The sequence below is a fragment of the Talpa europaea genome, assembly GCF_964194135.1.
Source record: "Talpa europaea genome assembly, chromosome: 10".
NCBI lineage: Eukaryota > Metazoa > Chordata > Mammalia > Eulipotyphla > Talpidae > Talpa > Talpa europaea.
Window position 1 is genome coordinate 4966687 of NC_140077.1, and position 70859 is coordinate 5037545.

The following is a 70859-nucleotide window of genomic DNA, read 5'->3' on the forward strand; positions in this document are numbered from 1 at the left end:
GAGCGTCTCTCCCAGGAGCCTGCGTCACCAGTGCCCCCTCAGCACAGGCCCGCGCCTCACTGGCATCTCCCTGAGTTAAGCAGAGGCTGGCACCCCCATTCTGCAGATGGGGACCCTTGAATCCTAGAGGTTGGGACCCTGGGAATGGAGCCAGGGTTTGCAGGCAGGTTCATCTGCTTCCCAGGACCGGTCCCTCCCCCGCTACCTGCTCCGCACTCCCGGGGCGCCTGCCCCGCCCCGCTCCGCTCCCAGGCCTGCCCGGGGCCGAGCCTGGGTCAGTTCTGAGGAGACACAATGTGGACACCAGTCCTGGAGCCAGGCCAAGGCCAGCCACGCCATCATGTTAGATTTCCTAGTAGCCACATTAACAAATGAAAAGAAACAGGTAAAAGTAATTAAATTAAAAATGTCCTTAGGACCTACCCAAGCTCTCATTTCAACATTTAGCGTTTTCATCTCCAGCCTCCGCTCTCGGGGCGGGTCTACACGGCCAGTTCTCGGCCTCCCGGAGTGCCCCCAGCCGAGCTCCTGACCCACACTACCTCCGGCTCTGCAGCTTCTCCCTGACAGGATTTTCCTCTGTCCTCACCACGAGGAGCCGGCAGGAGCAACTGCTCTCCCACAGGTGAGGACACAGGCCAGGGGTGGCCGCCCGCCTTCGAGGTGGCCCGACAACCGTGGCCCAAGGGGCGGGATGCTGCCGGGCAGGCCCATTGGCTCTCCCCGTAGCAGTCTCTGCTTCCGTCAGAGATCAAGACGCGGAGTGTGGTGCCCGCATGTTGAAGAAGGCTGCCCGGCGACACCGGGCACACGACAGAGAGGCCACGTGGGACCTGAGGTGGCTGTTAGAGGTCGCTGCTTCTCCCTTGCTCCCGCCCGACCCCCGGGGAGCTGGCGGCCGGGCTGCGAGGGCTCGCAAGCAGCCCCAGGGAAGGGTCCACAGGGCGAGGAACTGAGGCCTCTGGCCACAGCCCGCACTGACCTGCCAGACGTGCGAGCAAACCGCCGTGGGGTGATTCCCAGCCCCAGGTGAGTTTCGAGGTGAGGCCGAAGCCAACATGAGCACCATCCAGCCAAGCCCCTCCTGGATTCAGCCCCACAGATTGAAAGTCTTACTTTTGTGTGAAGTCACTAAGGCCTGGGGTGATGTGTAACGTGGTAATAAACAATAATGAAGGCGAGACGAGAACGCCCACGGCAAGCTGACTTGGTTCAGAAGACACGGGGCTCTGATCTGGGCCCTGAAGGTCCTAGTGAGGGCCCTAGACACCCGGGCATTGCACCCCACTCCTCCGTCTTTATCGGATGCCCCTGCAGACGCCGAGCGCCAGACGCTGTGTGACACCCTTGCTCTCTCCATGGCCCTCAAGAAATGATGATCTGGGCCTCCCCAGTGGCGCAACGGTTGAGCGCTGGGTTGCGAAGCTGCCCGCAGTCTCTGCAGCGCCAGTTCGATCCCCGGCTGCTCCCCGGCCACCGGAGGAGGGTCCCGCATGGCACGCAGACCTCTCCTGCCGCCCGCTGCTCCCCTCAGCAGTGTCCTTCGGTCCTTCTGCCTGCTCTGCTCCCCGCTCTGGCTCTGGTGAATTCTCTCACCCTCCCGCGCTTCTGACTGTACCCAGTGCTTGTATAAATAAATAAATAAATCTTTAAAAAAAAAAAAAGAAGAAATGATGATCTGATGCATCTCAAGGCACAGGTCGGGCAAGGTGGGGGACGAGGCTGCAGCCAGGCAGGCAGGAAGGGGGACCTCACCACCGTGGCTTCCGGTCATAACAGTTACCCCTCGGCCAGCCTCTCTCCCGCGAGGTCTCTTCCCAGAGTGCCGCCAGAAAAGCTGGGGCTCCCTGTTAAACCCACTCACCCGCCCACCCTGAGTCTGATGCAGCCAGTGCAGGAAATGGCCCAGAGCTCCACGGGAATTTCAGGGCAAGTATCTGACATGAGAGGGCGTCCCCCCACCACCCCGGACTTCCCAAGACGCCCCCACACCCCACCCTCACCCGCGGCTTTGCTCGGCCTTAGCAGGACGCTCAGTCTTCAATCTTACAGGCTCCATGTCAGCCTCCTGCCCCTCTTCCTCTTCCTCCATGGAGACCCCAGAAGGCCGGTGGGGTGCGGGGTGCCAGGTAGTGTTAAGTGGCCTTCCCCTTGGATTTCTCAGGTCCTCCGATGACGTCTGGTCATCCACCACCGTTTTGTTATAAGGTTGATGAAAAAACACTCCCTCCTGATGCTGAACGAAACGGTATTATTCAAGCACCTTCTGCCACTCGGGCTTTCTGTTCAAGTCGCTGCGTACGGCCGACGCTGAGAACTCGCCGTGCAGACCGTAGGTTCTCTCAGACTACTCTCAGCACCTCCCACACCCCTGCCCAGCCCTAGGGGCCAACTTGTGTGGTCCCAAAGACTAGAGGGGGGTGAGACAGTACCCCCAAATGGGCACCCCTCAGAAATCATCTTCTCTCATCAGTGCAGACTCAGGCAGCACAGGCTGGCTAGGACGGTATGTCCAGTGTGTCAACTGACCCAGCAGGCATTTCCTGGGGGTGTAGCTGCCTGCAGCTCCTGCGGTGTCTGCGCCAGCGTGTAAGCTTCCCAGGTCTCCTTGCTGGGGAACACACCTCCTGACGTGTCCCCATGTATCCCCTTCACAGAAAGTGCTTTCCCATGTATTCCCCTGTAAAGGCCATGATCCCCACTTTGCATGAGGAAATGAAGGTTCAGAGACGTAAACTGACTTGCCCAAGGTCACCCATCTGGGAAATGTCAGAACCACAACCTAAGCGCATGTCACGCCGTGAAGTGGGGCTGGCGACCCCTCCCAGGGTGGAACAGGGGCCTGCAGGCTTGGGGTCTGGCGCCTCGCACACAGTAAGTGCTCAGTCAGTGCCAGACACCATCACTACCCGAGGAGACCCAAGCCCGGGAGGCAAAATGATGGCCCTGCACCACCACCCCTCCTGTGGCACTGAGCGCCGAGTGTTCCGGAAATACTGGCCATGGATACATTCTCTCTGTCTCTCCATTTACTGTCACCGACAGGCCCGATCCCGGCCCTGCAAGCCAACCTGGGGCACACAGCAGCATGTCCTGCCAGGCAGACAGGCCCTGCGGGAACAGGAGGCTCCTGCAGACCCCAAGAGGGGCAGCGCCTGGGTCTCTGAGGGCCGGGTGGGGTGCCCCACACAGCCTGATCATTTCAGCCCAGAGGCCCTGGGGCCTTTACCTGCCTCCAGGTCTGCCTTCTGTTGCGATGCCCCGCTGCCCGGGGGCCTGCGGGTCTTCTGGAATCCCAGGAACCCTCTCCACACAGCGGCCCCCAGAGCCCTCTTTGAAGGTGCCTCCATGCAGTGGTTGGCGCACGTACCCTGGCCCTCGGGGAGCCCCCACCCCACCCACTCGCTTCCCAGCCGAGAGTAAAATGGCTCATTACTGGTTGCAGCGGGTCAGATGGGGACGAACTTTTTCTCCGCATTCTTCCATCAAAATTAACCGGGAATGGCCTCGAAGGCCGCCTTTCCCGCATTATCGCCTCCATTTCCCTAATGCTCTGGTCACTGGAGCACGCGGAGGAACGTGAGCACTCAGCGGCGGCGGCCGGAGATTACCCCGTCCATTTGCCAAAGAGCAGCACTGTCCTCAGCAGCCCCCGCAAAGGTAAACGGCGCCCCTCCCCAGCCCTCTGCCTGCCTTCAGGCACCCCGGCTCCGCGTGTGGACGGGAAGGAGATGTGCCTGGTGGTTGGAAGTGCTAACTCAGATCACAAGTGTTGGCAAGGAAGCAGGGAAGGAGACACCTCATACTTTGCTGGGGGGCCAGGAGGGGGGGCGGGGGTGTAAGACGGTCCCCTGCTGTGGAAAGCAGTTTGGTAGTGCCCCAAAAGGTCAGGCACAAGCCACCATGGGATCCCCGCGATTCCACTCCTGGATCTCCATCCAAACGACTTAAGAGCAGGGCTGCGTGCACAGACTTGACACCCACGTTCACAGCAGCGCCAAGAGGTGGGCACAGCCCCAGCAACCCCATCTGCCCACGGCCGGTGAGTGGACACCGCGGATGGGTCTGTCCGTGCAGGGGATGGAATTCCTCGCGTGCCCCAGCGCGGACAAAACCCGACCATGTGCTGAGGGACAGCCGCTCAGCACCCAAAGGCTCACGCCTGAGCCCACTGGCTGAGCTCCTGGAAGGGCCAGTCACAGCCCAGGAAGGGGGCTGGCCGGGGCTGGGGGCAGGAGGACGGGAAGTTAATGCTTCATGAGCATGGTGCGAATGTGCTGGAGGTGGATGGATAGCGGCGATGGTTGCTCAGCGTTATCGATACGCTTAATGCCACTGAATTGTGCACGTAAAAATGGCTAAAGGGGTAAAAAAGAAGAAACTGCCCTCTATTGAGAAGGTCCTTTCCTCTCAAGGTTAGGAGTTTACTCCCAGGTGCTCCTGGCCGCGGGGCAGGCCCTGTGATGAGCCTGGTGAGCTTGTGGAATGAGGCGGGACCAAAGGCCTCTCTTCCGGAGGCGCTCGCCTTCACGTGGATTCTGGGTGCAGACACCGCGAGGGCAGCCCTAGGGCAGCGAGCACCTCAGGAAGCTGTTCATGGAATAAAGACCAAGCAGGAGATGCCTAGGGGTAGCCACTGCCCCTGAAATCTCTGCCCAGGTTGGGGGTTGGAGGCAGTACGTAGACAAGTCTCCCCACTCCTTCCCCGAGGAAGAACCAAGAGTGGGGGAGAGGCAGCAACAGCCGAGAGGCAGCAACAGCCGGGCTAGGCCTCAATTTAACCCCTCATCTCCCATCAAAGAGAGCTAAGAGTTCCGTTAGCATCACAAATTGTGCTCGTTAATAACAGTCAGAGGCCGGGAACGCCAGCCCACACCAGCGCATCTACCTGCATCTTCTTATCGAATACCCTGGACAGCCCCGGAGGGAGCTGCAATTATATCATCATTTTACAAACGAGAAAACTGAGTTCAGAGAGGAAAATGTGTCTGAGGTCACAGACAGAAAAACGATTTGTGAGCTAGAAACTGCAGGGCGCATTTTTCTTTCTTCTCAAAACCAGTCAGGGCCCCGGCCCGGCCCAAGGGGGGAGGGTGTGCAGACTGCGGTGGAGGTTTCTGGAACGCTAAACCTTCCGTGTGGGCCGGTCCGGCTCCAGAGTTGACCTCCACCTCCCTCCTCTCCCCCAGCCAAGAATGTGGGGTCAACTTATCGCCCTGAATTATCCATAGACTTAGGTCCTTGTCGGGCTTTTGATTGGATATGGCTCAGCGCCCAGCTGCCCTCGGCTGGACAAGGCCTCAGCTCGTGCTCCCGTGAGAGCTGACAGCCACAGGGGCTGGGGGAGCACAGCCTCTCACCGGGGTCCCGGGTGCTGGCCTGGCCTCAGCATGCACGAGGCGCATGGGCCTGCTTTCTCCTGGCCTGCTCCAGAACCCTGCGCAGTGAAGCACCTGCCCCCACTTCCCGCAGGAATTGCTGAGCCCCAGAGAGGCGACACATCTTGTCTGAGATTTCCTGAGAGTGCCCGGGACCCGCCTCACAACTTACAGGACCAACCGGCACAAAATGAAAATTTGGGTCTCTAGTTCAAAGTCAGTATGAATTTGTTGGTGACAAGAGAGCACGAGAGGGGCCTCTGAGCAGGGGGACAGTCCCACCCAAGAAGCCAACCCTGGGAGTCAGAGGTGGAGTCAGGACTTCTGGGGGCGCATTCTGGCACCCCACAGCCGCCCTTCCTGGCCCCCAGTGCGGGGAGGGGGCTGCAGGGCGAGGTGGCTACCAGAGGCTTCCACCATGGGTCGCAGACTCCAGCCCCGCACCGCTGATGGCATTAGCTCAATTCAATTGTGCTTCTCTCTAATTACAAGCCTCTTCTAGGAACAAGAGGGCCAAACTGAATTAGAGGGGAACAGTCCATACTTTCACCCAGAAAAAAAAATGTTGAAGAAAAGCAAAATGAGATTTCCCTCATGGGGCCTACATTTAGGCGCTGGGCGACCAGACGGAGCCACCTGGAGCGGAGCCTTCTCCCTCAGCCTCAGTTTCCTTATCTGTGAAATGGGAATAAGACAATTTCCGGAACTTTTATGAAGACTACATTGGACCACATGGTGGCCCTTAATCTCTTGAGGGAGGTGCAAAAAACGCGTGACCTGGTTTAACTTCCAGGAGTTTCATGGTCCGGGAAGTCCAGGCGTCGTATCCCAGGAAGCACCTGAAGTGAAGGCAAGAACCGCTAAAATGAGGGCTGGAGAGGCAGGCACAAAAGCAGTTGAAATATTTTTGTTGTTGTTTTGTGAGATTTCAAACCGCTGTGATGTGAACACGCTAAATTAGAAAGCCTTTGTTGAAATATTCAGACTTTTTAACAAATAAGCCAGAGGACCTATGCATTACTTTATTCTGCTCTAGCATGAATATTTCATAAATTACATGCAATTATTAACAACATCAACACTAGCAAATTAATTACTGTCAATTCATATTAATAAAATTGCATTTTGTAATAAATAAAGTTAGTTTACTGTGCCCCATCAGTCTCAGAGGTATTCACATTTGTCAATTGTCCTCTACTTCAGGCTAAAACAAAAGTAATCAAATAACTAATTATTGTACTAAATGTAGCACCGCTTACCCGTCAATGAAAACTCATATTATTTATAACCCTTAGGACTGAATATTCAAATCTGTGTTGGTGCTTATGCTAAGAGAAACTTTCCAGCCCTTTCCTTTCACCTGCTCCCTCAGCCTTCAGCCCAGAACACCTGAATATGGGTGAAGCTACCTGAGCAGGTAAGTCAGTGGCAATGCTGGCAGGTGGGAACTCAAGCAAAGCTTGCAGAACCTTCCAGAAGCAGCCCCATGGCCAGTGGCCAGTGGCTCTATTTCTTGAATTCATTACCACAAAGGCTCCCTCTACCGTGTTTCCTTCTTATAAATAAAAATTGCCTTCTCATTCAATTACAGGCTCCAGAGTGATAACTCAAGATTACAATTGGTGCCCTCCAAAGCCTGGGGTGGTCGCTCACCAAAGTGAAATCAAAGTAACAGCAACAAAAGCAGAGCATGCTGCAGAGTGAGACCATCTGATGTTTGCTCATGACTTACTAGTTAATCGTTCCATTTTACAGGTGGGGAAGCAGAGGCTCCAGAGGTCAGGAGGAAAGATAGGACACCAAGCCCGGCACCTGCCTTGGGACCTTTGCCCCGGGGAGATGTCTGTCGAACATCCTGAGCCACCATCAAGGTGGCCAAAACAACTGGAAGCTTCTGTCAGGCAGACCAGGTGCTGGCTTCCTGGGGATGCTCGGGCCGGGCAGAGGGGGCGTGAGACCCGAGTTTATGGGGTCCATGGGCCAGAGGCCTCTTATACCCTCAGTATTTAACCATCAGTTTGAAAAATCAGTCGATACAAATAGCCAACAGGTGCATGAAAGTGTGCTCAATGTCACCAGGGAAATGCAAACCAAAGCCCCTCACAGCACTGGAAGGGCCATCAAAACAAACACAAGAGACAGCAAATCAGGTGAGGAGGTGGCGAAAAGGGAACCTCAGGCCCTGCTGGTATAGGGGGGCACAGGAGCTGTGTCACCACATGGAAAACAGCGTGCAGGCTCCCCAGGAAGTTAAATACACAACTACCACCTGACCCAGCAACTCCACTCTGAGCATTTACCCAAAGGACCAGAAATCGGCATCTCAGAGAGCCTTGCACACTCCCATGTCAGCAGCAACACTAGCCACAGCAGGTAAGGTTGGAGACACCCCGCCATCACCTGCCGAACAGATAAAGGTGTGGCAAGCATATGCAATGGAATATTATTCCATCATGATAAAGGAGGAAATTTTGCCATTTGTCACACCATGGATGGACTTCAGGGACATTATGCTAAGTGAAATAAGTCAGACAGGGAAAGATAGACAATGAATTGTATCATTTCTATGTGGAATCTAAGGAAACCAAACTCAAAGAAGAGGAGAAAAGGGGGTTTGCAGGATTGGGGGACTGGAGAGATGCTGGGCAGAGGTTACAAACTGTCTGTTACAAGTAGGTTTTGGGAATCTAATGCGCAGCCTGGTGCCTACCTTACGATGCCATATATGCTGTAGGGCACTATATGTGCTACATGGTACTGTATCATATTTACCTAGAAATTGCAAAGAGAGGCGATCTTAAATGTTCTCACCACCAAAAATGAAATGATACTCATGTGAGGTGACAGAGGAGCTCCCGAAGGTCATGGGTCACCTCACAATCCGTGTTTCAATAAGCACATTACAATGGCACCATGTCATGGCTCAATTGTACTATGGAAGCTGAAAAAAATGTGGAACAAAATAAAATTTAAAATTGAGAAATGCTGGGCCTCCCACGGTAGCGCAGGCGGTTGAGCGCAGCACTGTGAAGCTGTCCACAGCCTCTGCAGCACCGGTTCAATCCCAGCCAACCAGGGAGAAACCCACATGACACAGCAGACCTCTCCTGCCTCGTTCGCTGCTCCCCTCAGCAGTGTATTTCGTCAGTCTGCCTGTTCTGTTCCCCACTCTCTCTGGTGAATCCTCTCACCCTCCCGCGCACCTGGCCTGTACCCTGGCTCTTGTATAAATAAGCAAATAAATCTTTAAAAAATAAAATAAAATAAAAATAAAAAATGTATCCAGCCCCATCTTGCCCTGAGGAGGAAATTCTCAAGATCTCGGTGGATATCGACAAACGTCAGAAATATGTCAAAGTGGTCACAGAATAGACCGTGCAGGCGGAGCTTCGGCCAGAGCGTGGTTATCAGAACATGGTCTCCAGCCTGAACCAGGTTCCTGCTGCTGCTGAGACCGTCACCCAAACTAGCTGACTTCTATCAGCAGAGTTTATTCCCTCACGGCTCTGGAGGCAAAAAGTCCAAAATCAAGGTGCTGGTAGAGCCACCGGGCCTCCAAGGCCACTGGGGAGGACCTTACCTCGCTTCTTTCACTTTCTGCCCCAGCCACTCCCCATATTCATTCACTGAGGCTGCCTCACTCCAACCTCTGCCCCCAGCTTCGCGACACCACCCTCCCTGTCTGTGTCTCTGTGTCCAAATTTTCCCTCTCCTTTTAAGAACACCAGTTACACTGGATTTCGCCCCCACCCATCCGGTATGGCCTCATCTCACTCATTACATCTGCAAAGACCCCACTGCCAAACAAGGTCGGTCACAGGTCCTGGAGAGATGTGAATTCGGGGGACACAGGGGCATCTGGCCCGATGGGACACGGGCCTGAGCCAGGACCAGGCCTCTCCAAGGCCCCGGGCTGGGCGCAGTCATCCCTGGAGCAGGAGACAGCATTCCTAGACTCCGGCCCACATGCTGATGCAGGAAGTCAGGCAGGGGAACAGGTTCGGAGAAGCTAAGCAAACTGCCCAAGAACAGAGAGAGAGCTCAAAGGTGACAGTTCCAGGACACAGCCGTGTTCTTCTGGCTCCAGGCCCACCCTCTGGCCCACGCTGGGGTTGGAATTTACACTGTTCTGTGGTGGGCAGGGAGCCCCTCAGGGCGCTGAGCTCCATGGGCCAGGGCTGTGCCCAAAAAGGATCTATCAGAAGCCACGCAGAGCCGCCTTGGTGATCCCAAGGCGAAATGAAGTAACCAACACAAATATCCAAAAATAGATTACTCCAAACAGCAGTTTCTTAAATAAAAACTCCAGATGGGTGGATTTTATTGCAGGCTGATGCCAGGGAGAAGACTCATCACCATGGGCAACACTCATTCTCCTTTGCCGAAACATGGAGAAACCACCCCAAGCAGGCTCCTCCACCAACCCAAAGAGGGAAGTGCTGTTCAGGCTCCTGCTGCTGACAAGTCTTCGGTTGCCTCTAGAGAAGGAAAACGTGGGACCTGGATCTGAAGTCACAGGTACACAAGCCTCCCAGAGGAAGCCGAGGCAGGTGAAGTGCGTGGCTCATGGGCCGGGCAAAGGCCCTTCCACAGGCCCTGGCCAGGACCCCTCTAATTTCCAGGCCAGAAGTGCAGTGGACAGCACACAGCATCACTAACCCATGGGGACCAGCGGCATGACCCAGGTAAGGGGTAGAGCAGATGGCAGACACAGAATGACACATACACACCCCAAATGCAGGCTGCTCTGGTAGACCCCAAAACATGATCCTTTCACTATTTGGTTTGACGATCTTTTGGTTTGCAGACAGCCCTGGAGATGACCTCCTAGAAGCCAGACATTTCCCAAAAGAGGAAACTGAAGTTCAAAGAGGTCGTCTTGCCCAAACCACACAGCCAGGCAGGACAGCCAGCCTACCCTGAAACTCAAAGGCCCCCCAACCCCGACCCCGACTCCCAGTCCAAGGCTCTTTTCCTTTGTACATCCCTGTCTACTTCTTAAGAAATGTTTCTTCTTGAGGAACAAAAGCCAAAAGGTCAGAAATGATCACACACACACGCACACGCGCACGCACGCACATGCACACCCATGCATGCACACAGACACACACACATTATTCTTAAAATCAGTAAAAAAAAAATAATTGAATCCAGGAAACTAGAGTTCCACACGGCGTTGCCCTTAATTAATAATGCTGTCCTCATCTTTTTCTCTCTTCAAATTTGCTTTTTAACAACAGGAAGAGTTAAGGAGTGACTGTATTAACTCTGAATTTCTTGCCTTTTAATAGTTAGTGTCACCACCCTCATGTGATTCAAATTTAGTTGCTTTGCATCTAATTGAAGCATTGCACAAAAAAAAAAAAGGTAATTTGACATCCAAAGGAGGAGTGAGGGACAGCAGAGAAAAGAGGGGACATATTACTTAACTTTGTGATGATAATTACCCGAACACAAAGACACTTACAAGAACATTCTAGGTTGGATATCAGCCAGAAAAATTAAACCTATGTTGCTGCTTCAATACATCTGAATACTAGGAATTGGCAGAAAAACATCTATTCTATGAATAATAGCCTCTACAGTCCCAGAGGACAGGAGTACATGAATTTATTTAAAAAAAAAAAAAAGAAAAGAAATAAGAAAGAAAGAAAAAGAACAGGAAAAAAAATAAGAGTCCCCGGCTTTTTCTCAAATGGTGCTAATGCGCCACTGAAACTTAATTTTATAATTTACTGGCAGTCAAGATGGCAGGAAATAAAATAATTTGCTATATTCTGCACAACAAACCCTGCTTTTCCTGGGAAGGGGTAATTATCCCCATGGAAAAAAAAAAAAAAGAAAAAAATACGCCATCTCATATTAGGCTAAAGTCTCATCAAGAAGAGAAAAAGTGCCTCATTACACGTAATTACCAGGGAATTAGAAACATCATTTAACTAAATGAGCGAATAATGCTCAGGATATTGAAGAAACTTGCCTGCACTTCTGCAAAGCACTCTAAGTCCCATTACAAAAATTGCCCCTCTTTAATGGAATAATTTTAGGCCTTGTCTGCCTTGCTTTAAAAATAAAGAGCCTCCGAGAGGCAGAAAGAGGCTGAAACCGCCATAAACAACTGTTGAAAGGGGCTGGAGAGAAGGCGCTGCCTCTCCTGGAGACCAAGACTCAGAATGACTCATAATCTACCGTAATCACGAAAATTAAACCTGAGGACTTGAAAAAAGGATTGCCCCCTTTTTAATTGTGCTTCCTCAAGACTGTGCTGTGCTCGCGGGGATGTATTAGGGATAACACAGGGGAGATGTTCAGGTTCGGCGCAGCTTCCCTGCTCCCATACAAAAGCAGTGACAGCCATTCGCCGCCCTCCTTAAAACACAAAATTATAACATACCTGCAGACTGATGTTTATTGTGGCTTAATGCAATGATTTTCCTAGCCAGGCAAAAGCTCCAGGCTCGGCTCGGGCCCCCACGCTCCCCTGGCCTTCACTTTTAATAGCTGTCAAGATTCAGCCTCACAGCGGTGAACTGAGCAGAAGCAGCCCACCTTCTCGCAGCAACCTGTGCTCAGGCAGGAGCCAGAGGAGGAAGGAAAGCTCGGGGTGCTGGGGCCTTGATCGGTCTCAACTTGAGAGCCAGTGAAACCAGAAAGGAAGGGCACTGGTCAGAGGCCTCGAAATGGCCCAAGAAGGAACTGAAGAGGTGTAAGGGCAGGACTGGCCACAGTGCAGACCGGGTAAAGGAGGAGTCAGAGTCCTTAGTGGGTTTTTTGCAGGTCTTTTATTGGGGTTCATCGAGCATATGGCAGGCAGGGGTGCTGGGTGGGGAGCTGGAAGGCTGGCAGGCCTGCCAGCCTCCCAGCCCCCAGCAAGTCTTCACTCTATCTGGGCTCTCTGTGTGACGCCGCCCTTAAAAGCACAGTCTTAGCCCAGGTGAATCCCATCTACCTAGGCCCACACCCTACTCCAGGTGCCCGCCATCAGGCATGCACTCAGGACAAGGATCCATCATCTATCCTGATGTCGGAAGGGCAGAAAAGCCTGACATTTTCTTTACCCTACAAGAGGCCACCTCAAAGAAGAGATGGGGTGAGGGGCCCATTGTGTCAGCATGAAGAGCCCCCCTGCCCCCACAGAGGCACAGCCCCCTCCTCTAGACACCCCGCCCAGAGCAACTGAAGCGGCCGTCCCTTCACCGTGAAGTTTTAGGCACTGTCTACCGTGCCCCCCAGTTTTAGCAGTGAGGAAGCTACATGCAGGGCCACCGAGGACCCCACTCGCACCTCATGGGCAACTCCAGACTCTCAACTATAAATCACGGCCGGCCCTCAGCAGGCAGGGGTGACACCATGTCTGAACTTTGTCCCCTGAGAGGGGATCAAATGCGTCCCTTGCGGGGCAGCACTGGAGGAGGGAGCCAGGCAAACGCTGGCATCACAGCCTGCTCTTGGGAAACTCAGCGACGGCGGGCAGGAAAGGCGGGGTGCTGGGGTGGGAAAGAGTGGAGCCTGAGCGGTTCCTCTGCCCCCCGGACCCCTGGACACTCTGAACCATTTTCAGGTCCTGGAGCCCAGCGCTCAAGAAATCAAAAAATAATGAAAGCAATTGGTTGGTCCCTCGCGGATGAAAACAGCTTCAGAGATGAAGCTCCAGAAAGGAGCCCACTTGGGGCCTGATAAAGGACAAAGTGTCCTGGGCTTCCGAAGTCCCCTCATTTGACCGCAAGCTGGAACCTGGCACCCCGCTACGGAGCTCCTACCCCAGTCCAATGGGGCAGAGTGGAAGGACCCAGCAGTGGGGCCACGGCTGATCTCATCCAGGGAAGGCAAGGCAGGGGGTCTGACTCACCCACTCAGACCCCACAGCGAGTCAGGGTGCACCCATACTCAGAACAAAGGTTTCACCTGCTCCCCGAACCCTCTCCCTTCCACTGAGAACTCACAAAGAGTAACAGTAAAACACCACGACTCACTGTGGCAGGGGCTTCATGATGACTTCAAAATGCTTGCACAGCTGGTATCTCCAACAAGGCAGGTGAGTCAGATGGCACAATCTCCATTTCACCCCGAAACATGAGGGATCTAGACAAATCATCCTGCTACCAGCAGTCAGGACAAGGAGCACTCCCCACGGGCCTGGTTGGGGTGGTGATGGAACAAACTCTGAGAGAAGGTCCACCTGGCCTAAGATTTGCAAATATAACCCCCTGGTTCAGATCGTCAATCAAAATTAATTTTCTCAAGTGTAGGCAACTCAGCAGACAAAATATTTGACTACTCGTTTTCTTTACCTAATTGTTTCCAGTTGTGCCATCAGTAGAGCAAGAATGTTTAAGCCACATGAGCAAATCAGTCAAGTTGAAGAAAGTCCGCATCTCGATGGCCCCTCTGCTCCATACACTGCAACAGCCGCAGCCGAAGGGAAAGAGAAAGAAACAACAACAACAAACCAGATCTGGACCCTAAAACAATAAACAAACATTTCTGCGAAGCTGAAAAGCTGAGCTGGGGCTGGAAGCAGCGGCTTCATTTCTGCTGGGCAAAAGGGAATTTTTACTCCCAGGAAGAAGAGATTATAGAGACAAACATTAACAGCAAGAAAAAACAAAAACTACTCTGTGTGGTGGTGGGGGAGGGGAAACGCACGTAAACACCTGTAAGTATTTAAGGAAGAAAATGACAGTATAACCTCGTTTAAAGCAATTCAAGAAAATTATGTAACAAAAATAGGTCAATATCAAACATGAAGAGAATATGAAAAAAATAGAAACCTTAAAAATAAAAAAACTTCCTGGGTGGACTTAATCTGGATTAGACACAAAGACAGTTACCAGATGAGAGTTCCCAGGAACTCAACCAGAACACAGCGTGGGGAGAAGCAAAATTAGGGTATAAAAGCACAGTGATGAAATTCCAAAGAGCACCTGCACCCCTATGTTTATAGCAGCACTGTTTACAATAGCTAAGCTTTGGAAACAACCCAAATGCCCAAAAATAGATGACTGGATCGAGAAGATGTGGTCCATATACACCATGGAATATTACTCAGCAATCAAAAAAGATAAACACATGCCATTTGCAGCAACATGGATGGCACAGGAAGGGATCATGCTCAGCAAAATAAGCCAAAAAGAAAAAGAAAAATACCGGATGGTCTCACTTATAGCAGGAATCTAGAAAACTTAAATAAGGGACCGGGAAAATGAATAACTGTAAGAAAGTGAAAATCAAAATCAACAAAAAACTATGAACCAGAGACACTCCATGGGGGGTAGAGGGCGGGAGGGGAGGGATTGGGGTCAAAATAAGGGGGTTGTAATTGTATGGGGAATATAAAAAATAAGATTTAAATTTAAAAAAAAAAGCACAGTGATGAGAGGAGGAAGAACACGTAGCTTCTAACAACTGTCTAGCAGGACAGCAGCACACGGGGCTCCACGGGAATCTAGGGCCCAGTGGGCAAGCAAGATCCAGAAATGCAATTACTGACAATCCTCAAGAATTAATGATCTGCACCAGGTTTTGAGTGAGCTCCAATTGTTCCAACTCATCTTTTTTGAGCACATAAGTTATAGGGTCATTATCCTACATTCAGTCAAAAATCAAATGCCCCGGAGACAAGTATCCATCTCAAGTTCACTTAAATGTGCTGGGAGGGTGGAGAGTTGTGCATAGAGTCGAGTGACTTTGAGTAGCAGCCCAGGAAGGAGCTTGGCCCAGGACTGACAGAGACGCTGCAGGAGGTATGTTGGAAAGGCGATCGCATGGGAGACTTTTTAAACAATGACTACTATGACTGTGCGATATATTAAAAGCATGTGTGTGTTCACCTAATGTTCATCCACTCACCACCAATATCTCTAGGCTTAAGAAAAAAAAAATATGCTCTTGGTTATAAAGAGAGTGAAGTATAGACAAAAGAGTAGGATAATTCAAAAGATTAGGAGAGAAAGTGGAAATGACTTTGGACAACTGGAACTTGTTCTAGTGTGTTCCTTATTCACCTCTCAAGGTGAAGAGAAGGGGGTTTGATAGTAAATGCTTGGGCCTCAGGCCACCATGCTGGCTTGTGTGCCTACCCCACCCCCAAAAATCCGTAAGCTTCCCGAAGACCAAGATTATGTGTGACTTATCTTTCATTAATAACACAACAGTTACATATCAATTATATTTCAATAAAACTAAGGAAACAATAACAGCAGTTAACATCATGTGTTGGGAATATATCATAGACTATACGAATCACTTCATACCCATAAATGCACACAATTCTTGTAAGTGCACCATAAAACAGGCCCTGTGATTATCACCACTAAAAGATGGAAGACACAAGGCTCAAAGTTAAATAATGACCCCAAAGTCCACAGTTCATGGGTTATAACACCTCCATTCAAGCCTGACAAATGTGCTACAGGGCTCACCCCTCCCAACCCAATACCATGTCCAAGGCAGGTCATTCAGAAGTATAGGCCCATGAGGTGGAGGTGAGGATGGATGGATGGACAGTGGAGAGATATGGGTGGGTGGGTGGGTGGGTGGCTGGATGGGTGGACGGATGGACAGATGAATGGACAGATGGGATAGATGGATGAAAATGTTGGGAAAACAAAAAGTGACCCACAAAGGGAATACTTTGGTGGCCAATGAGTTTAGAGGCATTAGAGCAGATTCCTGAGTGTGACTGAGGGTATGGATCTTCTGCATTTCTGGTCTAGCTAAAACATGAACCTCTGAAAATAAAATCCCCACCACTGGTCCTAAAAGCATAAGGGTCATTGGAGGGGGAAAGAGAGAGGAGGAGATGAAGCAATGTGGTGAGTATGGATTCTGTTTTAGAAATTTGCATGTATCTGAATTGTCTGGATCAGCACAAACCCACCTTCACAAATGGTGATGGGTCAGAGGGGTCATTTCGTAGGAAAAAGAGACCTCATTATGTCCCAGAGACCACAGCAGCAAGTCAGAAAGGTTTTAGCACCTCTGTGCACCTCTAAACATTTGCCCTTAACAACTTTAAAGCAAGTCTTCAAAAGGATGAAGTCCTTTTTGAAACACTTCACACTTGCTTTCTAATTCTCTTACTCCTTGTGTCCGTCAGGGTCCACCTGGGGAGCAAAGACACCACAAGTTCAGGATATTAAAGCCCCACAGAATAGGCTTTATTATAGGAATCCAACCTCACACTCTGCTGAGAGGAGCTGGGGGAGGGACGTGAAGGTCCAGAGGGCTACTGAGGGGTCAGCAGTCACCAAGCATGGCCAGCCACCAAAGGGACTGCCAAGGGGAGCCGGGAGAGGCCTCCGTGGGTCGCAGCCACACACCTTAGGCTCCAATTGGAATCAGGGCTTCTGCGTCAGGGGTCGGGAAGAAGTGCTGGATGCCGATCCCATGGAGCAGAAGCGAGCAGGAAGCCATCAGGCTCATCTGCTGCCATCCATCACAACACCTGACAGGGAGCAACGCTCAGGGAACAGCCTTCCCCCAACTTCTGTGCGAGACCTGATTTGAGTCAACTTAACCCGGAACCATAAGGCCAAGGGGATACTGGGAAATATAGTTCTCAGCTTAACCCAGTTGCGCCAGCACAGTCCACCAGACTCCTTCATTAAATATAGAAAACTTAACATTATGACTCACATTTTGGGGGGAGACTACACATTTTAATCATAATTACATGATCAATATTTCATGGTATATATCTTTGTCATATAATTGGGAATAAAAAAAATGCAATTTCAAAAAGATTCTAAATAATTCAAATGGCCGAGGATATGATTAAATCCATGATTGCAATACAGTCAGGAGGTAACTCAAGGTCCTCAAACGTGATCTCCCAAGAACTGTTTCACAACCAAAGTGCCCTATAAATGTGTACTGAAATGGAAATGATCCAAAAGAAAAAAATATATGGCTTTAAATGTGAGTGAAAACCCAGAGTATCTCCAGGTCATGTTAAAATCTGGCAAAAAAATATGAAATCAGCACCTATTCTTCTTTGGCCACTGCTGAGACCTTCATTTCACTCAACCATTTTGAAAATATCTTCCTTTTTGCAAACCCCTTGAGGTTAGAGACTGTGCTGTTACTTCAAAAGGGCCTCACAGCAGCTAGTGCAAGAGCAACTGGCACCTGGGAAATCTCTCTAACAAACTTCAACCTAATTCCATATTTACTGCGTCCCCCTTCATACAAAGCATTCTGGTGCTGGGGAGCTGTGAACCAGAGGGGCTCCTGACCTCTAGGGGCTCATAAACCAGTATTCGAGATTACTTGTGCACAAAATTTATTCTGAAACAGAAATAAATTGGGCTTTGATAAGTGCTGTAAGTAAAGTATAAGACACACGCTTTGGGGAATATGGGAAGAAGTATGATAAATGCAATGAGGGGGAATTTGGAAAGACTTCATACAGGAGGTGATACAGACCTTAAAAGCTGAGATTTTAAAAGGGTGTGTGTGTGTTTGTGTGTGTGTCAGAGAGAGAGAGAGGGAGAGAAAGAGAGGAGGGAGGAGGGAGGAGATTAACAGGGAGGCAGGAAGAACACAGTTGGATTGAGGAACTTGGAGACAAATTGAGTTATGAGTGATCGATGAATAAACAAATACTCTCCATGGGGCCTCCCTGGTGGCGCAGCGGTTGAGCGCTGGGTTGCGAAGCTGCCCGCAGCCTCTGCAGCGCTGGTTCGATCCCCGGCTGCTCCCCGGCCACCAGAGGAGGGTCCCACATGGCGCGCAGACCTCTCCTGCCGCCCGCTGCTCCCCTCAGCAGTGTACTTTGGTCCTTCTGCCTGTTCTGCTCCCTGCTTTGCCTCTGGTGAATTCTCTCACCCTCCCGCGCTTCTGACTGTACCCAGTGCGTGTATAAATAAATAAATAAATAAATCTTAAAAAAAAAAAAAAAGAACAAAATATTATATTAAATTAAAAAAAAAACAAACACTCTCCAGGCCTTTTCAGCCCACACAAGTGACTGTCCATGGCTTCCATCCTCAAACACAGTAATAAACATTCCTATCATTTGACATCCAGGGTTAAAGAACTCATGCCCTACAGGGAAAACTGGAAACTCTTAGAGGGTCAAGCAAACTGTTGTGCCGTGCAAACATCCACCCTTGCGGGCAGTTGCCCAGGTAGCATATGTTTCCTTATTGAACATCTTCTGGTGTAAGCATGTAGGGAAAATCAAGATAAAGTCCCTGCCTTGAATGAACTTGTGGCTAGCAGGGTCTGAAACTTAGCATGTATTAATAAATACTCATATAATAAATGATAAAAGTGATAGAAAGGAAAACAACACGTCATCAACTATAATAGCAAGAAACCAAATGGTTAGTGGGCGAAGAACTCAAGTTCCCAAGTTAGGCTGGGCATGAATCCCAGTCCTACTGGTACTAACTGGTAACTAACTTATCATTTGCCCTCCTGTAGCTTTGATTCCCTCATCTGCAAATAGGGTTCCCAATGATACCCTCATGGTTTCGCTGTGAGAGGGAACACAAGGCAAAAAATAAAAATGATCCCATGTCCTCTAGGAGAGATGACAAGGTCGCTAAGGACTCTGTGCAGTACAGGTGAAATGTTGAGTTTTTCTTATTCCAAACCCTCATCTACTGAAATACTTAAGAAACATAGCGAGTAGACACTTGCAGCTTACTTGAGTCCACACTTGTAGGTGCTGAGAACCTTTGCTTTTCAAAGGCAATGTCCATCTTATCAGGGGTGTCAGCCTGGGGAAGAGCCTCAGAGTCTTTCAGAAAATCTCCAGGCCCCTCATCTTCCCTGGGGACACTGTACAAGGGCCAGATCTGGGTCTCCTGACAACCAATCCAAAGCTGTTATCAGTACTCCACATTCCCCTAGAAAGTCTTATTTCAGAGAAGGAATTTGCTTCAAGAACAAATGAGCTGGGCCTCCCCTGGTGGCACAGCGGTTGAGCACTGGGCTGCGAAGCTGCCCACAGCCTCTGCAGCGCCAGTTCGATACTGGCTGCCAGCGAGGGTCCCACATGGCGCGCAGACCTCTCCTGCCGAGCCCACTGCTCCCCTCAGCAGTGTATTTCATCAGTCTGCCTGTTCTGCTCCCCGCTCTGGCTCTGGTGAATTCTCTCACCCTCCCGCACTTCTGACTGTACCCAGTACTTGTATAAATAAATAAATCTTTAAAAAAAAATAAATAACAAATGAGCTTACAGTATTTTCCCACTGTCTTCCTCTTTAAAATTACCAGATTTGGAAAAGCTCTATGCCACCTGAATAATCACCTAATAAGCACTTTCATCTAGTGACACCCCAAACTCATCTTCTGGATGCCCAAGCATGTTCTGCTGAGCCTGGGCCCAGCTCAGTGGGGACGGCCTCTTTTAAGCCACTGCCTCACAGTCCCTCCGCAATGCACACCTATTAATGTTTTATGTACCGGAAGTCAAATGAGCTATTTCACTGGGCTCTCAAAAGGCCCAGTTAGCTCATGGCACGATGGGATCGGGTCAGATCCGAGGCAGGGTGGGGTAAGCATGCAATGGGCTGCCGTGGCCACTGCCTCCCACCACTGCCTGGACACACAGAGTCGCCAGCCAATGGGCACATTTTCCTAAGTCCACTTTCACACACATGCCTTTTATTACCTGCCTACTGATTAAAGGAAAGGGAGGGGGAAGTGAAAGTAAGAGAAGGAGGCAGGGAAGGGACTGCATACTCCAAGTGAAAGATCTGTGGTTAGCCATGGCAATGGCCGAGGGGAGACCTGTTGGGTTCGATGGGGTGCTGTCAAAACATGCAGGCTGGCCAGGTTCCTGGTCCTGAAGGGTGATGAGGCTGTCATGGAAGCCCCTGACATTCTTTTCGGCAAGCAGCTGGCAGCGATGGGTGGCTCCTCTGGAAGAACGCCCATATCCCATGTGTTCTATGAGGTCCTCAACATTCAGCAGGAAGCTAGGCCTTAGAGCTTTTTAGACCCATTCTCTGCCAAGTCCAAGGAGGCGGGAGACCCCTCGCACGATCTGATAGAGGTCAGAGATTTGTTTCAAATAGATTTCTTCAGTTTCCAATTCCTGACCTTCACCTAGAGTACTGGAGAGCTAATAAAAACAAAGGCGGTGCCCCTTGCACAGAATCTATTCCACCAGATACCCTGGGCTTCGACTCCCGGCTGCTGGCACCCCCTCTGGGTCCCCGGCCCTCCTGCCGGGTTCTTCTCCTGAGTTGCAAAACCAGCAGTCTTTCTCAGAGACTTCTGTCCCTTCGATTCCAAATGTACAATCAGACTTGCCCAAGACAACCAGTATTACAAATAACTTTCCCTCACCTTTTTTTTTCCCTTCATTCACTCCACTAGGAAGCACTCCTCAGGGAACCAGCTTAGATTTAAAATAATTAGATCAATCAGAAATCTGACAAAAGAGATCCAAACACTGCCCAGAAGAGGAAGCGGGAATGACCCGCTCCTCCGGGTTGCATTCATTTTGGACAGTGCAAAAGAAAACGGCTGTATTTCTGACTGGGGGCCATGTTAAACTTTTGCCTTGATAATCCAATTTCAATTTCGGGTTAGTCGCACTGTTTCCCAGTTAACCCCAAGAGGCTGTTTCCCCAGGTCTGTCCCCAAGCACCAGCTGGGAGGTCTTGGGTAAATCAAGCGGTTTTGAAAGCCAAGAGGCCTTTCTCTGGAAACACTAACTGTGCCCCAAGCTCACTAACACAGACGGTTCATCAAAAATTTCCAGGGAGAAGGCCTGCTTAGCGTACAGATCAAATATTACTACTTTATTAACAAATGCACCCTTTCAGGAGTGAGTTAAATGCCAAGTCAATTTATCACAAATCCTGTTACCGGAATCCAAATAAATGAGCTTTTTCTTTCTCTTCCACAGCTCTAAGTGCGAATCACAAGCAAAACCTGGGTAATGGCTGCGAGCAGACATACAGGATGTTTTGAAAGCAAAGGTGAGCTCCAAATCCACGGGTGCTGGCTCTGCACGCAGGTGAAGCAGAAAGCCAAATGACCGGCCGGGCGCGCCCCAATTCTGCTAGTAACCGAGGTCCACCTTCAGGGGCTGACGGCGCCGGGAAGGACACATGTAGCAAGCCTGTTAGCACATGCCCTCCTTCTGTGTCCTCGTGTCGGTGAGTCACACGTGGAAGCCGCTCTGCTCCACAGCATCACCAGCAACCGAGATGAACTAAGAGTGAACCCTGTGAGCGCAGCTCCCCCATCCCAAGCTGGGCCAAGGTGCACGGCGAGCATAGGTCTTTCTTTAAATGGAGAATGCTAATAACTGGCTGCCATGTTAAGCTGTGAAACAATGAAAGAATTCAGGGATTTTTGTCAGGCGATTCAGTAAGAATGTTAAGTCCCACCGGCCAAGGAGATATGGGTAATAGAACACCAAAGACAAACGACCCGCGCTCTTTAAGAATACATGGCTGGTGCTGAGGAAATCTTCAAGAGCCAAGTATTTCGAGAATTATAAAGTGATGTTATAACAAGGTCAGGAGTCTAGGTACATAGGTTTTAAATTACTGCAATAGCCTGTAACAGAGTCCTATAAAGGGGATGAAAGGTACTCCGTTACGGCATTGGGAAAGCAAACTTAGGTGCTCCCGAGACCAGTGAGTATAATTTGTATGGCTTCTTCAGGTTTGTGTTAACTGCACGAAGTTGGCTAGGATGGTCAGAGGGGAAGGAATTTTTTCGTGGGAAATGAATGAAATAAGCCATTGGAAATGAGCCTCTAATCACTTTGGCCTGACATCCTGCCACATTAAAGGCCTGGAAAGCATTTTTTTTTTTAAAGATTTATTTATTTATGCATACAAGAACTGGGGTACAGGCCAGAGGTGCGGGGATGAGAGGATTCTCCACAGAGTGGGGAACAGGACAGGCAGACGGACTGAAACACACTGCTGAGGGGAGCAGTGGGCAAGACAGGAGAGGTCTGCTGCGCCATGTGGGTAGCTCCCTGGCCAGGGATCGAACTTGTGCTGCAGCGGCTGTGGACAGCTTCATAGATTGCTTCCCAATTCCTTGCACCACCAGGGAGACCCCTGGAAAGCATTTTTTTTCCACTTCTCAAGTCAGGTGATTTGGAGTCTACCACTGGCCGTGTATTCAAGGAACACAAAACGAAATAAAACCAATCGTATTTCATTTAAACTAAGTTCTGGAAGCCAGTGGTCAAATGGTGAGAGATGAGGGGGAGGGCCAACTCCTGTGTGTCCCGCTGCAGCTCCCGGTCAGCCTAGTTGTGGCCTTCGGAGTCCTTTCCACCAGGACACCAAGTGCTGCCCAACTAAGTGCGTGATGCCAAGCCCAGGAGTTCTGTGGGCACCCTTGGAAAGTGAAAGACACCTGCCACGCACCTGGTCCTGGGAGGTGCCTTGGTGCTCACTGGCCCGATTGGAACCTGTGGCCCCCAGTTTGGCAGTTCTCGTTTCTCTTAGCCCAAGTCCAAAGCCTCGCGGCCAGGCGACATTTTTAATGGGAACTGCTGTGACTAATCCCACTCGCCTGAGTCAGTACCTCCCCCTTCCCCCAGATGGGCTACTGGAGACAACCCAAAGACTCGGGGTGGGGGGGAGGTGATCAAAGGAGAGAACCGTGGGACTAGGGGCATGGTGGTCAGCTTCCCAGATTTGTTTCCATAAATCTAATCTATTGGGTGCTGTTAACAAGTTCACCTGTGTCCCAGGGGAAAGCACCGTGTCAGCTAGATCATGCAGTTCTCACCCTTGAAAGACCCAACTCAAGAGAACCACTGCCAGTCCCCCTCGTCATGGTGGTTGATGTCACAGGAGAAATGCGGGATGCTCAGCTCGATGACCCCACTGTTCACTTGGGCTGCTTGTTTCCTACATCTCCCTCACCACTCCTGGCTGGTTCCCGAAGACACAACAGGCCACTGCTGAATGGGTGTGGATCATTCCAGAATAGACATATGCTGTTTATGAAAAATGTTTAAAACCATACACGTGGATGCCACGAGCCTAAAGGGGCGCAATACTTAATGGAACATGGGAATGGGGTGAGAGGAGTAGAAAAGGTGTCAATTCTTTGTGTTTTAAAATGATGAGAGCAAGTAAATACAGCAAAATAGTAACATTTTAAAAATTTGAAAGGCGGGCTTCTCTAAGTTTATCTGAATGCTTGAAATACTTCACGCGCGCTTTCTAAAAGATATACTGGCAAATTCAAAAACTGGCAATCCCATACATATCTGAGAAAAATGATTAAAAAGAAAAAACTAAAAGGCAACTAATGACCGAGAGCAATGGACTGAGTATTTTTTATCCAGAGAAAACAGGCATTTCCTGTTGACTGTTGGGCACACCCTAAAAAGTATTTTGTGTGATTTTTTAACTCACGAACAAGATATTCTCTCCATTTACAGGTGAGGGAGCCATGTGAGGCAATGAATTAAACGGTAATTCAGGATTCAAAGCCAAGTTCAAAGGCTGGACCCCATGGCCCAGCTGTCTCAGCAGGCTGCCCAACCTGGTAAACCAGCTGAGGCAGTTCCGGAGCAGAGCTGAGGGGCACTTAAGGACCTGGCTCAGTCCTGCTGTCTCTCCTTTTCAGAGTACTAACCAGAAGGTTTGAGAACTTTCTATTGCACAATGCTTTTCCTGATGCCCAGGTTGTCACAGAAGCTGCATTAAACTGTTAGGTGAGCTTAGCCCCAAGAGCAATGACCAAGCCTAACGGGACAGTGGATGTGAAAGACCAAAGGTCAGGGCAGGGCTGGGAAACAAAATCCAGTCGCACCATGGCATCCAGGCCCTGCACTGTTGTCTCTGCTGGCTCCTACCAGCCCCAACCCCTGCCCAACAGGCACCAGGTGAGCACAAGAATTAGTCCTACTTCGCCAGTCGCACACCAGTAATGAGGACAGTGCTAGGCATGCAGCGGGCATTAAACACTTGTCCAAATAGTTACACTAGATGGCCATTGAAATAAGGCAAAAAGTAAACGATGGCAGAATTTTCCTAACACATTAAAGATATAAAGTAGGATTCTTATATATGACCCGTTTTGAAAACTATACTAACATACTAACTGGGCCTCTCATGCTGCTCAGGAGCCTCTTTCAGTCACAGCTTAAGCAGGTACTGCTGCCTCCCTGGAACAGCCGAGAGAGCAAGAGCCTGTGTGAGAAGCGACTTAGTATTTGGAGCACCTGCCTGTGACACGTGGTACAAAAATGAAGTTCATGTCATGGACGTCCCCTCCGGGCCAGACTTCTCGTAGCCACCTCACAGGATCTCCTGCGTGCAGGTTTCAGATGCTCTAGGGGGTAACCGGCCACCCATTACTTGCAAGTTTTCCTAGAACGCCCCCCTCCCCGAAGTCATCATGCCAGTTACTTGGCCTGTACCAGATATCACACCATCGCAAATAAAATCTCAACTCTATTCCCTCGAGCATTTTCATACATGATGTGGTTAACAAGTTTTTATTCATGGAGACAATGAACTGAAAATTCCAAAGCATGGATAGATACCAAGACATCACCTCCCACTGCAGGTTCATGGAATACCTCGATTCATCTCTTCACAGTCACCGACTATTTACAATAGATACAAGGAACATATTCCTCCTGCAATAGTCATCCCATGCTTACTGATGAATTACCAAAGCTAAGGTTACACATCTAGCACACTGGACAGGGTGACTCTATTCCAAAATTATACTGAAAACTATTTGGAACAGTGGACCCCACCTCCACCCTTCAGCTATGCCCAAGGGGCCCGTGTTCCCGTGCCCAGGCACAGACTCCAGCCTAGCCCACAGCACACAGTAGGGAGCAAGACATGCAACAGGGGGCCTCCCCTGGGGGCGCAGTGGTTGAGCGCTAGGCTATGAAGGTGCCCACAGCCTCTGCAGCACCAGTTCAATCCCCGGCCACCGGCAAGGGTCCCACATGGCGCGCAGACCTCTCCTGCCACGCCCGCTGCTCCCCTCAGCAGAGTATTTCGTCAGTCTGCCTGCTCTGCTCCCCGCTCTGGCTCTGGTGAATTCTCTCACCCTCCCGCGCTTCTGACTGTACCCAGTGCTTGTATAAATAAATAAATCTTTTAAATAAAAAAAAAAAAAAGACATGCAACAGGAATGTCAATATGCCAGGCAGGTAACTGCCAAACGCACGTCAGCAGGAGGGGCTTCCTCCAGCATTTGAGAAAGCTGGAGCTGGAGCTCACATTTGTGAGCTGGAGGACAGATGGGGGGCTTCATGATAAGAGATCTTGAACAGGCCCTGACAGGAATCCAATTAAAACATGAAACCCCTGGTGGACTACGGGCTAAGTCTCAGTGCTATCACCCCGTGCCTGAGTTCAATCCCCGGCCAGGGAGCTACCCACATGGCGCAGCAGACCTCTCCTGTCTCGCCTAATGCTCCCCTCAGCAGTGGGTTCAGTAGATCTAACTGTTCTGTTCCCCATTCATCTCTGGTGAATCCTCTCCCCCCAACTTCTGGCCTGCACCCCAATTCTTCTACACAAAATACAGAGGAAAAAAAAAACATGAAAGCAATTCAGGGAAAGCCTGAGCAGACTGTGAAATGTGGGGATCAACACGAGGATGTGAGTCAGTAGCCTGGCACAGAATAACCCGTTTTCTGGGAAACAGCAATAAATGCTGGGCACCCCATCCCCACAGGGCATACTGAACAGAAGCTCAGAAACTGGGGAGAAATGCATCAAAGTTACAGGAATCTCTTTAATGCTGGGGCTGCTGGAGCACAGAGGGCTACTCTGCGGTCTCCTTCCACCGAGTAGGAGCTCATCTTAGGAAGAAGTCTTTTTTTTTTTTTTTTTTGACATAACAGGGATTTTATTCATTTGCCAAATGAATACATGAGGATATTAATCCCCTTGGCCAGACTCCACCCCCCTACCAGAAGATACTCATTTTGTAATCGTTTTATGCATATTCTATTGATTTTGCAGTACCTTTCTTAGGAAAATGAAGTCAACTAAATGACCATTACTTTACATATGTTAGGACCCTTTTTCCACTGAAAAGCTTAGTGCACCTTGAGACACAAGTGTAATAGGGCCTGAATGCAAAGTGAGTAGTCTGGCCCTGGTCTTCCCAGGGTGCCTGGAGGATCAGCAGAACAGAGGACCTGCTAACAAATCTCGAAGTTTCTACACAGTGGAACTCAGAACTAGAACATCCCATCCACCTGTGAGAATTCTCAACCAAGGTCATCCCCACCCTCTCTTCCGAAAGCCCCTTGACAGTGAGCATGCCCTTGCTGGTGATCTGCAGGCATCGAAAGAAGTCTACCTTCCTGCAAGTGACATCACGGCTCCTCTGGGCAAAGCGGAGCGCAGGAGGATCCCAAGCGTGGGTGACAAAAAGAACAAGTTTTAAAGTCTTGTGTAGAGAGAGCAGTTTTTTCAAATTACTGGTGGCATTTCTTATAAAATTATCCGGGGGCCATAACCAGTGCTGACGGGGGGGGGGGGGGGCAGATGCATCACATGCACACAGGGCAAACGATAGTTCATACAACTGCTGCTGCACAAACTGTGTGGACCGCGGAGTGTTCTGAACTGTGGTTCAAATGTGTCTCCCAGTTGGGTCACACATAAAAGGTTTGAAAGTCATTGTTCAATACCGGAAGAGGGAGAACTGAGGGCAGAGATGGGGCTGCTGCGCTCCCCTCAAAGGGGACCCTTTAAGGTGGTGGGACTGTAGCAGAAGATAAACAGAGGAGGGACTTAAGGATAGAGAAGTAGGGCTGGCAAGCCAAAGAAAGCTCTATTTATCACACCCAGATTATCGGGGGAGGGGAAGGCAGCCATAACCGCAAACGGGCGAGATGTGGAGAAGCTGGTCCAGGGTGCTGCGGGGGAGGCGGCAGGCACAACGAGGCCGAGGCGTACTTGGTTTCCTCAAGAGACAGAGGATATCCATGTGGAACTGCGCACCACCACCTCAAAACCAGGACCCTAACTTGGCTTTACTCACCTTTTACAATACTGTATTCTCTTCCAGTTAAACAATTTTAAATTTATGCTCTGTCCCCAACCAAGTGGTTATGACTTTTAATAGCACATCATCACACCAAAGAAGCACCCTCACCAGCAAGCGCCGGCTGTTACATTATTTCCCATCCCCAGGGCTTCCTTTGGAGTTAGCATGTGATGGGCAGGTCCGGGGACTGTCATCTGGTGGGCACGGACACTGCGGTGAGTCCAGCGCGGGCTGCAGAGCTCCACCACCGCTGCACTCACTACCGGGACAGCGCGGTGCCAAGGGGGTGCGCCAGCTGCCGCACGGCCCTGCGCCCGTCCTGGAAGCTGCACAGTTGGCTCAAGGGCCTGCTGATCCAGCAAGAGCACACACGAGGGAAATGGCAACACTCCAACAGATCACTTTATCCCGACCGAATCCCCAACGTACATCAAAATAGACATAATTAAGCGAAGCAGCATGGACCTAAAGGTAAAATGTCATCCCCACCAGGCCCGTGATGAAGGAGTTCTGCTTTACAGAAGCCTTTTATGAAGTAAATTACATTAATTACCGACATTTAAAAACATCCAACATTTAAGGGTTCTGGATTTCTGATTTATTAGACCGCACGGAAATAACAGGTTTAGGTTATTTTACAAAAAGAACTCAAGCTGCTCAAAAACAGCCCTGGGCTTGCTGCGGGGTGAAAACTACCCCCAGGCCCCTGCACCGGACACAGGCTCCTCATCTTACAGAGCTGGTATGAAAGGGCGCACAGACAAGTTTTTTGTAAGAAAAAAAAAAAAAAAAGAAAGAAATGCACATACTAAAGAACGTGTCCACAGTGACTACAGTAGATCCCTTAAGGGACAGCATGTATTTGTGGGAAGCAACACAAAGCTTTCCAGAGAGAAACCACTTGCACGAGACGATTAGGTGGACCTGCAATGAAGAAAACACATTTCAAAAGATGGGTTCAGACTTATGCTAAGTTTTCAGGGAAATACTTAAAAACTGAAAAGAACTTCGTCTGTCAACACAAATTTTAAAAAATACATCATGGATAAAGTTAATTTCAGTAAAGTTGCAAATCTGATTCAGAGATGTACATTTGCAAATGATATAAAAAAAAGTTTGACAACAAAAATACTCCTTGAAGCGACCTACAACAGGCCAAGCTAAGTTCGTGTTTTGCTTTAGGACATTACAGTAAAATGAATCTCATTCTCGCTATAATTTTTTTTCTTTTTAACCTTAATCAGCAGCGGCTGGGCAACTGAAATGGACATGAGAACTATATAAATGTCAGAGAAATATGTAAACCTCATTAATGTTTCCAAAAATTCATTTAGAGATAGAAACAGGTCCAAATAGATGCCTGTCTAAATGTACTGCAATTACGTTACAATTATTTTTCCAAATACACAGATATGCTCTGTCTTTTCTCAGCTCATTACTGACTCAAACAATTTGCCCTTCTGGGATCAATTGTTTGCTAATAAATAATTGTTTACAGTCTCAAAATGATGTTAGGAGGTTTTCTTATTAGTTTTCCTTCTGCACCCTAATAAGATTGAAAACTAGCTGATTCCCAAGAGTCTAACCTTAACCTCGCTTTGTTTAACAGCCCAGGAAATGATGAACCATCTGCTTCAGAAAATAATGGACGGCCGAGAGGAAATATTGTTTAATTGTAGATTAACCTCCTCATGAGGCAGTCTGAAGCAGCTTTAGAATTAGCAACTATGACCAGCAAAAGAAACAAATGGCTCAAGAGCCTTTTCCTCTACCATTTAAGGTCCAGAAAGAATGCAAAGGGGTTTTTTATTACCTATATTTATTTCCAAACATTTATTTCCACAGTGGAAACAAAAATAAGGTCAAAACTGACTCTCAAAAGTGCAGTCACTGCCCTCCAATTTTGTTTGCCCGAATACCTTTAATGCAGCAACCATCAAACCATCTCATGCACTTAAGGGGCTCATTGCAAAAAAAAAAAAAAAAAAAAAAATCAACAAAAACCTCTTTTCCATTATTTTCAGGTTCTTATGATATTAAAATTAATATTTTCCCCTGGCTTCTTTAATAGTAATAAATCCACCATTGGGGAGTAGGAAGTTTTATTATCATCAACATGGCAGGCACTTAAGTACATGAAATCTTGTCAAGTACCTGGTGACCTACAAGTTCAAAAGAAAAAAGAACAGCATGAGATCAAAATGGCTGGTCAGGACAAGGCTACAAAAGTGAGGGATTAAATGCAAACACAGGACTTTATGCAACAGGCTTCCCGTGTGAAGTCGTCTCTGAAGTCAAACCGCGTGAGTGCCCCTTCTCAGGGACACAACCAATTCAGCAACCAATTCAGGAAAAGACAGGAACCCTAAAACCATTCAGTTATTCCGTAAATATTTATTGAGAACTTCCTTCAAGGGCCTGGGTAGGAAGGGCCAAGGAACACAGCAAGACAAAGACACCTGGGGTAGGTTCAACGAAGCTCTCCCTTACGTGTGGTGTAATTAAGTAAAGACCCTGGTGCTGCTGGTACCAAAAAAGTGTCAACAGTTACAACTAAGAGCCAAAGACATCTGAGAAAATTTCAAAACTAAGGAATGTGCTATTCCAGGCAAGGCCAGGTAACTTTGGGTTTCCTTCCAATAAGACCTGAAGGTCATTCACTTTGTGTAAATATGAAAGAAACCACCTCTTTGGAGAGGATAGATTTTTGGCTGTTCAAATTCTTAAATATCTTAAATAGATTTTGCTAAAATAAATTATTCTTGAATTCCTCAACTTAATTTTGAAGCAATGAGCTAGTAATAACTCCAGAGATTCAAATAATAGTGCCTATTCAAGAAGAATGAGAGTTTGACATTCTTCTCTACAAAACAACTAGGCACAATTTTATCCATCAGACGTCTATCAACCTACGGATATTGAAAGCTTGGGAGAACAAGATAAAATCAACTCCAACCCTACAGTCAGCTGTAATATCGAGCAGGCATCAACAATGCTATTCATGAATTTAGAAAAATTAATAAATCCTGGGTTGAATGCAAGAAAAGGCTCAAATACAGGTGAAGCATACTCACTTGGGTTTTGTTTCTGCATCTGTCACTTGGCGAATGAAGATACCATCTTCAGGGTGTTCTGTGTCATCCATTTCATACATATATGATGATGCTATTGCAAGCGTAGTCCCATCATTACTGAAGGCAAGGGAAGCAATGCTGGTGGGGTACCGGTGGAACTGGCACAGTCGCTTTTTGTTAAATGGATCCCAAATATTTACAAATCCATCAGAACCACCTGCACGGAATTTCAAGAGTCAATGTGGCTCTTTAAAGCAGAACAGAAGTAAGCATTGTCTTAACAGTTCTTACGGTCACAGAAGCTAATTTTCACCAAGGAATATTATATTATACCAGATTTCCTCCCCTAAATATAATAACATGCAAGCACAATTTAAAAAACGCTTAAGTATAAATGCTTAGTGTCCGGTAATAGCAAAGTTGTATCATCCTAAAAATCACACACAGGCTAACACGCCATATTTACCTGTGGCAAATGTATTGTGTATGTTGTGAAAGGAAATGGCATTGACAGGGTAAATCTGCTCAATATTATTTTCTTTCAGCCGGTGGCACTTAAAGGCATACTTCTTCTTCTGCACCTCAGGGCTGGGGTCCAAGTACTCAACTGCCACTCGGCCTTCAATGGAACTCAAGACATAACCCTGCCAGAAGGGAGCAGGAGGACAACACAGTAAATCCAGTCTCCAAAACAAGGCATCAATCCCAAAATTCAACCTGCACTCAAGAAAGATGATTATTTCCGAAATGAAAAGTCAGAGTTGAACAGTGTTGAAGATGTGCTAACACAATTATGACATTCCAAAATAGACAATATCTATTTTATAAAAAGAAAAACAAGGCTATCATTGCTTGCTTCTTCACTGTACCATGTGATTTGCACAAAAACATCTAGTTATTTTCTAAAGTCTAAACAAGAATGTTAAAGTGTTTCATTATCTTTTATCTGGCTGTTCTGTCCAGAAGGGACTCAAATTTGTTCCAGCGGTAGGAACACGGTTTTCTCTGCTCTACATGTCTTCACCTCTAACAAGTCTAAGGATTAAATTTCCCTCACTGAGTCTCAGTAACCGAAATCAACCAAATTCTCCCTCTTGCAATTCACCCACAGCAAGTTTGCACACAACAGATTTTTCAGCAATGTTCAAAAGTGGTTTACAATTTCCTCAGCTTTCCCTGAAATGACAACGTCAGGGAAAAGAAGATAAATATACAATCTATATTTTATCTTTTACTTATTCAAGGTATAAGAAAGTTACTACTAAAAACCTATGTCTAGTGCAAGAAAGGTCATAAAATATTACTTTCCAATGAAATGGAAGCTTACAAACCAGGAATACTGACAGAAAACTTTAGACATAAAGACATGAAAATATTTCTCAATGTACACACATTTTAATCATGTATTTAAATCGCCAAAGTTACACATATCTGCAATTTCTTATCTTCAGTGGATATTTACAATTTCCTGTGAAAAGAACTGTGATTTGAGGTACTAGCCTTTTGAGATAAAAGATCAATAACTGACATAATTGCTTCAAGCTCCACAACCACTAAAGGACAACCAGTTGTTAGATTCCAAAGAGATCTGCTGACTTCCCCCCAAACTTCAAGGACACAGGAGGAGTAGGGCCTCACTAAGAAACAGTGATCTCATTTAGCAAGATGATGGCAGGTGGATGGCCCCGCACGTCACAGTCGGTCATTATTTGACAGACGCCACCTCTTTACCACCAGCAGCAATTTTTTTTTTTTAATTCGAGTTATGCTGTCAGATTGGAAAAGAACAGCATTAGTATGAGGGCTACAAAGAGACAAGAAGGAACTGCAAAACCCATAACCCTAAATTTCCATAGTTAATTGTGAAGTCACTGTTTGACTGAAATATCTGAAAAATTCCCTGATCACTGAAACCTGTCAAGCATCCTGGACTAGGATCAAGAGGGAATCAGAGGCCTCAAGTCAAACCACTGGCAGATGGCTTAGCTTCTCTGAACATCAGGTCTTCTCTAAAATCAGATTAACACACTACCTTTTCACACGAAGCTGTTAAAAATACACTTAACAGCAAATTCCACAAATCACCACTCAAAACTAAGATGCAAAGCTTAAAAGGCAGTGACCAAACCATCAGGGAAGAGCAGGAGGGAGACCAGCACCTGTTTGTTGGGAAAGGCGCGGATGCAGCGGGTCTGGTACTTGAGGCTGGACTCGCGGCGCTGCTGCACGTAGCCCATGTTCCGAAGGTCCCACACCAGCACTCTGCGGCCTGCCGTGCCCACAATCAGCCGGTCCCCCGACACCGACAGGGTGTAGACCTTTCAAGACAGAACAAAACTTGCTAAAATGCATCAACTTGCTTGGAAACAGCATTTTACCCCAGAACAAAGTACACACCATAAACATTTTAGCTCATCAGGTTCCCAAACACAGGTACCGAATTCTAATCATTCTCTACTTAAACCAAGTAGTTCTCACAAAAGAATAAATTCAGCATATTCTTAATACTTAACCAAGCATCATATAATGTACATTCTAGTTAATTCCGCAAAAAACTTTTGAACATTTAATTCTCTTCTTTACTAAACTATTAAGCAATTTCTCCAGGCTTCTCCTTTCACTCAGAGACAATATGAAAGTGTATAAAATACTCAAAAAAGAAAAGAATATAGCCATAAAACACATTAAGCCACAAAACAATACCTTCCAATGGGTTTTCATAAAACAATCCTTTTTTCAAAGTTATTTTTCTATGATCATCTTTTGGAAGGTTTCATGTTGTGAATCTAAAAATCTTGACTTTCCCAGGCGCCACACTGAATAAATAGGTCTTTCCAGGAAGAGTGAGCCAGCCATCAGTAATTAGCGACTTAGCTGCTTTTGGTGACATAGGAACTTAAAATTAAAAGACAAGGACAGTGGTCTGGCATTTGACAAACTCTTGTGCCTGATGTCATACCAAATACTCAAGACAGAGTTCGTCTTCAAGGAAAATTTAAAAAGCATATTTATTCTCCCTTCCTAAAAGCACCTATATGTTTCCTTCATAATCTCTTCTTCAATTTGAAACAGCTTCTACCCAAAAAAAAAAAAAAAAAAAATCCTTCATAATAAGTCACAGAAACTTCGCACAAGCAAGTATGTGAAGTGGTTTATGTTCAAATATGGTATTTGGGGAACAAAATAACAAATCATAAAAACGGTGGCAAAATGTATCTTCCTCATCCTGTTAAATCATTTTTTTAAATCTAGCTTCAGATACGTAACTTCTCTGATTATTTCTTTCAATTAATAAGCAACTCTAATTAAATCTGACTTAGTATTTTAAAACCTGAAGAATCACTATAAAAAATGAAGATGATGTGGTGAGAGCTCATAAAAATTCACTAATTAAACCCCATGGTTAGTAATCACCAATAAGTTAACTACAAATCCTCTCCCTAACAGCTGAAAAACCCAAGTTAGATTTAACAATGTAATGACCCAAAGTCTCAACAATCAGGCCTTAAAATTTACGACCGTTTGACGAAGGGAAAAAATAAAGAATTAAAAAAGATTCAAAACAATAGATTTACTATAAGCTCGTTTTAACAGAATACAGGATCTTAACCATAGCTTATTCAGAAAACAAAATGTTAGCAGAAAAATGGAAATTAACCTAAGACATATGAAGCATCAAACTTAAAAAATACAGAGGCCAGAAAGAGATCGATTTATAATAGTACAATCGGATTGGGAATTTTGTCTTAAATCTTTACTATACAGGTGACACACAAGCTTCTAATAGCGCTTTCTATCCCTACTGATCGTAAATCAAGTGAAACCACTGTCATGCTACTGACTGGGTATATACATTTATCAAAGAAAGTATTAAAAAAAGTGACATAATGAACCTTGCTGAACCAATAAGCAGCTTGATTCAGTGTGGCTGTCCATTATATGATATTCTGCCAGCAATTTATCACAGTTCTTAACATGTTACATACAACCATAAATCAAAACTAGAAACAATGCAATTATTTTATTCTGAACAAAGGTCTTGCCAGGAGTAGATTCAACTGTGATGTGACAAAAATAATGGCTCTTTGGATGCACTACAGTATATAATGATGGCTAACAGGAACTGAATAGTATATTTACACTGAGGAAATAGACTCAAGTGAAGGATTCCTTTAACCTGCTAAAACAATCAATCTTTAAAATTAACTACCACCTGATAAAGTCTGATGAGGACACAGCAAGAATGCTCAATTACACTTCATTGTACAGATCAAAAGGTTAGAATAATACATGAAGGTTCCTTTTTAAGTAGCTTCATTCACTAGAGCTTGCAAACTACATCTGTCAGTATTTAAAAAATAAATAAAGTGATGCAAAGTCAGGGAATGTGAAATAACCCACGGCTCCTCTTTTTAACCGTCAACTCAAATGAGACCTTAGGTCCTGAGTAAAGACAAGTGATGCTCCACCCCACTTTCTGGTTTGGGCACATCAAACTCAATCTGAGGTGAGCAGTCTTTACTAGACGACTTCTCTAAAAGGTAGTGCGTTGCCTCTCAGCCCTGCGATTTACAGTACTGACAATGCAGGAAGTGGGCTTATTTGAACCAGTGCTCCTCAGTACAGAGACAAATGAGAGGAAAAAAAGCTGACCCCAATGCCAATTAATTTTCCTTTTCATCAAAATATTTCTATGCAGTTAGATTTGTAAAACAGACTCGTCAACTCTTAACCTCTAAATTCACCATATTCATCAAGCATGTATCAAGTCCAATTACCCCCAGGCCCATAATTCCTGTCAAATATATAGAGAGCCTACCTTTTCAGGCTGAGAGAAGGTTCCAGCATTACATGGAGTTCTGGGGTCCCACAATTTAACTGTCTGATCCCAACTCCCAGTAACCATCACATTCACTTCTGGGCAGTATTCAACACATCTGATAGGGGCATCGTGTGTTCCAACAAGATTTTCTACAGGAAAAAGTAAACAAAAACCCTGCTTTACAAGCTCTACTGAGCAGAGCTTCCACAAAGAACAATGGAAGGAAACATTCATTCAGCTGTAATGAATCTGCCTCCACCAACTCTCCAGAAATGTCTGCATAAAGAAAAATTCCTCGACGTCCACAAGAAATCATCCACCTCCTCCTCTGTTCACCTCACAGAGCCGAGTTTGATCCACTGGTCTGACACGTATCAAAAGCGGACTGGAATTTCAGATTACATTTAATTGATGGCATAACTGTTATTTTCCTCACTTGACTGCAGACTCCTTATTTAACTCTATAGTTCTGACTGTATCTTGTGCAGGTTCTGACACCTGGTAGGTGCTTGGAAAAATACCTGCTGTGGTAACAAATGCTTGCAAGAAACTCTTTCAAGTGGTAACAGAATTATCTAAGAGCAGAATTATCTGAGAGCAGAGGAGAAGGAAGGCAGTGTTACAAGTAACCCACATGGCTTTCATGGGGCTCAAATTCCCAATACACAATTTCTTTCCTTTCAGTGTCATTCATTCATTCATTCAACATCCATTATGTCTACTAAATGTCTACTCTGTGCCAGAATCTACGCCACAAGCTAAGAACACAACAAAGAACAATATATGGTCCTGACCCTCAAACAGGAAAACTACCTGTTTAAAAAGGTATCATTTATACAAGAAAGAAAATTACCCCATGAAGTTGAGCAATGATCTGTGAAGAATAACCAGCTAATTGTCTTATTTAAGCTCTTGAGTATTAAATATCTGTTTCTCAGCATTTTTTCCCTAAGTTTCAGAACAAAAGACCCTAAACCTAAAAGTTCACTTACTGTGGAATAAACCGTTATCAAGCAAAATCAAACACCTGCAGGTATAAGTGCTTTTCATTCAAAAGCCTTGTCTGATTGGCTGCGGACTTCTTTTGACAAAACATTGTGCCTATCTGTTTATTGCCCAACTCATTCTTGATATCCAGTCATATCCCCCCCAAAAAAGTCATATCCCCCCCAAAAAAGAGCTCTTCTAGAGAGCTTTGTGTATTTGGGTTCCAGTCCAATCTCTGCTGGAAAATAAATATTAAAATTTGGATAAATCATATGTAGGCCTCTAAGAAATCAAATGTGTCCCCTTGTTATCTATTCAATAAATGCAACTAAAGCATGTTCTATACTAAATACACAAGCTGGATTAGCCATTAGATTTTTAAAAACACATCTTCCTTCAGTATAAACCAAATCAGCTTCTAAAAGCAACCTCCGAAAATTCACTGGAAAATCCTAAAGAAAACTACCAAGATCCAGGCTATCTCTGAGGGCCACATAAAAGCCAAATACTTACCTGCCACTTCATGTGAACATTTGGGATAGAGCTCACCCTACACTTTACTGGAAAAAGCACATACACAGTGATCTGTGATCAGAAACAGCATTCGGTAATCATTTCAACAAACAAGTCCTAAATTCAAGCCACTTCTATTTGTATCTAAGCAGCTCAGCAACTAGGCAGTTCAGGAACTATTCTTCCTACATTAACGTTATTCTCTACTCCACTAGCTGAGAAACTGGTTAAAAAAAAAAATACAATTATATTACCTTGATCAGTGTTCAAATCATGCATTTTCAGTTGATGGTCTAATCCACCACTCCAGGCATGGGTTGGATCCTACAAAATAAAGTGGCGAAGCATTTAAAACTTAGAGAGCTTTACAAAGTTTCTCCAAATTCCTGCCTCTACAGTCAACTGGTCAGTTTATGCTCATGATGATCTACGCCAGCCCAGCACGGGGCTCTGCTATTCACGGTAAACAAACAAAAACCAGCCCAAGAAAAGGCGCGAGTGGTCACAGGCTGAGAGTAAACAGGCATCCCTACTGACTAGTAAACAGGTGCTCCTTCCAATAAGGCAGCCAAATGCTACTGCAGCGTTGCAAATTTCAAACAGAACTGACGTGCGTGCAGAAAGTTTGCAGGGTTACTCCATGAGAACCCCTTTGAAAAAAGGAGACCGAGTTTCCTACGTTTGCAAAAGTGTGCAAGACCAAAAGCAAAGGTGCAATAGCAAGTATCTGCAGGGAAAGCTAGAGCTGCCTCCAAATGCCTTCCCGGACAGAAGCCTGGCCCCAGTAGTGGCAGGGGGTGCTATTAAAGAGGGGCGCCGGAGCAGAAGCAGCGGCGGGGGCGCGGGCACCCACGTAGAAGGCGCAGTCCAGCACGGCGCCGGTGTGCTGGTACTTGAGGCGCATGGAGTTGGCCGGCACATCGTAGAGGCGCACGGACGTGTCCCACGAAGACACCAGCAGGAACTGGGAGGTGTTGGGGCTGAACTTCACCGAGGAGATGCCGTCCTCGGGCGGCTGGTTCAGCTTGAACTCGTTGGAACCGGTCATCTACGGAACAGGCGCCCCGAGTCCCTCCGGGTCCCAGGCCGGGGGGCCCGACCCGACCCCCCACGCGGGCAGGACCCAGACAAAGTCGGCGGCGGGGCCTCTGCGCGTGCGCACAGCCCGCGCGCCCCCACGGCGGGACTCGCCCCCCGAGAGTCCCCCGGGCGCCCCGAGCGGCCCGGCCCGCGCCGCCGCCGCCCCAACTCCCGTCCCCAGCCGGGCCCGCCGCGCCCCGGGCCCCCCGCCGCGCCTCGGGCCCCCCGAAAACAACGCGTCAGAAACGAGACGGGCTCCCTGGAGAGGGCGCCGCCGACTCGGGCCCCGGGAGCCCCGAAGGCCGCCGCTCGCCCCCCGCCTCGCCCCGTTACCTCGGGGTCCCCTCAAAAGCAACTTCGCCGCCGCTTGACGCGCCCAGCCTCGCTCGCGGGCAGCACGGGAGGCGGAGAGGAAGCTCCGGCCGGCGCCTGCCTTTGGCTGATTTCAAACGCCAACGTCTCGCCCCCGGCAGCCGATTGGCCCGCGCGGCCCGGGCCCCGCCATCCAGTTCCGGCGCAAAGGCCAGTCGCGGCGTTCCGGTCACGTGGTCGCGCGTCACCAGAAGGCCGCGGCGCCCGCGCGCTCGGCGGAGGTGGAAACTACGACTCCCAAGAAGCATTGCGCCAAGACTGTGCTCACGCCCTCTCCCGCCCTCGTGCAGCACTCTGGGAGATGTAGTCTCGCTGGGGCGGACGCCCTGCCTGGGCTCTGCTAGCAAGGGGGAGAGGTGCTCTGTGCAGTTCCACCCCTGGCGCCCGCCCCATCTCGGCTGATTTCTCAGCTACAGGAACCCTGTTTGCTCAATGCTTCTATACAGTTTAATTTACTCCCTTCCACTGAGATAAATTACTCTCCCTTTTACTGGACGTGCATACTCCCATAAAGTTAATCACAAATTATGGTAAAGAAGGAAATACTTGCTCTAATAAATTGCATTATTTTGCCCTCATTATTTTCTCATTTTCCTAAAGTATCCATCTATGACCTGCATTTCATTTTTTTAAGATTTACTGATTTCATAGACACTCACCTTTGTTTATACTATGCTTTATCTCTCTAGTCCGTCTTCTCACAAATGTTTCTGGAGCGCACACCGTGTGCCAGGCCTGGTGAGAGATGCCCAGAAGATGAATGAAGCAGACTAGTCCTTACTCTCAAGAAATTTCCTCTCCAGAATGGAGGCCAGACTGTGAAACAATTCATCACAATGTGTTAGAGCTCAACAAATTTCTTTTAGTCGGATGTTTAGGTAAAATCCTAAAATGACAGCCTCAGCTTCCCCTCGTCCACCCCCAGGCCAACAACTTCCAAGAGTTGCAGGCACAGTTTATTCATCTTCTGTTGGTAGAATCCTACAGAAAAAGAAGAACTGGTTTAACCATCATGAAATAAAATAGGTTAGAAATTAAATCTGGGATTCGGATACTCTCAAAAATTCTAATTTTATACATGCTCTCACTGCTTTTTCACTTACTTTTGTGGAAAAGAATCGCATGTGAATTTGTATGAAATGAGGGGAAATTGTTGGGATTATTTTACTTTAAAGGTGCATTAATTGGAGACAGTTTGGCTGGTCTGCATGCTATCACGTTCATTCACTCATTGGGGTACTCTTATTTTTATGGCTCTCAGCACAGTAAACACAACCCCCTTTCTGCCCAATGCATTGATGATATTACTGTTAAACGAGCAGATTCTTGCCCACCAGCCTCACCAGTCCTCATCCATCCCCTCTCTTCCCACAAGTTAAGGGCCAAGTTCAAGATTTCAAAATACAATGCTTTGCCTCCATTCTAAGTTTGGCTAAATAATTTTATCTCCAAATAATTTTATTTGGTTCCTTCTTCCAGTTGTTTGTTTAATTCTATTCGTGTTTTGAGATTCTGAGCATGAATTACCCACTAATAAAATCTAAGTGTATTTCATTATCCAGTGTGTGTATGATCCAGGTCCTCTGGGCATGCAGTTGCAGCCAGACTCGATTTGAGTTTTAAGAAACGTCAATCTTTTAAAATCAGTTTAGAGCCTGAAAGGAGGCTGATTTTGCTGATTATTCAAATGAATTGATAGTCTTGAGGAAATCTGGCAACAATGGAGTCTGAACAACATTTTAAATCCAAATGCAAAGTTGTGCGTGTGTGTGCTTAGTCACCTGTAAGAGGGAGGAATTCCTAGACACTCGTTGGGTCAACTTTGCTAATTTCTGGATTATTAAAAAGGGTGAACTATCCCCTCTGTGACAAACTGGAAAGGGTGTCCAGTAATTTTAAGGGCAAAATTACTCTGCCATTCAGTGCATACAGTGCATAGAGGAAACCATTGCCCGTAAGGGAAGTAAAAATAAGGAGGATATAGTCCCTCAATACTTTTAAAGTCATCATCACTTGAAAAACCCCAAAACTACTGAAATGCAGAGCAAAATGATATGGATGGAGTGTTCCTACCTATAAAAGTGGCTCCTTGGAAACAATCCAGATACTTCTGCATGGAATATTCAAATAGTGACTTTAGAAGAAGAGAAAAGTTTAAGTGGGTCATTCTGGCAAGAGAAAGCGTCATTAAAATAAATTATGTGTACCAAATAAATCAGAAGAAAACGGATCGCGTGTCACTCCTCTCTGACAATATTTTGCATAGCTCTGTCAGAAAGTACTAGGGCCCAGGGAATATTTCCTGAACTCAGTAGAAATGAAATAAAGGCAATTGAACTAACTGTGTATGACGTCACCTTGAAGTAGTTGTGATTTTTATAAAATCTACTGTGAGAAGGAAAAAAAAAATCCTCAAAATGGACAAGCGCCCAGGCACTTTAGACAGAAGGCTGGGGGTATAAGAGGCTTACAGAGAGCCCGTGTAAGTCCACAAAATGCAGATAGATTCGCTGCCTTTCAGCTCAGGGAAAACCGTCTACCAGAGACAAGTCTGTCGCGCAAACGCTTTCCTTCCAGAGGATGAGCTCGGGCCTCTGCGCAGCGGGCTCGGCGCGCCTTTGCTCTGGCGAAGCTGGGCCCCAGGGCGAGGCTGGAGCCTCGGGGCGCTCGCCCACGTGACGCCCGACCCTTGGCTCCTCCGAGCTCAAGCTTTCTTTTCCGACGTATTTCGAGGAACAGGTGGCCGCGAGCTCGCGCCGCCGGCGCCCACGAGTGAAAGCCTCCTTCCTTTGGCGAGTGCCAAACGACCAGTGCCACGCCCTCCCAGCCCCGGGGGTGGGGGGCGGCGGCAGGGATTGGGGCGCTGAAGCCCGTGGGCCCCCAACCGCGCGCCCTGGGTTTACCCAGTTGGAGCGGCCCGCCGGGGATCCTGCCATTTTGCCAAGCGCCATGCAAGCCATAACCAGCAACAAAAGAGAGAACGTAGGGGCTGCCTTTGCCCGCCGCTCTTTCCTCGCCCGGGCCTGGCCTCAGATCCCTGCTCAGCCGAAGTGTCCCCTTCCTGCGCCGCGCGGGGCACGCACCCGGGCCCGGCGCCCCAGGACGGCGCGCCGCGGCCCGGCTGTCGGGCCTGGATCCGAGCGCGTAGGGAGGGCGGCTCACCTGGCCCGGGGCCGCGCCGCCCCACCTGCGCCAGCGGAGCGCGGGCGGCCGCCCAGATGGAGTCGCGCCGCCCGCGCCCTGCTGAGGCCCAGCCCGGGGCGCTCTGGGTTCTGGGAAGATGCGCGGGGCGCGCGGCCAAGGCGGCTGCTCCCGGCTCCCCGCCCTGCGCTCCTCGGAGCCGGCTCGGAAGCCGCGCGCCTGCCGGGAAGGGGCGCCGGGCGCGGTCCTGGCCCGCATCCAGGCTTTGGGTACCAGGGGGAGCCAGCGGGTGCGACTCGGGCCCACGTGCCGTCTTGGCGGCGCCGAAGTCCAGACCTTTAACCCCTGACCCCGCCCCCCCCCTCCGAGTGGGCTGCGCCTGACTCCGCCGGGGCTCGGCCGCGCCTCTGCCCGCAGGAACAACGAGAAAACCGTCGACGAGCGACCACGGCGCGCGCGCGAGCCCAGCAAGTTAGCAACGGTGCTTAAAATGTTTTATTTTTTTCTCTTTAAAAATATTTACAGGCCTGAACTCTCACCCCTTTCGGCCCTACCCATCCTCAGGACGAGGGCAGCGAAAGAGGCCTGGAGGTCACTGTCCCAAGCGCCCAGGGCCGGCCGGGCCGGCGCTGCGCGTGTCCATATACACAGGCGCGCGCGGGGAGCGGGGCGCGCGGGCCGGGGCGTGTTCTCTCCCCCCGCGTGGACCTGCCCGAAACCCCCGTCCCTTGGCCACCCAGAGCGGCCCCCCAGGAGTGGTTTCCGGCGCTCTGGGTCGGTGGAGAGGGGAAGCCGACCCCCTGCCTCGGGGAAGGCCCCGCAGCCCCGAAACGCGCACGACCCAGCGTGGGGCCGAGGCCATAAATAAGAGCTAAGGAATACACACGGTGTATTCCTCCCTGGCGCGCGGCCGGGCCGGGCCGGGTCAGTAGTCGAGCTTGTTGTAGAGGTTGTAGAGCGGTAAGGCCGAGAGGTTGCCGCCCGGGTAGTAGAGCGGCGCGGGGAAGGCGAGCGAGCGCGGCACCGGCACGCGCAGCAGCGAGCTGTCCCGGAACACCAGCGGCATCCCCACCAGAGTCTGCGCCGACGCGTGGGCCATGTTGGCCGCCTCCAGCTCGGCCGAGAGCTGCCGCTTCCACTTGTTGCGGCGGTTCTGGAACCAAGTCTTGACCTGGGTCTCGGTGAGCTGCAGGCTGGAGGCCAGGCAGGCGCGCTCCGAGCTGCTCAGGTAGCGCTTCATGTCGAAGGTGGACTCGAGCTGGTACACCTGGCTGCGCGAGAACACCGTGCGCGTCTTCTTCTTGGCGGCGCCCGCCTGCCGCTCCGCGCCGCCGTCCCGCGGCCGCTCGGGCCCGGGCGACGGCGACCCCGCGGGCAGGAGCCGCTCTTTCTCCTCCTTAAAGTCCGGGTGGGAAGGAGAGAGGAAAGGCGTGCGCTCCGAGGTCGCCGGCCCCGCGCCTCCGCTGCCCTTGGGGGTGCCTGGGGAGCGAGAACAAACGGGCCCTGGAGTGAGGGAGCCTCGGAGACACCCCCGCGCGCACCCGCTCACTTGGGGGGTGGCAGGCGCCTGCTGCTCGGGCGCCTCCTCCCTGGGTCTAGCCCCTCTCCCGCGGCGGGCACCCAGAGCGCAGACCCAGGCCCTTGAAAAGCAACAGGAGAGGGACCCGGCTGCAGGCTGGGGGGTCTGCGCTCCCGGATTGCTGGAAGGGCAGGTGGCAGGGGGAGGCGGTCTTGAGGGGGCGCATTTACCACTGGGAACGCCGAGGTTGCCTGGGAAGCGCTAAGCTGGACCAGCTCCCCGGGCACCCCAGGGCGGGCTCGTGCCACAGGCCGTTTGTTCTGACAATGCTAAGGACTAACGCGGGGCTCGCCGCCCTCAGACGCTGCAAAGGGGAGCCCTCTGCGCAAGGCACCGTTGCCAGCCACCCTGGAGTGCTAATCACTCGTTGGAGCAGGAGGATGCGGGGCAGGGAGCAGGGGGAGGAGGAAGAGAAAGAGAAAGAGAAATGAGACGCAGACCTCGCGGCGAAGACAGACCCTTCCTCGCCCAGACCGGGAGTCCGGAAAGCGTCTGCCGGGCACGCCGGGCGTGGAGGGCGGGCCCGGGCGCGCCGACCCGCGTCCAGCAACCCGCCGCGAGGCGCCCTCCCCAGCCCAGCCACCCGCAAGGCCGCGCCGCGCCCAGTCGGCGTCCCGGGTCCCCGCCCCGGCGCCCGCGCGCCCTCGCCTTCCCGCCGTGCGCCCGCGACCCCGGCGCGAGCAGGCCCCGGCGAGGGCGCCCCGGGCGCAGCGTCCCCCACCCCGGCGCGGCCGGCGCGCGCGATCCTTACCCAAGCAAGGAAAGGGGATGGGGGGGTGGTGCTTGGGGCCCGGCTCCTTGGGGCCGCGCGGGTCTGGGCAGAAGCAGGCGGGCGCCTTCCAGCCGTCGTCCGGCTCCTCCTCCTCCGAGGACACCGACAGGCTGCGCTTTCTGGCCGGCCAGCCCGCGGGCTCCCGCGGCGCCTCCGAGGGGCCCCCGCCCAGGATGGACTGAATGGTGAAGCTGGAGACGCCGCCGGCCGCCGGACACCCCTTGCCCGCATCTTCCTTGCTGCCCATCCTGGGTTCATAAGAAATCGGAGGAAACCAAGAACTCCCTTTAGAGACGGTCTGGGGGAAGGTGGTGCGGGCAGGCGGGCGGGCGGGGGGAGGGGCGGGCGCCGGGGGGAGGGGGCGGCGGGGCGGGCGCGGCGTCCCCTCCGCGCGGGGGCCGCGCGGGCACGGGACGGCGGCGCGGGGTCGCTGCCCGCCGGGCTCTGGGTGCGCCCGCCGGGCCCCGGCGCGAGTGCCCCTTCCCTGCCCCCCGGCCCCCCGGTCTCGCGCGGCGCGGAGGTGGCGCGGCCTCATTTGCATAGAGGTTGCCCGGCCGCGGCCAATCGCAGCGCCGCCGAGCGGCCCCGGAAATTTTCAAAAAGCCCAGGCCCGGCAAGCGGCGCCCGCGGGGCCCGAGCGCGCCCGGAGCCCGGCAGCTGCCGCGGGGTCCACCCGGGAGCAGCCAGGGCCGCGGGCCCCGGAGACCTCGGCCGGGGTCCCGGGCTCCTCGGCGGCTCGGCCCGCGCGGGCACAGCCCCCTCGCGGGGAAGGAGCAGCGCGCGGCTGCGAACCCGAGTGTCGCGACGCCTCCCTCCGGCGACGCGTCCTCACACCCGCGGGGGGAGCGCACGGGCTGCTCCGCGAACCTCCCCCGGCCACTCGGCCTTTCCGGCTCGGACACGCCCGCAGGGCCGACTCCCGCAGGCCGCGGCGCCCCGCGCGGCGAGGGCGAGGGCGCGCGGAGGAGCCAGAAGCGCGCGCCTCGCTGCAGACGCCCCCCGCGGGAGCTGAGCTGGGGGCCCCGGAGCAGACACCTCGCGCCCTCCCCAGCCTGCCACCCTCCACCCCTGTCGAGGGCCCGTGGGGCTCCTGCCCATGCAGACGCAGAGGGGGCCCTAGACCTTGTTTCCACTGCAAGTTCCAGCATCACCACTTTCATGCTGCCTAGATTTAGAGGAGCGCAGCCCCAGCCAGAGCGTCGCTGCCTGCACAGAGGAAAACTTCTCACTGCATCTCCCCTTCTCCTGCTTGAGGTTTGCCTCAGGCAGGTATGGAAACACTCCTGGCAGCCTAAAAGCACTAGGAGTCCAGGGCGGGTCGTCTGCAAGCCTTTGCTGAACAGCCCACGACCTGCCCTTCTGTTCCATAAGTGGTTCTGGGACTCGGGGGGCAAATATTGGAGGTCACGGAATTGCTACAAAGGAGAGAAGAAAGTGAGGATCAAGACATGGTTTTAGAAGATGGGCAAAGTCCATCCGCATCTCCGACTTTCTGCCTCTAGATTTCCTCGTTCCTAGCATTAGGGGCAGCAATGCTGCCCGTGCAGCACGAGTGTAAGGCCAAAGCCCCCGACTCCGGACCCCAGCGCAGAGCAGCCACGTGGGTCCCTCCCTTGTGCTTGCGGTCCCCACAGAACCCCGGCTCGCGCTCCCCCTGTCATTCCCAGATCAGCCATTGCAGGATCTGTCATCAGTCTGGCGTGCAAAACAGTCCGGGGACAGTTGTCCGCACCCTCTTAGGGGCAGGGAAGGTGAGGCCAGGCCCCCAGGAGCTCAGGCAACCCCATGCCCAGGAGCTGAGGCCTCCAAGAGTGCTTCACCAAGGGATCCAGGAAGCCCTGCCCCCAGGGTGTCCCCCAAATGCAGGCCAGGGGGAGAGGAGACGCCGGACTCCGTCCCCACAAATGTCCAGACGCTGCGCCGTGACGGTGCAGTTCCTCGCGTGCCCGCGCCGCGCCGGGTTACTGAGTAAAGCGCTTCTAATATCATTAGCCGCGGCGAGTGACCGGCTGCAGCCCTCCCCGCGGCGGAGCCTCTCCCTACTTAACTCCTCCAAGGGCTCGTTAATGGGCTAATTGATTAGGAGTCGGAGGCGCAGCCGGGGCAGGGGCGGGCGGGGGCCGGGGCTGGGCGCCGCAGCCCGGGAGGCCGGCGAGGGGCAGGTGCCGGCCTCCGTCACCGCATTAACCTCTTCAGGGCTCGGCGGCGGGGTCGAGACACATTACAAATGGTCAGCTTTAATCATGGTGTCAGCTCATTAACCCGGAAGGACCCGGCGCTGAAATACAATTTGCGCGTCCGCCCCTGCGCGGCGGCTGCACGGACTCCGGCCGCGTGGCAGCCCGTCCCGCGCGCCTCCGCGGAGCTGGGGAGCGGGCGCAGGTTCTGGACAGAGACCCCCGGACCCCTCACAGCGGCCTCTGCACCTACCGCAGGCCCCCTGGGTGTGCGCGGCCCCGCGGGAGATGAGCAAACCCAGCGCCGCGCAGGGCCGCGAGATGGGGAAGAAAGCGGAGTTGGGCGGGGTGGGGGGTCCTCTTGAGCCCCTGGAAGATAGTGAATACCTGGTGCCAGCAACCCCAAGCACCCCTCGTTCTTCATTTTAATCCTACAACAATCCTGTGGTGCGGATCTGTACCCACAACGTGCAGGACAGGAAACTGAGGCTCAGAAACAGAAGTGACCACTCCAAGCACACTAAGCAAAACTGAAGCTCAAGTTTGTTCCGCCGCCAATTCCAGGCCCCTGGGAAGACGATGAGGGCCCGAGCAAAGGCTTGGAGGGAGACTGTGAGGAACCGGCGGGGGCGGATGTGCAGGTGGGGTCTAAGGGTCTCTGGGAGTGGGGCTCCGCCAAGGCCCGGGCCTCTGGGGTGGGCTCTCTGGAAGCAGCGCCCGGGCCGGTGAGCGCAGGGCCAGCGGGGCCGACGCGTGCAGCCTGGGTGGAGGCCTTGACTAGGACCCTGCGGCCCAGCGACCGCTGCCCCCACGCTCCGGGCAAGTTCAGGGAGTCAAAGGGGGTCATCTGGCCTCGCGCTCCGCCTGCTCGCTCCCCGCACGGCCGCTGACCTTCTGTTCTTTCTACACGAGCGCGCCACAGCGCAGCCCTGGGCACCCTGCTCCGCCCCGCTCTGCACACCTGCCAGCGCGCACGCACTGAGTCGCATGCACGCATTTGCATAAATGCTCACGCGCTCACATGCGGTCAGCAAACGCTCGCTGAGCTCCGACTAGTGTGCGCGTCAAACATACACAAACACACACGCACGCTCTGCAGGGATGGTGGTGGGCGCGGGGCGCAGGCCGAGAGGTTGCGACCGAGCCCAGGCAGGCCAACGGCTCGGCTCCCCTCCGCGCCCTGGGATGCTCGCTGGCGGGGTCTCCTGCCCCTCGCGCACCGACAGCGAGCACACCGCAGGGGCTGGAGAGCGAGTCCCGCCCGATCCTCCTGCCACCCATTTGCGCCACGGGGAGGGTCTCCGAGACTCCACCGAGAGCGCAGGCCCAGACGCCCTCTCCGGAACCAGCGCAGCCGCAAAGCCCACTCCCAGGAAGCCTCAGTTCCAGGAATCGCCACCCACAGACACCCCGAGCCCGCCCTCCAGTGTGGCCGTCCGTCAGCTCAGCGCCACCCCCCGCCCCACCCACGGGGTCTGGGGTGGCTCCGCCCCTGCCGACCCGGCTCAGCTTCACAGCCGCTCACCCAGAAGATGACCCCGTCTCACCTTGGGGGGTATCCCCCCCAATTCCCCCCCCCCGAGGAATTAGGAACATCCAGGTTCCAAGGCATGATCAACTTTCCAAGCCTGAAAGACGCTTAAAGTTTAGGTCTCCAGATGATGCCGCTGCTCGGCATTAAAGCGGCCCAGAGCAAACTTGCCGGGGAGCCTAATAAAAATTGATCCTCTCTGCTCTGCGGCAGTCGGGAAATAGGCTGGCTGAGCCGGGTAATAGTGGAAGAAGGCTCCCTCCGAAATGACAGATGAAGTCATAAACAAGTTTGATCTTGGAATCAAGCTTCGATAAATATTAAACACAGTCTGCCCCCTCCTTGGCGCGCGTGGATTATGATATATGGCGCGTCCAAACTTTAAAATAAGGAAATACCAGAGAAAATGATCTCAATAAATTTTCTAAGTATAAACGTTGATTATGTTTCGATTTTCATTCAAGGGCCTCTGCTGTTCGTTCTTTGGTGCAAATGACATCTTGCAATAGGCTTTTGGGGCAAAGAGCTCCCTATTTGAAAAAGAGAGCCCCAGAGGTGTACAATTTATGTAATCTGCGGCTGGAAAATGAATTGTGTAATTTATTGGAAAACAGAAAGTCATGAAGATTGGATCAGCATAGCCGAGTCCGACACCCCCCCCCCACATCCATCAAGTTCCAATTAACAGCCTAACCAGAGAGCTTTAATGGGTTTCCAATCTAGTGGCCTGATAGACTCATCAATTCCTCTGGGAGAAATTAAGAAAATCGACCGCCCCTTGGCGATGCAGTGTCATTCCTTTCTGCAACTATATGTCAAATTAAAAACACAATTAAAATTTAAACTGTTTCAATCAAAGGGTGCCCTGCAACCTATGTTTCACTTAATAGAACTTTGATGAAAATCTGATGCGTGCACTCCATCACCCAGGGGGGCTTGGGCGGCGAAGGCGCGCAGGAGAGAAGGGGATTCTTTCTATTTCTTTAAGACATTAGCACTCGGGCGAGGCCCGCCAGGTGACGCCGCCTCGCTGCTCCTGGGGATGGGCACAGGGAACGCTCCTGGACTCGCTTTGGCTGGCTCCCTCGCTCCAAACCTCTCCACTCGCGCCACCAGAAGGGGACACTTTGGGAACCCCGGTGACCCAGATTTGGGGCGGTTCCGACCCGAGATGCGTCCCCTGGGGTTACGGCCCAGGGAGGGACCTGGGCCAGCGGGAGGATGCGCGGGAGACGTCTCCGGGGAGCACGCAGCCCCCAGCTAGCCCTTGCCTGGCGTCTGCGAAACTGCCTGACACTCTGTGAAGTTTTGCTGGATTCTGGAGGCTCAGGGGTGGAAGAAATCCCAGGCGGATAAATGGACCTCGCAGAGGGTTCGGGCTGCGCGTCGGTCTGAAACCTGATTCCCCAGAAGCAGCCTCTTCCCACCCAACAAGCCTTCAGGATACTTGCGCGGGAGGGGCACACATGGGGGGCCAGTGCAGCCCAAATATCTCTCACGTCCGGCTCCAAGGCACCAGGCAGCGACCCAAACTAAAGACCGCCTAGTTACTTCGCGGTCTCCTCTTTCGTCGCCGCCCCCACCCGGTCCCCACCCGCGCCCCCAAGCTGTTTGTAGGTCGGAGGGTGAACACCGGCCTGCGCGCTCAGGCCCGCGCGCCAGCGCACAGGGACGCACGCCCCCAGGCTCTGGCCTCGCGCGCACCCTGAAGCCCGCAGGGCCTGTAGGCGGGGCGGGGTGGCGGGCGCCGAGCGGGGCGGGAAGACAGGAGGTGGAGTCTCGCGGGCAGCTTCTGGGGGTCATTTGTAATTGACCGAGAGCCGTGGCCTCTGACCCTGCCTGCTTTACTTGGGACCCCAGTTTGGGCTTTTTATGGGGCTCGTGGTTCTTCTACCTTGACCCTGTGGAGATGACCCAAAAGAGGGGTCTATTTTTATCCGCTTTTCCCAGGTGAAGTGGGGTGATGCCGGGCACAGGAGCCCTGGCGGTGCCTTGGGGCGCAGGCGGGGATGCCAGAGAGAGATGGAGCAAAATGGAGTCTTGGAGACAGGCGGGCACACCCAGAAAGTTACCAGCCTCAAAGGGCCTTTCCAGGGACATCTAAGTGCCCTGTGCACCGAAGAGCAGAAGTAGCAGCCAGTGGCCCAGGCCCAGACACCCCCAAACGTGAGACCTCCCCAAAGGTCCATAAGGCCAAGGGCTGGGGTGGCCCTCTGGGCCCCCCTTTGCTAATCCCCCTCCCCATGTCATCCATACCCTGGCTGGACCACCCTGAATTGGGAGAAGAGAAAGCTAAATCCACCAACCTCCTTGCCGGCCTTTCCTCCCAGCTCTGCCTCCAGCGCGGCTCTGGGACAGGCAGGAGTGCGCTCTAGGTCTCTGCCGCCTTGGCCTCTGGCTCTAGAGAGCCAGGAGCCTGCCAAGTGGGCGTCCCAGCTCAGAATAAGCGCCCAGGGGCGGGGGGGCAGTTTATATCTGTCTTGGTGTTGTTTGATGTACACACACCTGCTCTATTTACTACCAAATAAAAGAAATACATCTGTGTTGCCAAATGCAACAGCTCTCGGTGAGGCTCTGCTCTCCCAGGGCCTGCAGGGCTCGCCGGCGCTCAGAGCGCACCTCTGAGGATCCCAACTCAGAGTGGGGTGTATGAGAACGGGGTCCGCAGTGGGGTGTTGGCGCGCTCCACTAGTTTGTTCTAGGTAGCTTGTGAGGAGGAACTCGGGGCATCCCTGCGGGAAGGATTTCAGGTTTCTGCCGCAGAGGTAGGAGCGCCATCTCGCTCCCTTCCAGCGGAGGCTTCCTAGCTTGCCTTGGTCTGGGGCTGCCGGTGAAAGCCAGCGTCAGGGTCTCCTCCAACAAGGTGTGTCTGACTGTGCGCTTAACATCACTACGATGCTAAACACATCGCTGAGGTGCTGGGAGCCCCTGGGGAAGTCGCGGTTAGGAGATGTAGCTAAAGTGTGTGTGCCTGTGTGTGGTTTGCAGGCGTGTCTGTCTGGGTGGTGCAGAAAGGAATTAACCAAGACGCTTATGTCATTTGCACCAACTTGAAGATTAACTGAGGGTGCGGATAGGTGCCGGCCTGAAGTTAGATGGAGAAGACTGGGTTGCACGATCTGAAGGGAGAGAGCATGAAAGGACAAAATTGGGTGTCAGTTCAGTGTCTGAGGGTAGGAGACACAGCCTGCCCTGTTTTCAGAATTCCCAGAACCACCTCTACTCCCCCAGATCGCCCCCTGTGGTGAGTGGCTCCAGCCGCTTCCCACAATCCCTACAGAGGCTGGGGGGGGGGGGAAGGTTCTGTACGGCAGAAGGTGACCCCAACCAGCTCCTGGGATGTGACTGCCTCACCGAACACTTTCTTACCCTCTCCTGACACAAAGGCCACAGAAAGACCTGCAGTTGTGCCACATTGCTTGGGTCACCGGAGCCACCCCAGCACCTAGGCGCAACTCCGTTCCTGGCACTGAGAAATACCAAGACCCCACCTGATTGAAGGAAACTGGACGTTTCTGCCTGGGCCGGCTTCTAAACTCACAGCACCTCCAGGTGCAGGCAGCCCCTGGGTCACTCCCTCAGTCCCCTGCCCCCAAGACATGTGCCATAACTTCTGGGATGGAGGCACCACCCCAGGCATTGGGGCTCCCCACCACGACAGAAATAGAGGCAGTGGGGAGCAGGACAAAGGATAAACTGTGCGTAGAGGGAACCAGTTATTTCTCGACTTTGTAAAGACCGGGTCGGTCGAGAACCGTTTTCTAGAATCCAAACACAAATAAAGAAGTATTTTCTTGGCATTTGATAACATCGTGTTCTGGCTGTAAAATCTAAGGACGTGTTTGCTGTTGCAACATTATTTTTAATGAGCTGTTATTGGCCCGTCTCACAGTTAGTATTGCCAACAGTCAAAGGCATCACCATGTTTGCAGGTAACACAAGGAACGACATATTTTGACCCCGATTTTCTGTTTATTTTTCACTTATGACACATGCCCTCGTTTTTAGTCCAAACCAGAGGAAAATAAAAGGAAATCTGTCTTCACTGAGGTCCAGGCTAAAATTTTGCCATAAATAGGTACGACGGTTTATTTGGGGGGCAGTTTCCCATGGACAGAAAACGACATCCGACGTCTCAGGCACAGTGGAATCAATTGGGCCGGAGGAGCCAGCGGCGCCCTGGAGAGGACCCGAGAGCGCGTCCCCAGCGGGCGCTCCCCGCACTGTCCTCCTGGAAATCTTCACGGCCTCTGGTTCCTCGGCTCCCTCCTCGGGTTTCCCAGCATCGAACGCGCCCCTGCAGCAGTCGGGCGCGCAGACGCCCTCGTCTGAGGCCGGCGCTCGGCTGGGCCGCGGGGGTGCCCGAGCACCTGCTTCCGCCAGGGGCGAAGCGCGCAGACGAGCCGCTCCCGCCGATCGGCGCCACCCGGGGTCGCCCGGCCAGAGCCAGCGGGCCGGCGTCGGGCAGGCGCGTGGGGATGTGGCCCTCCGGGCACCGGCCAGGACTCGGGCAGGCCCCGCGAGCTCGCCTTTGAGGTTTTAGGGCGCCTGCGGACAGAAGAGAGCCCAGCCGGCGGGCAGATGGCGCCTCTCCGGTGCCGCTGCCAAAGTCGGGTGATCTGTTTCCCGGCGCACCCGGCCCGCGCCCACACCCCAGCCCAGCCCCGGCTCCTCCAGGCCTGCGGAAGCCCCCTGGGCGCAGCGCGGGGCCGCCGTCCCCAGGGCCGGCCGCCTCCCTCGCGCTCCCGTCTCCGAACCTCTCCGGGCCCCATCGAATTTCACGATCGGCGGAAGCTAAAGTCTGAACCGACTCTCCGCTCCCCCCGCCCCTCCTGACCCCGGGGGCCGCCGGAGCCAGCGCGCTCCAGGCCCGCGGAGCCGCGTCGGGAACGTCCCGCCCAGAAGCGCAGCTGGACCCCCGCGCGAGGCCGCGGCCCGCGGCGGGATGGAGCAGCCGGCTCGGAGCCCGGGGCGGTCGCTTCGCTCGATTTCGCAAAGCAGATAAGCCGGGTCCCCTCCGCCTGCTTCCCTGCTCGCCAGGCGTGGCCAGCCGCAGAGGATGCCGGCGAGAGGGCAGCGCGGGCCGCGAACAAAGCCGCCTCTGTCTCCGCGGCCTCCTGGAGGTTGGGGATGTGCGTCCAGGTCGGACTTGGCCACAGGCCGCCGGAGAGCGAGGCCGGCGAGAGTCTGGGAGACACCTGCTCCGGGAACACCGTCCAGGGTTACACAATGGCAACACGCAACGCTTGGTTTTTCTTTCCTTTTTAATTAATTCAATTTCACGACACCATTAAGTGTAACAATATTTTGTGGGTTTTTTTCTTTTTCTTAAAAAGGAACCGAACCAGGGCAGAAGTGGGGGGGTGAGAGGAAACAAACTCTGGCAGAACAACAGGTGTAGCCCACGGAAAGAAAACAGACTGGGTGGCAGAGCCGGGAGCCCCGCGGAGTTCAGGGGGAACTTTACAAGAAATCTGTACATTTATCAAATAAGTTAAAATTCTCCTAAATTGATTGTCCTTCACTTAAAGCGCTCCAGTATGCCTATCTGACTCCTCTGAGCATAGCTACCTACTCTGGGTTTTCTTCCTTACCCCGCCCCCCCTTCTTGATTTTTTTCTCCTCCTAAACGCATGACCAGGATTATACAGTGAAAACCTCAGCTTCTCCCGGGGAAGAAGCAAGGCTCTCGGGGAATTTTGTACAATATTGCACAGGTCAAAGTAGAGCCGTTACTGCAGAATAAAAAAGAGGGGGAGAGAGGAAAGATGCAGGGTTCAAGAAAAATACTGAATTCACTCTTGCAAATCAGGGAATGAAGTCGTAGTGGTAATAATAATAATTTACCAATCAATGGAATTCCCAGAATAAATGCTACTAATAAATAAGACCACCTCGCCTAGGCCAGACGTAGAGCCGTTAGAGTCACCGCAGCTCTGGGTTTTGGCTGCCTTGTCTTTCCCCTTTAAACAGCTAGAGAATTCCTCAGTCACAGAGAGGGAGAGCTGGACTTGAGAGGTGGACTTGCAGGGGCCTCTGCGGGAGGAAGAGGCAGCCTGAGTCCGGTTCTGGAGAGGCTCTCAGATTCTTGCAAGTCGGGGAGGCGAACGGACTGGGGGTGCAGAACCGATTGGAGGCGGAGAGGAAGAACCACACCCAGAAATCCAGAAATAAGAGTACTACTATGTGATTTCTCTCTCTCTCTGGACTTCTGAAAACAGTTCTGTAGAAAATTAATAAATTAGAGGGGCTCCGGTTTTTGCGCTTATTTTCTCTATAAAAATAAAATCAAAAAAGCCGCCGCGCAATGCAAATGGGGAGGGAAGCCTGCGCATTCTACAAAAGCTTTCAGCCGAAATATTTGACCCGGGATTTTTTTTTTTTTTTGTCCCTGCTCTCTCTTAATATGAACCAAAACCAAAAGTAAGAGGGGAAGCGCCTCGAATCCGTTAGGGGTGAATTGCACGAAAATGCATTGCAAATACTTACAAAACGCTACCGATTGGGGGAGGGGAGGCCGGGGCCGCGCGCCCAAGCCCCGGCTCCCGAAGGCCGCCGGACGTCCGGGCGCCCTCGGCCCGGCCCAGTCTCCTCCGGGGTCCGGGCAGGGGCCGGGCGCTCCCGCCCGCCCCGCCGGGCCTCAGACGGGCCTCAGCAGCGGCACGGACGACACGACGGGGTGCGAGTAGTAGACGGGGTGCGGGAAGGTGAGCAGCGGCTGGCTGACCGGCACCGGTGCGCCCGCGGCCGCCGCGCCCTCGGCCGCCGAGTTCTCGTGGTACAGGATGGGCACCCGCACGATGCGCTGCGCCGCGGCGTGGCTCAGGTTGGCCGCCTCCAGCTCGGCCGCCAGCTGGCGCTTCCACTTGTTGCGGCGGTTCTGGAACCAGATCTTCACCTGCGTCTCGGTGAGGTGCAGCGACGCGGCCAGGCCCGCGCGCTCCGAGCTGCTCAGGTAGCGCTTCATGTCGAAGGTGGACTCGAGCTGGAAGACCTGGCTGCGCGAGAACACCGTGCGCGTCTTCTTCTTGCGGCACGCCGGCTTCTTCTCGGGGCTCCCCGCGCCCCGCTTCCAGTCCTCGGCGCCCGGCGCCGCCGCTGCGCCCCCGGCGCCCGCCCCGGGCCCGCCGGCCGCCTCGTCCTTCTTGGCCTCCTCCGAGTCGCTCTCCTCCAGGACGATCTCGTCCGGGCTCTTGGAGTCCAGCTCCTTGCGGTCGGGCTCGGCCTTGAGCGGCGGCTCCGGGGAGTCGCGGTCGGTGCCGGAGGCCGGCGAGGAGTCCCGGAGCAGCGCCTTCTCGGCGGCTGGGGAGAGACAGACAGACGGACGCACACACACACGCGCGCGGCCTTCAGCGGGGCGCGGCGCCGGGGCCGCAGGCTCAGTCCGCGCCGGCCCCCGGCCCGGCCCCCCGGCTCCCCCGGCCCCTCCTTCCGCGCCCGGCCGGAGTGGGGGTCGGCGTCCGGGTTCCCTCCTCCCGAGCGCGGGCGGGAGACCCCGGCGGCGCCGCGCCGCGGCTCGCGTCCTCCGCTCCCTCGCCAGGGGCCGGGGAGGGCGCGGCCGCTGGGGAGGGCCCGCCCGGGGGCTGCGCCCTCCGGCCGCGCGGCCCCGGGCCCGGGCGCCTGAACCCCCCGACCGAGCTCGGAGGGCGCTGCTCCCGGGACGCGCCGCTCCCGGGGCTCCGAGTCCACTTTTTTCTCACCAAGTGGGACGGGATGCCCGCGCAGCGCGGCCGCGCCCAGGGGCAGGAGCGGCGGCCGGGGCCGGGGCCGGGGGCCGGGGCCGGGGGAGTCGCCGCGGCCGGCGGGTGCGGGGTCCCTCCGGCCGCGGGCGCTTCGCGGGGTGGGGGTGGGACGGGCGCGCGGGGGGACTAGGGCGGTTCAAAGAGGGTCGGTACCTTCAGGTCGCGGGAGGTGGCCGCCGGCGGGGGCCAGGGTGTAGGGGTACCACCAGGCCGGGGCGCGCTCCAGGTAGTGCGCGGGCAGGGCGAACCTCTGCGCCGGGATCTCAAAGCGGGGGAAAGCCAGGTCGCCCACCTGCGAGAGCGCGAAGCCCGCGGCGCCCTCCAGGGCGCCCTTGGCCGCGGCGGCCGCGGCCGGAGCGAAGAGTGTCCGTGGGGGCGGCTGAGGCTTGGGGGGCGGCCGGGGGTGGTCTCCGTTGAGCAGGTTCTTGATGGAGAACGGGGACTCCTTGGGCGCGGGCTGCGGGGGCGGCGCGGGGGGCTGCGCGCTGGCGGCGCCGGGGGCGTCCGGCCCGGGCTCGGGCATGGTCCCCACTCCTCGGGCGCCCGGGAGGGCGGGCGCGGGGCGCGGGCGGCCGGGCGAGCGCGCGGGCGGCCGGAAGTCAGACCATGCGCGGGACCCAACTCCGGGGCGCAAAGTCGGGGGCCGCCCGAGGCGCAGTCCCGCGGCGCGAGGGCGGGGTGGGGGCCCGGCCGGGGCGGGCTCGCATGGGGGAGGGGCGCGCGCAGGCGGGGAGCGGCCCTGCCGCGGGACCCGCGGCGCTGGGCGGCTCGGCGGCGGCTGCGGCTCCGGGGAGGAGGCGCGAGAGCCGTCCCCGGCTCGGGGCTGCGTCAACCCGGCGCCGGATGCTAATGATGAAATCAAAATGTCATCCAAGTTAAATGCGGGGAGTATGCGGCGATTGGGCGCGCACAATGGCAAATGGGATTAGGCAGGCGAGGCGCGGCCGAGCCCGGGCCCCGCAGCCGCCTGCCCACCGCCCCCTCCGCGCGCCCCTCGGATTTTGGCGCTTTGGCTTCGGGCGACGAGCGCCCGCCTGTTATTGGCTTTATATAGTCCAATTAGGCAGCAAATGAGGACAAGCCTATTAGCACAAAAGGATATTGGCTCCCGCTAAAGAGGCACTCGGAGCGCTCCGGCGAGCGCAGGAGGCGAGCGGGGGACGCGGCGCGGGCGGCGCCCCCGGCCGGAGCGCACCGACAGCCGCGCGCCCCGAGCCGCGCCGCGCTCTCCCCCCGCGGCTCCGGGACCCGCTCGCCGCCGCCCGGCCCGCGGGAGGGGGAAGGGGCGGGCCGGGCCCGCCCGGGTCACCGAGGGGTTACCCGCGCTCGCAGCTGCCGCTCCCCGCCCCCTGGGGCTCCGAGGGGTCCGCGCCCCCGCGCAGCTGGAGAAGCTCCCGGCGCGGGCCCGGGAGGCAGGACGCGACCTCCGCCCCGCGGCGAGCTCAGCCCTTTCCTACCCGTCGAGGTTCGGCGGCCTCAGCATTTCCCCCAAAGCCTGCAGAGAAGGGTGCGACCGCGAAGAGGGGGCTTTGGGCTCCCCACCCGCCGTCGGGGCTGTGGGAAGGGCCTGGGGTTGGGGCGATCAGGCCGTGCACGGCGCCCACCGGCGCAGGCATCCACGTGGCCTCGGCCTTTGGCCCTGGGAAGCCGAGGAGTGAGTCTGCGGCCCCTGCAGGGAAAAGTAGGCGCACGTCTTCGGCACCCGCGTGGGCGCGCAGACCCGGCTGGTGCCCGCGCCCCCTCGGAGGAGTGACCGGGGCGCGGAGACCGCCGCACCCGGGGGTGCGCGCCCCTCCTGCTCTGGCCGCCCGGCCGCGGCCTGCGCTCCACTCGGGGCCGCGACCCCAGACGGCACTTCCTCCCGGGGAGTCTCTTCGACCGGCGTTTGGAGCTGCCTAACGCAGTGACAGGGGCGACGCGAAGCGAAGGCTCAGCGGCACCTTCCCGCGCCGGCGTGTTAGTGGCCGGGGCACCCGAGCACGTCCCGATGGCCGCCACCCTGGCCGGCCTCCGAGAGGCGGCTGGGCGAGGGTCACTCGACTCCGTGGGCTTTGAAAACGACTCCCCAAGTGGCCCCCTTATGAGGCAGGCGTTCAGGAGGCGAATAAATAAGACCTTCGTCTGACGTCCCTTCCCAAGAAACGGCTCCCTGGTCACAGGTGGCAAAGTGGCCACGACTCCCGCCGCCCCCGGGAGCTGCTGCACACGCGGGGTCTCTGTGTGGCTCCTCCGCGGTCTGTTCAGTAGCGCCAGCGCCCCGACCCAGCTCGAGGCCGCCCTGCCTGGCCGGGTGGGAGGCGTTGGCGTCCCTTGGGAAGGACCCCCATCCCGGGGCTTGAGACCCGCCACGCCACATCCCCACCGGCAAGTGTGACGCTTCTTTCTGCGAACATTCATCACAGTCGTGAGCGCTATTTTTGCTTTGGGAACCCCAAACTCGGTAAAGGGTGTTCCCCCAAACAGTTTCATTATCACCCCATGAGTGTGAGGCTTTACTGGAATGCAAAAGCGCCGGACCCGGCGAAATCTGAGGTGCAACCAATCACAGCCCCGTGACTCCAGCAGGGTGGGCGCCAGCCGTGGGTTTTAGAGTTGCAAACGGGCTCTCCCCCCAGAGGTAGGGACTGGCCCAAGGTCACCCCACCGGTGCCGGACACCCACAAGCCCTTTTCTTTGCAACTGCAGAAAGGTCCACGCGAGTCTGTGCGCGCAGGCTGCGCGGGGGCCGGGGCCGGGGTGGAGAGGCCGCCGTGCCCGCGAGCGCGCGCGGTGCGGGAGCGCCCGGGGCCAGGCAGACGCGCGCGGCTGTGCCAAAGCTCCGACGCACGGAGCCGCCTTCCAACCGAGACAAGCTGAAAAGTTTCTCGCTTCCCGGGAAAAGAAGCGCCCGCACACTCTGCCCAAAACTGCTTGAAAAAGTGCAGAATCTGGGCTCATCGAACCTAGGTGGCTGGAAGGTGCACAGGCTTGGGGGGCACGAGGCCCAACAGCACCCCCGGAGCCTGCCGCGCCGCGCCCCCAGCGCGCAGGCGGTGCGCTGGTGTGTGCGCTCGCGTTTTGACGAGGGAGAGTAGTTTCTGGGGTGTCAGCACCCCAACTCCTCCCCTGAGTTTTAGCGATGTCGGGCTGGGACCGCGAGGTGCACAGAGTAAGTTTTTCTTTCCCTTCGGCTCGTGGCTCAGGCCCCAGCGCGAGAGCGCGGCTCACTCGCCCTCTGGCGAAGGGTGTCGCCTCTGCGGGCGCCCACGACTCCCTTCAAAGTCAGGCAAGCAGCGCCCTCTGTGGGGCGTCTTCTAAACCAGGCCTGCCGGCTCCCCGGAACCGCAGTCCCTGCGCGAAGCGTTTAAAAGTCGCCCGGGTCTAACCCTCCTGGCCGAAGCTGGAAACCAAAAGCCCATTTTCTCTGGATTCTGGGAGAAGCAGAGAGAGAAATCGCCTGCTCACCTCTGCTGGTCTCTACCTGGCCACCAAAAGAAACGGTCACACCCACTTCCCGCCCTCTCAGCCCCCACCCCCTTTCCAGAGCCTGTTTTGAGGCCCACGGTAACCCACCCCAGATGCTCCCGCCCTGGCCTGCAGCAGCCTGGACGGGAGCTCCTGGAAGGGCGGACGGCGGCGGCTCCCCAGGCCCGGCCAACCCATCGGCTGGGGCTCGGTGGGGGCTGTGATGGTGCCTGCGCGCGTGAGTGAATGATTCACAGTTCCCTTGCAGAGAATTGCTTAGCTGATTAAGAAGCGTTCAGGAGCCTGTGCACCCCCAAGATAGCGTTAATAAATTGATGGGAACCTGAGGTCTTTTGCCACCACATTTTACAAAACCTAAAAGGACCTCCTCAGTAGGGCCTCTGGAGGGGCCTTTCACAGGGCGGGCCAAGGTGATGGGCGATGCAAAGCAGGTGTCTGCCCATCCCCGGTGGACCACCAAGCCATGAGGACCCTAGTGGAGAAGGCTAGTGATGAACACCCACCTTTTACACAAAAGAACGTGGCCTGCCGAGTGCTTACAAGGCCTCTCACCTGCCTTCCCACCTCTACCACAGGTGTGCACACGCATGGGTGAGTCGTGAGTCCCCCAGGGGAGGAGAGAACTTCCATAGTCTTCAAAACTTCACCTGCTTCCTTCCCGAGGGTCCTTCTTGGAAAAGATTCTGGGGATATTGAAGAGGGCGTGGGAGAGGCACCGTGGGTTCTTAGCTAAGGCTGCAAGCTTCCCAGGCATGGAGGTGCCCACACGCAGCCTAGCCAGAGCCTGCACTGGCACTGACTGTCACATTTTACCTCCAAACTCTCCTGACGTGAAGACTCCCAGTTTGTAGGCAGAGTGGGTGCCAGCCTGGAGTTGATCCTGGGGAACCCTCCCTGGCTGCAAGCAGCCTGAGTTTCTCTCCTGCAAACATCTCTCCCATTTCTGCCAAGGCTGTCAGGAATGCTTCCCAAGTCTCCTCCCGCTGGCTGAGGACTGAGGCTCTGGAAAAAGCACAGCCCTGAGAGAGGGGTCCTGCCAGCACTGTCCTCGAGGTGGGGGATGTGCAGACGCACCCAGCTGCCCAGGGTTGCCAGGCGGGCAGTCATGCAGGAAGCACGGTGCAAGGGCTGCCCTTGCTCTCCCCATCATCCTGGAAGAGCCCAGGATGGACCAGAAATCCATTCTTGGAGGGTTTCCCCTCAAGAAAGTGAGCACGGTTCCACAAGGGAGAGAGGCCCAGGCATGACCATTGTCTCAAAGAGAATTCAGGATCCACAGGCCAGCGCGCTCTGCTACAGTCTCCCTCCCCTTCTCTTCTCTTGTCTTAAAAGAGCCTTTCTCCTGAAGCCAGGGCTCCGCCGCCTGAGCTCACTGCAGCTCGCTCTCTGGCTTCAGAGTTCTCACTAGGGGAAAAGATGCGTGGAGCTTTGCATTTTGCTCCGCTGAATCTTACTCTTATCAGCACCTGACTATTTTGTGGGCTCGGGCCGACAGTTCGCTGTGACCTCTGATAAGGTGCAGAACTCCGTTTCAGCCTCTTCATCCCATGAACAATGGATGCAGCAAAATAACTGCACCAGGAGAGCAAGGCAGGCGGCCCTTCCGGTCTCGGCCATGGTATCTCATGGTGGAAAAGGCCGTACAAGGTCTCGGCCTCCATCCTGTGCTTCCCCTCCTGTACCTGCCCCCGGAGTAAAGCTGTGCCCTCCATACCATACGCAGTGGGCACCTGTGGTGGTGTCAAGGCCCATCGTGGACTCAGATGCTCTGGTCTCACTTCACTGAGATGGGCAGAGAGTTCCAAAACCAGATCCTGCTCCCTACCAAGAAGGTTGCCATGACGTATTCAACAAAGCTTTGTTGAGCACCTAATATGTGTCAGATTCTATTCTGGGCCCTTGGGATGCCCCCCTACCACTCTCTCCCCAAAGTAAAGACCCCTACCCTCAAGGAGCTTACTTTCTAGTAGGGGTCGTTATGAAGTGTGAGGAGGGGATAGGTGTTAGGGCAACAACTTAAAGGGGAGCAGGAAGGCTGGGAGGGAGGGTGCTGGGGCATTAAATCAGGTGGCTAAGTGAGGCTGCAGGAAGAAGGTGAGGCTTGAGCAAAGGTCCCGAGGAGGTGGGCGAGGAGGCGTCTGCAGGAGTCTCAGGGCAGGAGGCTGCCTGGCACACCCCAGGGCCCACATGGAGTGTGGCAAGGGGAGCAGGTGGGTGGGAGGACAGGTAAGAGCTGCCAAGCTCCCAGGACTCTACAGAGTCCTATGGGAATTTACTCTTGACTCTGATGAAGTGGAGGCTGCACACAGTGGCAGAGATTTTAAAGCCAGCAGTTTGGGGGTGAGGTCTGGGGCTTTAAGGCGCGTGTTTCCTGAGTATTACTAGATCAACTCTGACAAGTGGATCCACCTGAGTAACTACAGCCCCATGAGATAGAGACCCCCTCATGGCCTTTGGGGTCAATATCCCCCACCCTAACCCAAGACACCACTGATTTGATTTTATCATTAAAGATGGTTGAGTTCCTATAAGTAACAGTATCCAGTATCTATACTATTTCTAGCTCCGGCTTCTTTCAGCCAACATGTCTGTCAATTCATCCTTGAACCTATGTGGAGAATTCTCATGGCGGGGTTTTAGCAGAGGGGTGGGGGGTGCAATCGGGTTCACATTTCTTTTAATTAATGTTTTTAACAAGATGACCTCAATATGACAAAGCTGCCCTGCTGAATTTACAAGTAGGTCTTCTGCAGAATGCTCCTCGTCCTTCTACCCCTCAAGTGAATTCTGACTTACATTTATTTATCATCCTCAAATTTCAAAGACTAAATTTAAAAAAAAAAAACAGGTTTCCAAGCTGGAGAAGATTTCAACAAGCTCGGCTGGGAAGTGAGGGCGAGCGTGGCAGGTGGGGGCACAGCATGTGTGGAGACCCAGGGACTTGTAGGTAGAGGGTGGGGTGACCTGTCTGCTGTGGGCAGGGAGGAGAGTCCACAGGGACGAGGGGGGCGGTGGGAGTGAGAGTTAGCAGTAAAGGCGGGTGGGTCCTTTTTCCAGACTAGGGAGCTGAGACATTCTCATGGCGAGGGGGAGCCAGGGGAAGTGTTAGGGCCAGGGCCTTACAGGGTCAGGGCCGTAGTTCGCGAAGGTCAATCTGTCATCCGGGTGAGCCTAGTGGTGGGAGAGCGGGCAGGAGGTTCTGGCTATAGTCCGGGGATGAGATTATGAGGGGCTGAACCAGGGGGTGGAGGAGGGCGTGGGTTAGATTTGAGACTCACTGAGAAGGCAGAGCCACAGAGTCATGAGCCCTCACTAACCACGCAGACACAGGAAGAATTGAAGGTGTTGAGATGCAACATCCAGGAGGATGCTCATCGGTTACTGAATTTCCATGAGTCTACGGTGGCATCAGTCTTAAAATGCACCCTTAACCCAATAACAAGTTTTTAGGTTAAAAAAAAATCACTATAATAAGTGTGTGTATTTATTGTGGTTCGTATCCCAGTTTCAGAAAATACAAAAGCATCTACACCTTAGAATCCAGACATAATTCGGGGAACACAAGAAAGAAAGAGAGAAATCTTATCTGGAGAGATGATAGATTAAATTGCTGTGCCGAAGGGCCACCCAGACGTGGGAAGGTTGCACTTCCCGCCCATGGCTCTCAAACTTGACCTTGGACTTGCTTTCAGTTTCCCAGTGTGTGCGTTTGACTCTAGACTTGGCTACGGATTTGCTTAGGCCAAGGGGGTGGCAGTGTGCGTCCTGCAGGCGGTGTGAAATGTACTTTCACTGTGCAAGGTGCCCTTTGAAGTCATAAAAATGAAGAGAATTTCCCTGGGGTGGCTGCTGTCCTTTTCACTTGTCCTTCCCCGACCCCAACTCCTGACTGAACAGACCTGAGTCCAGCCCCAGGTGGGAAGCCCCATGGGCTGGACACTCAGCTTGAAAGTCACTCAGCCAAACTCAGCCTGGATCAGCCAGTTCCCAGTTATAATAAACCATAAATGGTTGTCACTTTAAGCCACTGAGTTTGAGTTGCTTTGTTACGTGGCAAGAGCTGACCAATACAGAAGCGATCGTAGTAAATCTGGGGTGAGATATGTTAAGCAGAGGAAAACAGATAAGGAAAGTAATGATGGAGTGAACCATGGTTTACTCAGAATATTCTGGACCTTATTATAGATTAACAGTGTTTCTGGATTTCGAAGATAGAATAAACGGCCAGGCAGTGTTCCCATCGAAGTGCGTTTCAGTGCTTATTTCAAAGCTGGAATGCAGTTATGTTCTGGCAAAACAGAAATGTCCCAGGGATTTGTGAAGCTCCCCTCCCTCTTAGCCACGTCACTATGACATTTCCTCCGGTGTTCACAGCCACGCTGAGTCACACCTTGGGGCACAGATGCCAAGATGAAGGACTTGACGACTTGCTGAGCTCCACCGACGCCCTGGGGAGGGGGGTGAATGTGGACACAGTGCTCAACACTATGGGCCTCAACACCCCATCTGTAAAATTAGGCACGACAGGAGTAGCCTCATCCTGAGCTGCTGAGAGTGTCCAAGTGCCCGGGGACAGGTTCCTGGCACAGGCTCCCAAAATGCCAACCCTTGGTAGCAGGTGGGATAAAGTGGTGTCTGTGTGACAGGGGATGAGTCTGAGGCACAGAGAAGGCCAGAGGCTGCCCAGGCCACTCAGCTGAACAGCATTTGTCAATCAGGTCCCCCTCCCCAAGCAGGCCCTGAGCCAAGACTTGCCTGATTAGGGCAGGATGGGGAGGGGTAGGGAGCGATCTTGGGAAGGAAGGGAGCCAAGCCTGGTGCAACTTGGGCCAAGTTCTCCTGGGGGGTCCACTCTGTGGTCATTCGAGCAAAGTGGCCCCAGTGCCCAGGGGGCTGCAGCTGGGAGCAGTGACTACCAAAGCATGGGGCCTGGCCAAAGTGTGGTATGGGGTACAGGGTTCCCCACTCTGACTGGAGCAACAGCACTGTCCTAACCTGTGGTGGAAGCAGGACCCCAAACTATCAGTTCTGCATTCAAGTTCCCTCTGCATCAGCCCCTCCACCCACCAAACCACCTAATCCAGCAAGACACACCTAAAACCAAAGCCCCCCACCAAGACAGATACCCCAGGTCCTGGGGTAATAAAAGTTACCCTTCCCCTCCTGCTTTGGGGGCAGCAGTGAAACAAGTGTGTTCCCCACCCCCTCAGCTGAGGACAAAAGCACCTTGGCTTTGGAAATTTGTGGCAACAATTTCAGTTTAAACATATGACAATTAAATCGTTAAGATCTCCGATGCCGGATTAATTACCCAGCAGCTAAGGGATCAATTGTGTAAATATGTCATTTATGTAATGAGTGCTGGCTGTGACTTAGGCATCCAGACAGCTTTTCCTGCAGCTTCTGTCCTGAAAACAAGTCTAGCCTTTGGGCCAGGGCCAAACAAACAGCCTCTATTAGGTCCGAATGCAGAGCAAGAAGCGGCCCAAATAGACAGGTGGGGGCAGGTGATACAGGGGGCCGAGATTGTGGGAAAATTGGAGCAATTTGCCAAAATGAGCCAAGTTCCTCCATTATTCTTCATGTCTGCAGAAAATGGCTCTTCAGAAACAGGGAGAGGAAGTTAAACATCCCCTTAAATGACACTTCAGGCCGACTGTTCACCCCCCCGCCCCCCATGTCCAGTGGTGACAGGCTTTCCTGGAAAAGGAGGCACCTTCGGGTTGCAGGAGGCGGCAGGCCCCCCAAACATTTAACATGCCTCGGATCGGCAGAGCTGGCCATTCAGCCCCTAGGCGGGCCATCTAGAAATTCCCTTCCACGCTGCGTCCCCCCAAAGGTGGCAGGCGCTGGGGGAGGGGATGAAGCAATCACCTCTCAACACTCTTGATTGAGCTCCCACTTTGTGTTATTGTGCTGGCCTCCCCCTCCCCCGCAGCCTCCCCCAGGCTGGCGGATCCCCTCCCCCTCTGCTCCCACATCCCCAGCTCTTATCTCTCTTGGCACTGGCCGCAGGGCTGTCCTTAGGGTGTCCCAGATGAGACCTGCCCAGTCACCCCATCTCCAGGTCCTGCCTGGGGCCCACCCCTAGGAGACCCCCCAAACCAATTTGCAGACTCACCAACCCAAGGAGCTTGGAGTACAGAGAGGGCCTTCTCAGCTCAGTGCCCTCACCCCTCTTTCTACCAGAGCACCCCTTCTCTGAGATACAAACCCACGCACCCAGATTTTTCAAGTTCTTTCTCTCCATCCTTCCTTCTCTACCATCTCTTCCTTCCCCTTCCATCTCTGCAGAGGAAACTACCCTGCCCTGCACTCAGGAAACAGTGTGGCGGACAGTGAGTTTCTTTCTGACATCTGTACATCATGTATGTGCTTTATTTGATCAACGACATAGTGTGATGCTTTTACTAGAGTGACACTTGGCTTCCTCCCTTTCCATTCTCTTCCTACCTCCCCCACCCTCTGTTATTCTAATTTTTTTAAAGATGTATTTATTTATGCATACAAGAGCTGGGGTGCAGACCAGAGGTGGGGGGGGTGAGAGGATTCACCAGAGACAGAGTGGGGAGCAGAACAGGCAGATCTACTGAAACACACTGCTGAGGGGAGCAGCGGGTGAGTCGGGAGAGGTCTGCTGCGCCCTGTGGGTCGCTCCCTGGCCAGGGATCAAACTCGTGCTGCAGTGGCTGCCGACAGCTTCGTAGGTTGTGTCTTTGCCCCTTGCGCCACCAGGGAGGCCCTATTCTATTCTATTTTTTTTCTCTGAGTTCAAGACTTATTCCTACACAATGCTTGTGTCTTTTTTTAAAATTTATATTCCACAGATGAGTGTCTTTCACATTTTGGCTTCTTTCATGTAACATAATCACCTCAAGGTCCATCCATTTTGTCCCAAATGCCGCCATTCCATCTTTTTTCACAGCTGTGTAGTACTCCCCTGAGTATATAGTCCACACATTCTTTATCCATTCCCCGGTTGAAGGCCACTTGTGTTGGTTCCCTGACATGGCAGTTGTGGAGAGTGCTGCTGTGTACGCAGACACAGATAAACATTTTCATAATGAGTTTTCATATTATTTGGATAAATATCTATTAGATGTATTGCCATCGGATTGTATGGAATTTCCATTTTTATTTTCTTGAGACATCTCCATACTGTTTTCCACAAGGAACTTGCATTCCCGCCAACGATGGATGAGAGAGTCCCTTCTTCAATGGAACCTCACGGAATTTTGTTGGTTCCATTCTTTTTAATACGGGCCACCCTCACAGGATGAGATGGTGTGGCAATGTGGTTGAAAGTGAGTTTCTTTCACCCCATCCCCAGCCTGTGTGGTCGCCGGAGAGGTCTAGGACACCTTGCAAGGCCTCTTTCCCCTTGAGACTCGGGTTTCTGATTTGAAACAAGACCACTGATGTGTGTTCTGAGATCCCTGCCAGCGCAGCAACTCCTCCCGGCTGGGTGTGTTCCAGGTACCCGCCCTGGGGCGGGGACAGGGCACGATACACTCATGCTGGATTTGAGAGAATGAAACCTGCATCACAGGCCTTGGCCAGGAAACCTTGGCCATGGGGAAAATGAGATGGGGAAAGGGATTATGCACCAAATGCCATGTATTTGTCAAGAATTCATTGCTTAATTGATGTTTTATTGCTTCCACTGACACGTGTGATCGAAATGAAATTGCATCTACAGGGGAGGAAGTGAGATTTATTTCTGCTTGTATCTTAATGGGAAGAATAAAGCGTCAATTAAACAATGAAGATGACATATATTTGATGTATGATCTGAAGAAGGAATATTACTCATTAAAATGTTATTTTACGATTTTCAGTAATGGAGCACCTGGCAATAAGGAGGAAAGGCACTGTTCACACATTTTTCATTATTTAAAAATAGCAAAAATGTATCCTTATTAAATAATACAAGAAAACTTCACTTTTCGTAGCAGAGTATAAGAATTACACCAGTAAGCATGCTATTGAGTTACCCAGCTAGTAATGGGTTGGGAGCCGAGAAGTTGAATGTAGAAAGACACCTCTTTCTTTTTTTTTTCTTTTTTTTTTTTTTTTATAGAGGCATGTTTATTTATTTATTTGCTTGTTTTGTTTATACATGCACTGGGTACAGTCAGAAGCGCGGGAGGGTGAGAGAATTCACCAGAGCCAGAGCAGGGAGCAGAGCAGGCAGAAGGACCGAAGCACACTGCTGAGGGGAGCAGCGGGCGGCAGGAGAGGTCTGCGCGCCATGTGGGACCCTCCTCTGGTGGGTGGCTGGGGAGCAGCCAGGGATCGAACCGGTGCCGCAGAGGCTGCGGGCAGGTTCGCAACCCAGCGCTCAACCGCTGCGCCACCGGGGAGGCCCAGAAAGACACCTCTTTCTCCAGATCTTTTACACGAGACAGAGAGGGAGCACAGGAAGCCAAAATCATAGCAGAGGCTGCTGACTGGACTCCTGTGTGCCAGGCTCTGTACTGAGCCTGACCTTGGCCTTGGTTTATAGCCATAGAAAAGGTGGTTCAGCTATCTTGCCTCAACTCACACAGCAAATATACAGCAAATCCAAGACTTGAACTCATGTTACCCTGACTCCACAGGTCCTCTCTTGGATTTCTGTCAGCAGAGATTTAACAGGGAGGAAAAAAGAAGCCAAATGTTCACTCAAATGTTGAGAGGATTAGAAGACCAACTTAGGAGACAGGATCCGTGAAGATGGGAGTGGACTTGAGAGGGAGTTTATGGAAAACCAAAGGCCATTAGAAGACAATGGAAAGAGGAAGTGAGAACCAGAGGAAGCACATGGAAAATTCTGGAACAAACAAAGAGGACAGTATGAACACATAGCTGAGTTATGGGCCTTTCGTACAGATTGCCCACAGTGCCAAAGTTCGAGAAGAAGAAACCAGTCAATTAAGCCTTCATGAAAGAAATAGATTCTGTAAGTTGAGTTGTCTGTGTATTGAATACAGAAAATTTGCATTTATTTTTATAATCAAATTGGAGGTTTAGTCCTCTGAAAGAGCTATGTGCCTCCATATGCAACCAAAAGGTGACTATGAATATGAAAAACAATTGGAAAAATTCCTTGTTATCATTATGATAAGGGTTAATATCCTGAATGCTTAGAAAGCATTTCTGCTTCATTCAAAAAATGTTGCACAGGCATAAAATCTAGGCAAAGAACATAATTGGCGAGTTACTTATGTGTTCTGGGCCACCCCTATCCATTGCTCCTAGCACTGCCTGACTATCTTCATGCCTGTGTATGGTCTGGTGAGCTGAGTCTCAAGGGTTAAGATTATACGTTTATGCACCTGGTGAGTTCACAAAACTGTGGGGCAGCTAAGGTCAGCCTCACGCTCTTTTCAACTCCTTTACCATCTTGCCTTTAAAATAGCCCCCATTATTGAGGTACAATTTGCATCCACAAACACGTACCAATTTGCAGCGTACAGTTTGATGAGTTTTGTCAAATGCGTATGCCTGCGTAATCACCACAATCAAGATAAAAAGCATTTCCATTTCCGCAGAAAGTTCCCTCGTGCTTCTTTGCAATCACTCTCCCTTCCCCCAGCCTCAGGCAAACACTGGCCTGCTTTCTGTCATTATAGATTAGTTTTGTCCATGATAGGATTTTATAAAGTGGATTCTTCCAATAGCTACTCTATTGAGCTTCTTTAACTCAGCATAATATTTTTGGACTTGATCTGAATTAATTCTCTACCAGTAGTCATCCCTTTTTCTGTCTGTCTAGTACTCCACTGCATGGATGTACCATTATTGTTCACCTGTTGATACATATATTTGGGTTGTTCCCAGGAGAGGACTGCCATGAACATTTTTGTGCAAATCTTCTGTTGACAAATGCATACTTAGGAGAGGAGTTGCTGGGTCATTGGGTAGATTATCTTTAAATTGAAATGAAACTGTCCAACAATTTTCCAAATTTCTCCATGGTATTTTGCCTTCATAAAAAGGATTTTGAAAATCTGGCTTTTGAAAAATTCAGATTTGAAATACCTGATTTATTTCCATCAAGTTCCACCTGTGCCTCTCTGGGTGCCTTGTAAATCATCTCTCCTAAGTTCCCAAAGATCAGGTTTGAACTGAATGTTTGTGTCCCCCTAACATCCACGCCAACTTTGTGATGGTATTCAGAGGTGGGGCCTTTGGGAGGTAATAAGGTTTGGGGGAGATCACAAGGGAAGAGCCCCCACGATGGGACTAGTGCTCCTGTATTAAGCACAAGAGACCAGTGCTGTCACTCTTGGCCATGTGAGTGTAACAGGGTGGTACCCAGGAAAGGGGGAGGTTCCAGGTTCCCTGCCCCACCCAAGGGAGGGTGGAGCTGAGCAGGGAGAGAAGAAGCTACAGAGGAGACTGAGGAAGGAAGCAGGATGGAGCCAGGAGGAGACCTGGAGGAGGCACATGGAATGGAGAGACATGTGAAGAAACTGTTTGTCATTTGATAGTGGACTGGGTGACACAGATGTGGGTGAAACCCGTGGGGAGGTGACAATGGCAGCTTTTATCTTGATGTTGATTTTGCTCTTTTCCTTCCAGGCTTGTCTGGTTGTTTCTGACCCTTTTCTGTGGGTCCCCCTGGAAGATGCTTTAGACTTGGGGCAGCTTTGGGGCCTTGCTCTGGGCCAATCCCATCTGGATGGAGTTTTACCCACGAGGGGACGGGTCACTTTGGGTGCTTCATTTAGAAACTAGATTCTTTGCCTTTCCTGTCTTGTTTCCTAGTTGTATTGAAGTTCCTTCCCATTAAAGTCTCCTATGTTTTGTGTTGATGCGGCGGATGGCAGAACCCATTTACAAAAGGCAGGCTTGCGGGGTTTGGGCTGCCCCTCTCCCTGCCCTGTAACATGAGGACACAGCTAGAAGGTGGCAGCTGTCCACGAGCCAGGGAAATGGCCCTCGATGGAATCTGACATTGGACTTCCAGCTTCCAGAATGGAGAGAAATAATTATCTGTTGCTTGAGCCTCCTAGTCTACACCATTTTGTTATAGCAGCCCTAGCTGACTAAAACAACATCCTGTTCATGTGACCTTGAGCCAGTGATTTAACCTCCATGAGAATCCGCGTCTCCAGCTATCCCCCGGCCAATAGCCAGTGCGAGCTCACCTGGTGGCTGGTAGGAGTAGTGGGACACCATTTGTGGAAATCCCTGGCATGGCATGGCGGCGTGTCGTCTCGATGCCAGCTTTAGGAGGCAGGCGTATTCCTGGAGAACAAGGCATCTTTTGGATCCCATAGCCCAAGAGCGATCTATCATCACGTTTTATAAATTGTAGAAATAAGTCCTTTCGAATGGATTTGCTTCCACGGTTCCTACTAGGATTGTTGGCACTCCTTGGAGCCGTCTGACTGTAGCTGGCCGGGTGTAACTCAGCAGGTGGCAAGACTGTTGACAGCATTAATTGTTTCATAAATAGTGTCAGGATGGACTTTTCCCTCCTTTGGCTTAAACCAAGTTACTGAAAAACCAATACTGTGCCATATGTTTATACTTCTCTTGGCACATAAAGCAGATATTTTACGGACAGGGATGGGTAATAAAAAGCAAGTCTTCACTCAAGTCACATGTTTGATTCTCCATCAAAGAAAAACAGCTATAACCAGCCCAATTCCACTGAAATCAGAATTTGTTGTAAATCTCAGGCTTTGGAGACAGCCCCTGAAGAAAGCGAGGGGACTCAACCCCGTTAGGGAGGCGACATGTCAAGTATGTCAGGTCAGGCCCCGGATGTGGGCCCCCCTCCTCACTGGCTCCCAGGATCACAAATATGGGGGACAAGGTCAATCAGGTGCTGGACAGGATAACCAGAGGCTTGGTCCATTCATAACGGTGAACGTGGTGACCGCAGGAGATCATAAAAGCGGAACTGTTCATGTTGGCGCCCTCGGCTGGCCTGTGGTCACTCGCCATCACAGAGGAGGCCATCATCGGGTACACCTTCGATCTCAGCACCTTCCCAGTCACCAAAGAGAGAGAGCTGGGTGCCCCCAGGCAGGGCAGGGGTCCAAGACCTGACCTGCTCTTCTCTGTGGTCTCATTTCTATGCTGCTCGTGGTACTGAGAATTGCACCAAGTTTATTTTGGCGTCTTCATAACACTGGCCCCTCAATGCTAACCAACTCTTCCACGAGGATGCCCTGCTCCCTGTGGAAACCCTAGTACCCGTGCCGGGCAGGCTGGGAGAGGAGATGCCAAATGGCTTGCACATGTGCCTTGGA

General features: G+C 52.4%; 3 protein-coding genes across 3 annotated transcripts; all 3 read right to left on the reverse strand.

Annotated features, from left to right (window-relative positions):
* Positions 1-30426: 30426 nt before the first annotated feature.
* Positions 30427-37800, reverse strand: BUB3 (BUB3 mitotic checkpoint protein; the record flags this gene model as incomplete). Its single annotated transcript, XM_084245322.1, has 6 exons — positions 30427-30647; positions 30897-31074; positions 32590-32748; positions 35250-35401; positions 37007-37076; positions 37606-37800. 6 exons carry the CDS (start codon positions 37798-37800, stop codon positions 30427-30429), a joined length of 975 nt encoding a protein of 324 aa, XP_084101448.1.
* A 4470-nt stretch (positions 37801-42270) lies between these two features.
* Positions 42271-43943, reverse strand: HMX2 (H6 family homeobox 2; the record flags this gene model as incomplete). The annotated part of the gene is made up of 2 exons (XM_084245862.1): positions 42271-42824; positions 43676-43943. 2 exons carry the CDS (start codon positions 43941-43943, stop codon positions 42271-42273), a joined length of 822 nt encoding a protein of 273 aa, XP_084101988.1.
* A 10101-nt stretch (positions 43944-54044) lies between these two features.
* Positions 54045-55669, reverse strand: HMX3 (H6 family homeobox 3; the record flags this gene model as incomplete). The annotated part of the gene is made up of 2 exons (XM_084245237.1): positions 54045-54706; positions 55300-55669. 2 exons carry the CDS (start codon positions 55667-55669, stop codon positions 54045-54047), a joined length of 1032 nt encoding a protein of 343 aa, XP_084101363.1.
* Positions 55670-70859: the final 15190 nt, after the last annotated feature.